Source organism: Mesocricetus auratus, unplaced genomic scaffold (assembly GCF_017639785.1).
Source record: "Mesocricetus auratus isolate SY011 unplaced genomic scaffold, BCM_Maur_2.0 Super-Scaffold_100676, whole genome shotgun sequence".
Taxonomy (NCBI): Eukaryota; Metazoa; Chordata; class Mammalia; order Rodentia; family Cricetidae; genus Mesocricetus; species Mesocricetus auratus.
Window position 1 is genome coordinate 8,985,503 of NW_024429266.1, and position 72,089 is coordinate 9,057,591.

General features: G+C 44.3%; 2 protein-coding genes across 4 annotated transcripts in view; both read right to left on the bottom strand.

The window, feature by feature from the left end:
• Positions 1-2,265: 2,265 nt before the first annotated feature.
• Slc30a10 (solute carrier family 30 member 10) lies at positions 2,266-33,036 on the bottom strand. 2 transcript variants are annotated; one of them, XM_040738944.1, is made up of 4 exons: positions 32,488-33,036; positions 14,179-14,256; positions 8,181-8,420; positions 2,266-6,844 (listed from the first exon to the last, which is right to left on the bottom strand). In XM_040738944.1, the coding sequence occupies exons 1-4, from the start codon at positions 32,936-32,938 to the stop codon at positions 6,372-6,374; spliced, it is 1,242 nt and encodes a 413-aa protein (XP_040594878.1). In that variant the 5' UTR covers positions 32,939-33,036; the 3' UTR covers positions 2,266-6,371. The 2 variants fall into 2 exon arrangements, with proteins under 2 accessions (XP_040594878.1, XP_005082494.1); XM_005082437.4 differs by lacking the exon at positions 32,488-33,036 and adding an exon at positions 14,945-15,882.
• Positions 33,037-36,754: 3,718 nt separating this feature from the next.
• The window catches only part of Eprs1 (glutamyl-prolyl-tRNA synthetase 1), a 63,612-nt gene continuing 28,277 nt past the window's right edge, over positions 36,755-72,089 (bottom strand). For both annotated transcript variants that reach the window (XM_005082436.4, XM_040738943.1), the window contains 20 exons: positions 68,722-68,832; positions 66,179-66,315; positions 65,058-65,265; positions 64,221-64,333; positions 63,505-63,622; positions 59,635-59,991; positions 55,450-55,683; positions 54,913-55,175; positions 52,227-52,278; positions 51,348-51,557; positions 50,974-51,046; positions 49,629-49,708; positions 49,159-49,260; positions 48,537-48,692; positions 46,883-47,080; positions 44,633-44,806; positions 42,450-42,610; positions 40,380-40,458; positions 37,193-37,257; positions 36,755-37,107 (listed from right to left, as the gene is read on the bottom strand). In XM_005082436.4, the coding sequence (XP_005082493.1) occupies positions 36,957-37,107; positions 37,193-37,257; positions 40,380-40,458; positions 42,450-42,610; positions 44,633-44,806; positions 46,883-47,080; positions 48,537-48,692; positions 49,159-49,260; positions 49,629-49,708; positions 50,974-51,046; positions 51,348-51,557; positions 52,227-52,278; positions 54,913-55,175; positions 55,450-55,683; positions 59,635-59,991; positions 63,505-63,622; positions 64,221-64,333; positions 65,058-65,265; positions 66,179-66,315; positions 68,722-68,832 (3,042 nt within the window). In that variant the 3' untranslated portion in view covers positions 36,755-36,956. The remainder of the gene's footprint in view (positions 37,108-37,192; positions 37,258-40,379; positions 40,459-42,449; positions 42,611-44,632; positions 44,807-46,882; positions 47,081-48,536; positions 48,693-49,158; positions 49,261-49,628; positions 49,709-50,973; positions 51,047-51,347; positions 51,558-52,226; positions 52,279-54,912; positions 55,176-55,449; positions 55,684-59,634; positions 59,992-63,504; positions 63,623-64,220; positions 64,334-65,057; positions 65,266-66,178; positions 66,316-68,721; positions 68,833-72,089) is intronic.

Here is a 72,089-nt window from a genome sequence, read left to right on the forward strand (position 1 = left end):
ATTGATTAATCAAATGCCTAATCTAATACCAGTCTATGCTAACTTGCTGGTGCTGCCACTGTGAGCAGTGAGTTAAAAATGGCAACAATTATGCCTGTGATTTTTCGTACTAACGTTAGCACTTTAAAGAGGCCCAATGCTCTACAAGCAAGCTCTCCCACCCTGGCCATTTTCAGCCACACTCTCACAAGGAAGGAGCGATGCTTTTCCCCTTTACGCAGGTGTAAGTGAGGGCTTACACCTTTGTGTGTGTTCTGCCGCCTACTCCCGATGGTCAGAGTGCTAACAGGAAAGGGCTGGGATACAAACCCATTTGGAACGAATGCTCAATCCCTCTACTTCATAGCATATCCTCCAGAACACGTTGATTGTTGTAACAATATTTCTTCCATACAGTCTTCTACAGCCCAAGTCCAATGGCCCCGTGAGTACAGTCAGGCCTCTCCACCTAGGAGGTGCTAGCGTGTGTGAATTTTTTGTACTAAAAACAAATCCACACCTCAAGTATTAAATAAACATCACTCCTTCCAGAAAAAAAATGTGTTGCTTTCTTTCTGAATGACTTTGGGGATCAGAATATGACCCTGAAGTCAAAGCCAGCCCTCCGGCAGGATCACCTGGGGGTGGGGGGCACAGCGTCTGACAGTGATAAGAAGTTTGCTCATTATCATGACCCTCCCTGGCCTGTACTGAGGCCCCACTCCGAGTGTTCCCTGCCCCCAGCTCCGGTCTCCAGTCCAGAAAGACACAGCCGAAGATTCGGAGTCCCAGGCACATTTACTTTCTGTAGAGCCAATGTGAGGTCTTTGGGCTCTAAGTCCCTCCTTCTGGCCCTGACACACTGTGGCTTTGCAGTGGAAACACAGGAAGGGCCTTCTCACCTCACACCAGACGGCTCTGCTCCCACTCACAGGGCAGGTCAGCATCAGCTGGGACTCTTGAGCAGGAGTGTGAGGGCTGAAGTCTGCAGTCCACAGCAGGGCCAAAGGGACAGCTGACACACAGGAGGAAGCCCCAGAGAGGAAGCAATGTAGGAAATGTAAATTTTTACTGGACCTGTGTTTGACTGCAATTATGCACGGCACGATGTGTGTGTGGTGCCTGTGACAGAAGAATGGGCCACATCCCCTGGCCCTGGCGCTGGCACTGACTTACAGGAGGTTGTAAGCCTCCACCTGGGTGCTGGAAACCCGCAAGACCAAGTGTCTTTAATTGCCGAGCCATCTCTCCAGGCCCGGTGGATGTCATTGGATAGGTGATCTGTCTTTTTGGCAGGCAGGCAGCCACAGAGTCACGCCTACTCCCCCTCCCCAGTCCATATTAAACTGCACTTCCTAACTAGTGACCCTCTCACCTGCCAGAGTCCTCCGTGTGTCTCTGTGTGGTGCCGATCGACCGACCAAGGGAAAGGGGGACTCAGCTTTAAAGTCGGGTGAATGCATAGTGGCTGCAGAGTGGCTGCGACCTCTGTGAGCACCTGCAGGGCAGTCCTCAGTCACTGTGAACACAGCCCAGAGCGCCAGGCAGGTGCAGGGTGGGCTCATGTCAGGCAAGAATGCAGACCTTTGTGAATTTGAGTACTGGTTTGTGTGTGTTTGTGTTTTATATGTGTTTGTGTGTGTGTGTGTGTGTGTGTGTGTGTGTGTGTGTGTTTATGTGTGTGTGTTTATGTGTGTGTGTTTAGGACACTGGTCAATGTCAAGTGTCTTCTTCAGTCATTCTCCACTTTATTTTTTGAGGCACAGTCTCCCACTTGGGAGAATGTTTCCCCAAACGCCATGTATCAATGTATAATTCCCAGCCTGTTACCAACTGGAAGGTGCTAGAAACATTAAGAGGTGGGGCCTAAGATTGCCTGGGCTCTGGGGTAAGATAGTAAAGCAAAGAGTGAGAACATGACTCTATTCCTCTCTTTTTTGCTTCCCAGCTACGAGGTGAGAAGTTATTGGCACCACCACAGGCTCCCAGCAGGATGTCCTGTCTCATCCATTGGCTCCCAGACAGAAGGGCCGATTGTTCATGGACTAGAACCTGCGAAACTCTGAGCCACGATGAGACACAGTCTCTCTGTAAGTTGACTATCTCAGGTACATGGAAAGCTGACAGAGGCCTGTGGTGCTGCAGGAGCTGATGGGGAGCTGGAATGCAAAGAGACCAGCTAAGCCCCAGCTGTAAAAACCAGACAGAGGCCTTACTAAGTAACGAATTAGCCACTGCAAAAGATAAATTAGCCACCACAAATGACAAAGACCCCACAAACTCAGCTACTTTGAACTGTCTGTTTAATTTCCACAAAAACATTTCATTCACAGCACCACTGAACATTTTTCACCTGCAACAGGTATGTATATGTACATCGTTGTGGGGGATTCACAGGCAGTTGGCAAGGAGTTATTGAAACTCTTTACCCTAAAGTTTTAACAATGCCCACCCCTTTCCCACCCCAGATGTGATGGTTACACTTTGGCGGGCATGCCTTTGAGAATAAAAGGAAGGTTTTAAGCAACAAAACTCCACAATACTGTAACATAACTTCAGGCCTCCAGAAGGGATGACTCACCCTTGACAATCATTCTTTTTTTCTGGATTGCACTCACTTCATTTCAGAGTAGGTTCAGCATCTCTGGCCCAAAAACTCCAGCCCTCCTAACTTAGCAAAGAAAATTCCATGTAAATACAGAAAGTCTGGGGTGGGGGTGGGAGCTTAAGAGAGAGGAAACGGCAGGAATCACTAAACCTGCTCCAAATTCTAATGTATTCTATACATGGGGGATTTTTATCTGATGCAAGTTTTGTTTAAGAAATGTCTTTCCTGGTTTGATACCCTTGTCCCCACTCATGGTCACTTGACTGGAAATAAGCCCAGAAACACAAATCAAACCAAAATGTAACCAAACTGAAATCTCATGTACAAAGGCTAGCCTAGAACTCACTAAGTGACCAAGGATAACTTAAACTGCTGCCTTGGATTACTACATGCTTGGTTCTTGGGGTAGTTTGGCAATTGAGTGGATGCCCATGTAGCAAGATTCCGGCTTCTAGCCTGGGCACAGCAAATGAAACACTTTTTAAAATGCTGCTTGTAAACAGTGAGTCTTTATCTAAGTGTGGTACTAAATGCCTATACCCCCCGGAATCAAGAGGTTGAGACTGTGGGGTGGGGAGTTGGACTTGGGTTGGGGGAGGGTTCCATCTATAATGGTTAAACATGGTTACAGCCAGTAGTTTAGAAGTAGAAAGGGCTACAAAACTCTTTCTCAGGGAATATCTACAGGAATTTTTAGTTTTCATAGGTTGGGGAAATGATTTGGGATTTTTTTTTACTAGAAGCCAATAATGCTGCTTAATAGCATATAATATCTAATATGGCTCAGACACACCTAACTCAGAATGCCAGCATGTCAGGATGGAGACACCCTGAAAAGGACACACACACACACACACACACACACACACACACACACACACACACTCCACTGAATCTGGGAGTTCCTGATTTACAGGGTGTGTGTGTGTGTGTGCGTGCGTGCGTGTGTGCGTGCGTGCGTGTGTGTGTGTGTGTGTGTGTGTGTGTGTGTGTGTGTGTGTGTGTGTGTAATGGAGATTGGTAGCCCTGTGGGTATTTATAATAACCAAATGTCAAGAAATGAAGGTCCCAATTTTCAAAACAGAGATTAGAAGACAGGAAATGAAACAAAGCAATCAGTTCCTGTAACTGCTAAAGTGCTGGAGGAAGTGATGTGTTGTCCACAGAGAACCAAAGACCAGAGGGCAAGGAAAATCCTAGAAGGACAGAGGACACGTCCGAGTGCGGGACATCTGCTCCTGACCCGCCCCGGGGGTCTAACGCATGCTGTAAAGAAGTCTTTGAGGTTGGGGATATAGCTCAATAGCTGAGCGTATGCTTCAAAGAAACCTTGAAGGCCCTGGCCTTGATTGATCATCACGGTAGTGGGGAAGCAGAGAAGACAAGCAGGATGGAAGGAAGGGCAGGCAGGAGGGCTGGGGTTCTAAGCATGAAGGAACATGAACTGAGTGTCACCATCTACCTGAGCTCAGAGACAGTATGTTGTCTTGTCCACTGTGTACATGCCGACTGCTCGTTTGGGGAGGGAAGATGTGCACTGCCCTCAGAGAATTAAAAAGATGGGAAAATCAATGGCCCAGGAGACCCCAAGCAAAAGCATCACACACCCAGGGCTGGAGGTGCTGAACACAACCAGGTAGCAAAAACATTGCAGCCTCTCGACTTGTTTACACGCCATTAAATGCACTTTGGCTGTCTTTAAAAAGCCACATGTCACAAGGGCTCCTGTCTATAATCTGCTATGCAGGTGTCAATTAAGATCATTTTTCTGAGACTGGGCTTAACTATGTTGGAATTAAGTGTATTTTCTTTCCAGAACAAATGCTTTCAGAGATTAAAGAATGTTACTTTCATGCAAACTAAAATGCCTTCCTTTAGTTAGAAGCAGGAAAACTGTAAAATTATAGTTTTTCCCCTCAATAATAAGGCAGAGAGATATGAATTCAGATTTGGAAGTTAGAGACAAATTTCTACTTTGGCTTCAATGGAGGCATTAAACAGTGCTTATGTGGAGGGATCTGCTCACATATCACCATGCTGGGCTCCTAGGGAATTCTCTGGCCTGTCACGTTTGATGCCCAAAGTAGAAATTCTGTCTTTGCTCCTCTCTTAGCTTATAAAGTGCACTTAATCCAACACAACAAACTTCTGGGAGTTAGAAAGGTTTTAGATATTTTGCTATTTACCTTTAGATGGTTGATTTACATCTAACCAACTTCTAAGGAACAAAGAATTTCCTATATGTCTGACCACAGCTGCCTAACAGCCTCCAAATTTCAGACTAATAATTAAGTAACAAACAAAAAGCTGAGTCTCACTGTTTTGTCTGGACTCCTAGGCTTGAGTGACTGTCAGCCTCCTGAGTAGCTGGGTCTACAGGCACGTGCCACCATGCCCATGAAGACGTTTTTCTTTAAAATGGTGTTTGCACTGGAAAATGTGGGTGCCGTTTCTGTGACCATCCACCCCTTCTGATGAACCCCATGCAGTTTCTCAATAAGATCAAGACTGATAGCCTAGGACAAGATGACTTTCTGTGAGGCTTTGATTAAACAGGGAAGTCCAAACAAGGTGTAATACACATGGCAGAGATTTCTGCACTTTCTCCTACCAATACAGTTCAGCTTTGTATCTGAATCAGTTCATAATCAATTTATTTAAACTTGGTTAACACGGGTCACACATAAAACTCTTAAGTACCACCAAACACATTAAAAGCAGCAACCAAATTACTTTTTGTTTCTCAGTTGGTATCAACTTTTCCATACAGTTACTAGTTGGCAGCTATAATAAATACTTTAAAATATGCCTAACTAAAGCAAAGGCAGGCTAGCTTATTTATTTAGTAGGAATGAGTATTCTCCTGTCCCCAGAGTATTCATCTCCTCCTGGCCAATGCTACATGGATTAATGTGACATACAGAGAAGACTGTGAGGAAATCTGGGCAGCCATCCTACCCGGAGATTCTCAGAAATGGTAAATAAGTAAATAAGTAGAACCCTGTCCCCACACTTGTGAGTGTGAGTATGCTACATGATTGATTAAGCTTCTGCAACACCATTGCTGCAGTTTAGTTCCTGGCAGAAAGTAAACGTTAGCCACCCCACACCTCACAGAACAAAGAGATGGTCCAAAATCCATCTGTCCCTCCACCCCAGCAAAGTCTGTCTCCTCTAATGTGTTGAGAGCATTTTTCTGCCTCTTGAGGCATCCTGTTTATCCACCTTAAACAACTTTGCATGTTGCATTTATTTACTAGATGTCTGCTTCTCCTGGTCCAAGAACGGACCTAAGAATATATATTTCCACAATGCCGCAAATGGTCGACTTCCATCTTTTATGATCTTTGAGGGAAAGAGAGGAAATCGTAATTATTGTGTTTTAATTTTTTTCCCCACCCACTTAAGCTTTGAGCTCACCTGAGAGTCAGCTAGAAGTTCTGATTGGTTTAAGAACAAGGGCTACAGAGCGCACCTCAGTAACAGAGCAGTTCCCCGGCACACACGAGCCCTGCGTTCAATTCCCCAGCACCACCGCACAGACAAGAACGACTCTGAGTCCCAGCCTTCAACATCCCTGACAGACACTGTCGCAGGAAAGCATGGGACGCCAGGGGTAGTAGGAACGGGTGACACACCACGTGAAAATCAGCAGATTTGTCCCGCTCACATCCCAAACATCTGACCCCTACCGACGGCGAGCACACCCACAAAGCTCTTTCCACAAGCAGAGCCGGTGACCCAAAGTGCCTGTCCAGACAGTCTGATTTTGTGTGGGAACCCACTAAAAATGAGTACTGTTTTCACAATGCTGTCCCTCCTGAGTCTTCCTAAGAGTCTGTCCCTGCTCCAAAGCCACATCAATGGCCACATCCTGAGCATCCCTCGTGCTTCGGTAAGTCTCCAGACAGGGCCCACCGTTGTGCTCGGCACAGCCATTGACGAGAGCCAGGGGCAGTGTTCCCGGGGGACAGCACAGCTTCTTAGCACAGCTCTGGGAGATGCAGGGGGCGCTGCAGGTCAGCAAGAAGTCCTTCTGCTCCAGGGCTTCCTTCAAGTCCACCGCTTCGAACTGGATGGTCACATTGTGGATCCCAGCGTGATGGAAGACCTCCCGGATCTTTCTGCTGGCGTCCTGGTACCCTGCGTCCCTCTGGTACTTGATGTGCAGGGTGGCGATGAGCTTCCCACTCACCAGTTCCCAGATGTGCACCTCGTGCACACTGCTGACTCCGGGCACGCTAGAGAGCTTGCTCACTGCAACAGATGGGTGCAGACAACAATGAGTGCGGGAATGGAAGCTTGGAATCATGGGCGGGGCCCATGTACCTAATCATACCTAACCAGGCTGTGCGTTTAACACAGCCGACCGGGAGAAGAGCTGTCCCTCAAGAGTCCATTTTCCCATAATCACCCTTCCCTCTGACTTCCTACACCACACAGTGCTAACCTATAAGTAACTCAAGAGCCTGAGGCAAAAAGATTGCAAGTTCAAGACCAGTCCCAGTAAGTTCTAAAGAAGCCTGGGCTTTACATATGCACAGTCTGTTCCAAGCTAGCCTGGTCTGCATAGCAAGTTCCATGCCAGTCAGGACAACATAGGGAGACCCTATCTCAGATAGATAGATAGATAGATAGATAGATAGATAGATAGATAGATAGACAGATAGTACATAGATTATAGATAGATGAGTGATAAGCAAGTAATTAAAAGATGATAAATAGATATGTAAATGATACAGAGATAAATAGATGATTGATAAATAGATATATAGATGGAAGATAGACGGGTGATTGACAGATCAATAGAAGAACAGATAGACAATAGAGATAGGTGGGTAGATAGGTGATAGACAGGCAGGCAGATAGACAGACAGACAGATAGACAGGCTAGTTTAGCGGCATGGATCAAAAGCATTTACCAGAATGCTATTTAGGGATATATTCAAAGATTCTGAAACTTTTAGCCTCTGAAGCACATAACTGAGGTAAGCATCTGACTTCTATCTGAGCAAAGCAAATGAGAAGTCTCCACTCTAGACTGAGGAGGGGCCCTTAACACGGCCTTTTTATAGTGTGATGTTCCACAGTAACATTCCGGGTCATGAGTGTCAACTAACTGGAAAGCATTATATATATACCGTGAGTGACTCATCTTTTTAAGGGGAAAACGGCGTAAAGGTGTATATTAAAAAGAGAAAAAAAAAATCTAGGCCTTGCAGAATGGCCTTCACAAAGTTAAAACACATCTTTGTTGTGAGGGCAAACCGTCCAGTGGTGTTTTTTGCCCAAGATTTACATTCTCAAAACTGTGCTAGTTAGAGAATCAAGCCATAAAGAACCTTTGGTTCTTGGAGCTGTAAATTGTCATTCCAGTCTGCAAGTCTCCTGAAGCACGTCTCCATCACATGGAGACGTAGGAGAACACACCAGTCTCCTGAAGTACGTCTCCATCACATGGAGACGCAGGAGAACACACCAGTCACATGAAGCATGTCTCCAAAAGGGTGCTTCCAAACACACTGATCAAACAATGCCCTGCGATCATAACCACAGAGTGTTCTCGATCCCTGTTTGTATGTGGCCCACTTACTCAGCTCTTCCATGTCAACTCCCTTGGGGACCATCTGCAGCAGGATGACAGCAGTCTCCTTGATCAGTGGAAAAGCAGACGACAAAATAATGATGACCATGACAACTGTCAAACTGGGGTCAATGTAGCATTGCCAGTTACATGGGTCTGCTGGTGTCAGGGGGTGAACATAGAATATGATGGCCGTGATGACCACGATCACGGAACCCAAGGCATCTCCCATCACGTGCAAAAGAACACCTGCCAGGAAGGAAGGCAGACCAGTAAATCACCGAGCCAACCGTTGGAGTCACATGATGACCAGTTCACAAATGTTCCCTGTTGCCCAGTATGTGATATACACCAATGATCTCAGCATTTGGGAGACTGAGGCAGGGGGACAGCCTAACCTACACAGTGAGTCCATCTTTAAACAAATAAAATAACAATAGCAACTACTCAGAAAACAAAATCATATTGCCACAGCCATGTGATGACTCAACCAACTGAAGACACTTGCTACCTGGGGTCGGTTCCCAGGACCCACGCAGTAGCGTAAGGTGGCTCTCCTGTGAGGCAGTCTCTGTCCACACACACACACACACACACACACACACACACAAATATGTTACAAAAATGATTTTAAAGGTAAATGATATAATTACATTTTAGTTTCAATTTTTTAACTAAAAAGGAAGAAAAAAATAACAAAAAAAAATCTCAGGCCAGCAACCCAGGACCCATAGAGCCCAGGAAGAGGAACAGCCTTGGAAGAACCTGGGCTAGCTGTCACCTCCTGTGTCACCAGCCGGTACTGCAACATCACTATCCCCCAGCACCCGTCAAAGGGCATCATGACAGGAAACAGAGCCAAGTGAGTGATGTGCTGTTCTTTCAGACAAGCGTCTGGACATTAAATTCTTCTAAGCTTTCATTTCATTCTGAATTAGAGAAAACATCTCACTGTGTAGCCAAGGCTGGCCTCAAACCCCTAATCGTCCAGCTTCGGCATCCCAGTGCTGGGATTGTGTCACCATGCCTGGTTCAAAGTTTGTGTCTCTACTACACCCCATGAGTCAGGTGTGGGGTGGGGCTCCCCTTCCGTGTCCCTCGATCCCATCGTGGTCCCATCATCTTTTACTGTTGCTTTATAGTTGCAGTGCCAGAGGACAGAGCCCAGCGTCTGACCCGTGCCAGGCAAGCATCCTGCCCTTGGACACAGTTTTAGGCAGGAGAGCTGCTATTTTGGGTCTCTGTCTTCCCTCAACCCCAATCCACCCCCACTTTCCCTTGGGACACTCTTCTACTTCTCACTGGCCTGTGGCTATCTCTGTGGTGCTTAGTTTAAGAAGGCCTGGAGAGCAGGGATGCCGATGAGGTTTCCTTTGAATAAAAAGCCACTTGTCACGATCACATAAAATTAAAACTCTGTGTGTAAGAAGTTGTAAGTTCTAAAGGTTTCAGTCAAGTCATTGCAGAAAATATGCAATCTTCAGCAAAGAGGATCTGGGCTGTAGATGTACATTAAGTTAGAGTTTAGTAAATTCAGTGAAAATCTGGTCAGAGGGATTAAAAATGTAGACACCAAGTATTTGCATTCCTGAAAGGAACGCCAGAATCTTGCTCCTGGAAATGAGAGCAGCAGCAGGAGGAGGAGGAGGGGGAGAAGGGGGAAAGGAGAAGGAGAAAGAAGAAGAAGAAGAAGAAGAAGAAGAAGAAGAAGAAGAAGAAGAAGAAGAAGAAGAAGAAGAAGAAGAAGAAGAAGAAGTTGTTGTTAGGAACAGTTTCAATCTCACATGGGTCCTGTCTTGATCTGAGAAAGGGGTGTCATTCACACCCCACAGAATCACACCAATCAGGAGCTTTAAATCACCAGGTTCACATAAAGGACACCTGTCAACAGACCATGGTGATGGTTCAGAGACAAAGGCCTTGCTGCCAAGCCAGATGATTGAAGTTCTATCCCCAAGCCCAGGCAGTAGAGAGACCTCATTCCTGCAAGTTTTCCTCTGACCTCTGTACATGTACATGCATATAATGTATTTATTGTACATGCAATAAATAAATATGATTTTAAAAGATTATATGTGACTGGGCATGATGGCACCTACCTACAACTCAACTACCCTGAAGGCTGAGGCTGAAGGATGGAAAATTCAGGGTCAGCCTGGGCTACATGGGGATTTGCAGGCCAGCCTGGGCTACAAAGAGGCTTTCAGGCCTCTTTAGGCCCATATTAAGACCCTGTTTCAGAAAAACACAAGCAAACAAGCAAAAATTAAAAAAAAAAACCTATGAAACTGCCCAGGCCATAAAGGTGGAGTATCCAAAAGGTCACCCAGCATCTGAAACTTTACAGAAGCAGAGAGTGACATTCCAGCAGGACAATGTTGGAGGTAGGAGGCGTGCCAGGTCAAACAGTGGTACTGGACAGGGCATTTGGCCCTAAAACAGTGTGTGGCGGAACACACTTTTAATTCCAGCAATTTGGAAGCAGAGGCAGACCGATATCTGTGAGTTACAGAGTATAATAAGAGTGTTGAACTCCTGCTATATATGCTTAGGAGTGCAGAGAGCAAAACCAGTCAGTGAAGTCACCAAGAGAACCTCTAAGCTTGAGCATATATAGACGGGGTCTCTGGTCACGGTGTGATTAAAATACACCCAGTACTCCCGAACCCAACCACTAGCAGCAGGAGCAGCAGCCAATCGTGATGGGAAGGAAAAAGCTAAACTTGAAGAATGTAGTCTCTTAGAAGACACAGGAACAGCAAAATGAACAGCCCAAGAATGAGCCACATGTCAAACAGCCCTAACAGAAACCAGAGTAAAAGGGAGAAGCAGGGCGGAGGGGAGCCCCGCCCCAGGGTGCACCTGAGATTTCCTCTCCACTCTACAAAGGGGGAAATTGAGGCACTGAATGGCTAAGTGATTTGCCTGGGGTCACACAGTCATCAAATCCAAGTGGGCGTTTGAACAAGATTACCCGGTTGATTTGAACACACATAGAAGTTGTCAAAGGATGGTTCTAGAAGAAAATATGTAGTTAGGAAGGTCTGCTTGGCCACCCCTGCTATCCAAAAGGTTCACTCAGTCGAATTGATAATAATTCCAATTGCAAACTGCTGGCTCATAGACGATACTGAATGGTCTGACCTGGAAGGTGTTTGAATTAAGCTGCTCACACTTCCTGGCCTCGGAGCGACGCCCTTGTTAAATGCATTGTCCCCTTGTCCTTCACTGAGTAGTTACATAAAGCAACAGGACACAGATATACACATAAGACAGTCCCACTGTCTAGCATTCTGTCTCCCATCCTTCCCAGCCCCTGTTCCCAGCCACAGGAAAGAAATTCAGAACCTTCCCAGGAGTTGCCCTACCCACCTGTTCCCCTGACAGGAGCTAAGGAGACTTTTGCTTTCTTGGTGACAGCACCAAATGTTACTGTTCAAATAGGAAAACCTACTGTCTCGTTTTCATTCTTAATGCCACCACCTCATTAAGTCTAATGGGGGGGTCACACCCTCACTTACAGGTGGACAGGGGAGGCTCAAAGACACACCCCTGGAGGGAGAGCCAGAGCAGCAGATCGGGACTGCGATCCACTCAGGAGTTTAAGGAGAACCCCGGCTAGCTACAATCTGGACTGCGGAGTATGAATCTCCTGAGGACAGCAGCAGAGCATCCGAGGAAGATGGATGCCCCAGGAAATATGGATAGAGGGCTTTTGCATCCTGTCCTGCATAGGCTCCAGTCCCCACCCCAGGGTTCCCACGCTTGGCCACTAAGAATCCCACACAACAGTGGCTCTCACACTTCTGGTCCCCACAGTCTACACTAAAAGGTTTGTTTTGCATCCCAACACACTCGGAGATACAAGTTGAAGCAAGAAGCGAACAAATGCCACCCTTACGACGTATTTCTCTTTTCTGTTCTGTCCCATTCCATCCTAACGATGATTAAATTCTGCTAAGTGGAACCTGGGGCCCAAACCAAACTGTGTGTGTCACAGTTCCTCGACAGAATGGGAGGAAAAACTTTCACTTTAACTGATAAAAATTTGAACATGTTGGGGGATTGTTCTGATTTGTTTTGGGAGATGGCTTTTTTGTTTTGTTTTGTTTTTTGTTCCTTTCTTTTCCTTTTTCTGTTTTGAGATAGGGCCTCACTATATGGTCCAGGCTGGTCTCCAAATCACACTTCTCCTCCCTTAGCCTCTGGAGTGCCGAGGTAACTGCTCTGAACCAGTAAGCCAAGCTCCATGTGCTATCCGGATGCATGTACATACTATGCAATACTAAGTCAAATATCTAGTCCCCTGAACTTTTCTTTCTTTTCCTTCTCTTTATGGTAAAAATTTAAAAAAACACTCAAAGCCTTTTCTTCTAGCTGTTTTGAAACATACAGTAGTACCTGGCTGCTGTCACAGCTGCCCACTGAGTGAAGGCACACAAGCTTGGGTAGTGGGCCAACTTGGTTTTTGTCCACCTTTAACAAAAATCACAGTCAACACCAAGCATAGTGGTAAATATGCTGTAATTCCAGCAGTGTGGGACCTAACAAAGGAGGACTGTCACAAGTTCAAGGTCCACCTGTACTACATATTAAGTGCAGCCTAGTCATGGCTATATAAGAGGACCCTGTCTCCAAACAAACAAATCACACCCTGTTACAACAAGCTGCAGTGGGGCTTTGGATATGGATCCATGGGGCAGCATGTGTTTAGCATGCACAAGGCCCTGGGTTGCACGCCTAGCTTCACACACACACACACACACACACACACACACAATCTTAAATAAAAGGATACACTGTATGTCAGTAATATTCATGAAAGTAGCAAACCAAGTACAGCAGTAATATGACACTGATGTGTGGAGATCAGCTCAGACCAACCTGGACCTGAGTTATAGAGCTCATGAGAATGTGATATTCATGTGCTGGAATCGGAGAACATGACACATATGTAGACATGAGAAGAACATGACACATATGTGGAGATCACCAGAACAAAATGCTCATGTGGACATCAGGAGGCATGACACTCATATGTGGGCATCAGGAGACAGGACACTCATATGTGGGCATCAGGAGACAGGACACTCATATGTGGACATCAGGAGACATGGCACTCATATGTGGACATCAGGAGACAGGACACTCATATGTGGACATCAGGAGACATGACACTCATATGTGGACATCAGGAGACAGGACACTGATGTGTAGGAAACAGAGGAACTCATTACATATGTGAATTTGAGTAGACCATGACACATATGTAGAGGTCAGGAGAACAAGGTATTGATATGTGGGGATCGGGAGAACATTTTACAGATAATGCGGAGGTCCAGAGAACATGACTGATGTGTGTACATCAGGAGAACATGTCACATGTGTGGATATGAGAATAACATGACTCTGTGGAAATCAGGGGAATGTGGCATTGATATGTGTGAATCACATATGTGTAGGTCAAAAGAACATGGCATTAATATATGGGGTCAGGAAAACATGATACATATATGACTATGAGGAGAACATGATATATATATCAGGAACACATTTCACTGATAATGTGGAAATCAGGAGAACCCAACATTCATGTCTGGGGCTCAGTGGAACACAACACTCACATGTGGAACTCAGGAGAACATGACACTGACATGTGGGGATCAGTGGGACATGACACATATGTAGCAATCAGGAGGTTATGACACTGATATGTGAAGCTCAGGAGAACATGACACACATGTGTAACTCAGAAGAACATGGCACTGATTTGTGAACAGGCAGCGATAGCGTGGCTTAATTAGAGCAAAGATAAATCATTAGCAACTAGTTTTCCCCTCAGAATCAATGCAATGATTAGGCAAGAGAAGAGGGTCATAGTCTGCAGGTGGCTGACCTACTTTCCAACACACCGTTGCCTTACTGAAAGCTGGACAGAAGTCGCAGCTGCGGCACAGCCCCGTTAGCTATGGGAAAGGGTTCGAAGCTAGCCCAAAGACAACCCTACCTCTGATATTCAGTGCTTCAGACTTTTTCTCTTTTTTCGTCGTCTCTTCTGGTTCATTCTGGGTGTTCAGGGAATCACCTGCATTCAAAGAAGAAACCTTGTGTTGTGTATAAGTTCTACAAACAAAAAGAACCAATGAACTCAAAATGCAGTTTTGTTATTTTCAATTCCTCTTAGCATCCGGGAGTCCCCACCTTCCCACACTCAGCCCAGACAGGTGCCTTTCAACCCAGAGGAAGGCCATGGTCCACCCTCGGACGCACACTTTTCAAATTTAAAACGGGACAAGTATAAGCCTACCCCTACCCCCCCAAAACCCACAATACCCAAGGGGCAGAGGATAGCCCTGCCACTGATGTGTCAAGGCAGGAGACAAATCCAGCAGGAAAGGGGAGGGATGGGGAGTGCTCTCTATTGCCCAATAGCAATAATTGATTTCCAAGATCAATACTGCCACAAGGAGAGGGGATTGGATAAGAACTGCAGAGTCAAGGTGGAAAGGAGGGAGGGAGGGAGGGAGGGAGGGAGAAATGGGGGAGAGAAGAAAGAAGGCAGGGAAAGAGGAAAGAAGAGGAGGGAGGGGAGGAGGGAAAGTTCAATTAGAAGAGGGCAGAACAAGCTGCGAAGAGGATTTCTTTTTAACAGTCAGGAAACAAAAAGCAAAGGAGGGAGTGGATGAGTAAATGGGACCAGATGCCTGGGGGAGAAGGGAGGGTGGAGGGAGGACAAAGCGGTCCCAGCCCAGAGGGATGCAACCGAAAGGCACCTGCTACATTCGAGAACACGGTCGCGCCCTCCTGCAGCTTTCTTCCGGCCGAGGCCCCCCGGAGAGTCACTACTGCGTCTGAACCGGGGGCTGTGGCTGCCACAGACCCTTGGGGATTCTCCAAAGCGCCGCAAGGGTCCCCCTGGTGCTGCGGCTGCGGCTGCGGAGGGCGGGTCCGACGCCCCCGCGTGCATCTCGCGAAGCAGGCGCCGCAGTCCTGGAAGATGAGCAGCCCCACTATGTTGACCGCCAGCCCCAGGGTGCCCACGATGAGCACCAGCTCCGCATCGTCGATGCGCTCGGGCCGCGCGAGGCGCAGCACGGCCTCCACGAAGATGGTGAAGCAGAGCGCGGTGAGGAAGACGGCGTTGCTGAGCGCGCCCACCACCTCGGCCCGAGCATAGCCGTAGGTGGCGCCCGAGCCGCGGGAACCACGCCGCGCGATGTAGCCGGAGCCCAGGCCCACGCACAGCGAGATCAGGTCAGACAGCATGTTGAAGGAGTCCGAGAGCAGCGCGATGGAGTTGCCCAGGTACCCCGACACCAGCTCCGCCACGAAGAAGGCCACGGTGAGCACCAGCATGAACAGCAGCCGGCACGTCTTGCCTGAGTAGCGGCCCATCTTTGCAACCCGCCGCGCCCCGCAACAGGTGGGGGGGTCTGGAGCCCACCTCCAGCCGCAGACCCGCCCTGCCCCACCGGGGCCTTTTGTACGGCCAGCTCGCGCCCGCACGGCCAGAGTCTGCGGGAGTGGCCCTGGTATCGCAAAGGCCACCTCCCGGGGCCCCAGCCCCTCCTCTCTCGCCGCCCAAGCCTGACTTGGCAGGTGGCCACCGGCCTGTGTCTCCTTCTAGGACTGGGCTGGAGAGGAGAGCCGCTGGGAGGAGGGGCGCATCGGGATGCCAATCTTCTTAGATTCCCACCTCCACCCTCGCAGAGAGGCGGGATGCACCCGATGACCCCCGCTCCTCCAGCTCCCCCACCCCCAACCCCGGGCCACTACAGATCTGTGAACGCTGCTGATAAGGACCTGGGCTGCAGTGGGAGTGATCACTGCACACCCGTGCCTACGTGCCCAGTCGTGAGTCGCAGGGTAGATTCCATATGGGCTGGTGGGGTCAGCTGCACTTAAAGGCATTTCCTGCTTTTCCTTTGGTTAAATGGTTATCTCATTCTTCACATAACCCCCCATTCCTGAGCCCACCGCCAAAGCACGTTATCTTCTCTTCTTCACAAAGAGCACCTGTCCTTTCTGTTACTCCCTCAGGGCGCAGTGTCCCCCATCTCCCCTTCGGGGGTATCTCCGTGTTGATCTTTCTACAGAGGAGCAAAAGGCGGGTAGCCCAGGGCACATGGCCGCCACACCGGTGTAAGCTTAAGCGTGGAGCGTTGGTGCAGCACCCCTAAACCCGGATACTTTGTGGTAGATACAAGTCCCTCGGCCATCGAAGAAGTCAGGCTTTGTCACCTTTCATAACATGCCGGAGAGAATTTCTACTGACCCCATAGATGACCCGATACTCCTAGTTCAATTGATTGACCCAAATCGTTTCTTCCAAACAGGCCGGCTTCCAAATGGCGGTCACTCAAAGGGAACATGTCCAGATAACCCTCACAGCAGCCCCTTCAGAAAGGGCATTTACGGTTGCTCACTTCAGTGGGGTGTGGATGGGGGAGCCCTGTGCCTCGCTCTTACTTTATGAAGGGTCTGGAGGCAAAGCAGCGTAACTGCTGCTCTGGGTGTCTCTCCCCATGAACGTTCATCACCCTCGCCGGGAGGAAAAAAAAAAAAAGCGGTTTGGAGCTTGAAGACGAATACAGTGCCTCCCTCAAAAACAGACCCCAGGAAGCCAAAGTAGTGCAGGTCTTTCAACTGCTCAAGAGGGTTAGTTTGAGACTGGAATCCATTAGCAAAACATTTAACTTCAGAAAAAATTCGGATGAAATCTGTGGCTCTGGCTGACAGTGGAGGTCAGAGGACAACTTTGGGGAGCTGATCCTCTCCCCCCACGTGGTCCTAGTCTCTGGGATTGAACTCAGAGCATCCGGCTTGATGCCAAACACTTTGATCTGCTGAACCGTCTTTCCAACCCCTCCCCCCATTTTTTGTGCTATTTTGTGGCCTGCTGTGTTTAACCGGGATTCCAGCCCCACCCGTCTTCATCTTAAAATATGCTTCCATCTTTTTCATGGTCTCTGGAGGTTCCTATCAGTGGTACTAAAATACCCCCGAAAAAATAAAATAAAATACCCCCGAGTCTAAGGTCCTTCCTCACTACTAGATAAGCCCCAAATGCAAGGGATTTATTAATACTCCCTTTTCAGACAGACAGATGACTCAAGCCTGTAATCCCAACATTTGGAAGGGGGTGACAGGTGGGCTGCTGAGGCAGCTCAACCTGGCCTACAGAGAGAGTGAACTTGTCTTTGAATAAATAAATAAATGCCTCCAGGAGAAATGTCACCACACTGAGAACTTGAGGAAATTCTCTAAATAAATAAACAAAAAGTTACTGATAGCGTAGAAAAAATCAGGTATAGACAATGAAGTTTTTAAGCTATAGAGACTTGAACAAGTTCCTTAACCATTGGGGCCTGTTTTCATTACTGTAAACTGGTAAGTACTGAACAAATTACCATGTGAATATAATGATACCTAGTATACGTAAGCACTCAAGAAATGCTATCATTATATTTGCTAGTGTGACTAACAGTAGTGCAATACACATGTAATAAAATTCATGACTGGTCTATAGGTAAAATGCTGACCTATGCCAGGGATGTGTCCAAGTACTCTTCCCAGCATATAACTTACATTGCCTTCAAACTATGGAACCTCTAAAATATTTGACATATGACTGCAAGAGCAGGACTGGAAAGTGTAGCTCAGTGGTAGAGTCCTTGCCTAGCACTTACTTGTAAGGCCCTGGGTTCAAACCCCAGCACTGGGGCCTTTTGTAACTCACCCAGCAGGGCTAAAGTGTTCCTGGCTAATTGTAGTTCTTGTTCATGCACAGCTGGAAAAAAACCAGAAATCAGCAGAATCATATCACTCCTGCCTCCTGGTTAGTCATTCTAAGCAAAGGCAGATAAGAATTGTGTCGCTGGCCCAGGAGCAATAAGAAATGCCAGAGGCTGAGGACCAGGAGATGTCACAGGTGTCTGATGTCCCTGTCCTCAGCCAGTTCCTGACCATAAGGAGAGGTAAGCGTTCAGATACTGCTAATAAAATGCACTGTAGGCAAAGTGGGGTGTGTGTGTGTGTGACATGTACATGTCATGTTTCCATAGGTGTGTGTGTGTGTGTGTGATATGTACATGTCATGTTTCCATAGGTGTGTGTGAACATGTACACTCATGTGGTTAAGACTGTCTTCCCCAGTCAGTTCCACTTTAGGGGGGAGCGATGAGGGAGGGGAGAAAGCAGAATCTCTCAGTGAACCCAAAACTCCCTGATGATTAGCAAGGCTGGCTGGCAGGGAGCTGTGGAGACCCTCCTGTCTCCATGTCTCCCCTACTGAGACTACAAGTTGTGCGGGATGTGCCCCACCTTCACGTAGCTGCTGGGGCCTGAACTCCGGTCCTCATTCTCGCACAGCAAGCACATGGCCGACTGGGTCATCTCCCCAGCCCCCAGGAAAATGCTTTGACTAATTTGCGTTATATGATCTATCTAAGCTACTTGACAGACACAGACTGTCTTACAGTGTATGTTTCAACAGCTTTTTGTTTGTTGAACTCTTATTTGTAGCCCTGGATCAAGTACTTTATAGGTATTATCTCATTCCACCTTCCAGTACCCTCATGCAATATTTTGAACATATTAAATAATGTTTTGTTACAAACTGTTTTGTTTCTAAGGAATTTGGAACTTGGAGATTTTAAGTCACCAAGCCAAGATCACACAGGCTGTAAATGACAGTTGGGGGTTCTAACCTAGGCACAGAGTATCCAAAGCTTATTTTCTTCACTTACGCCAGACTGATCTTTTTTAATCCTTTTGTCTAAAACACAAAAGGCATTTTATTTGAAATAGGGTCTTGCTATATAGCCCAGGCTGGCTTCAGACTCAATCTGCCTATCTTTGCCTCCCAGTACTGGGATTATAAATTTCCTCTTTGATGACCCGAAACTTGGTGCTTTGCAGTTCATAAGTTTGGAGATTATTTATATTCAAAATTCTTTCTATGTGGCATTTTGTTTTTATATATCAGCTTTTAAATGTGATTTTAAAAGTAAATAAGGCAGCTAGTAAGATGCCTCAGCAGGTAAAGGAGCTTGGCACCCAGCCTCATGACCTGAGTTCAATCCTGGAAACCTACACGGAGGAAGGAGAGAACTGACTCCCACAGACCGTCCTCTGACCTCCACACTAGCTAGCACCACGGCCTACACACACACTCATACACACACACAAATAAATAAATAAACAAACATAAAAATAAATCGACCAACAATGGTCCTTGAAGTTGGATTCACTTGGAACTAAATCTGAGCTCTACTATTTGCTACAAGTCATGTGACCTGGACAGGGTCCTAACATCTTCTTCTTCCTCATTGGGGTTACAGTTGTAACAGCATCTAACTCATGGGGCTGTCATGAGACTCACACAGGGAAATGAGAGTTCATAAGGAAGGTTCACGGGTCAGTAAGTGTTCATGGACAGCCCCTCCCCTGAGATTAGTAACCCAACATGGAGAAGGTGGGTATTTGCTCTCACCGAAGACTCAGAGCTTTGGTTTGTCTGATGCATTTGGGGGCGCAGAGAGGCCAGGCTATGGGGGAATCTGTGTTATGAACACTGTATCTCTGGTCTATGGTGACTTACAGAGAAACTTTAAATATTTGCTTTCAGCTTCATCTAAGAAGCAGAGAAAGTTATACAAGTATTAAGTAAGCCATTTCGAGGCTGGTAGGATGGCTCAGCAAGTAAAGGCCCTTCACGAACAAGCAAGCATGCTGAACTGAGTTGAGTCTTTCAAACAGACAGAGAACTGGAAAGAGAGAAACAATTCCACCAAGTTGTCCTCTGATATGCATGCTATGCCCCCCACATACACACAAATAATAAAAGCAAATAAGAGTTCAAAATCTCTGTAACTACAGGAAACAATTCATCAGAATGACAGTACCTCCACAGATACAAAACATGGGGCCCCCTGTCACTGACTTGCTCTGTAGGCCAGGCTGACCTTGAACTCGGAGATCCCAAGTACTGGAATTAAAGACGTGTGCCAATACCGCCTGGCTGGAGTTTTTCTTGGGGCGGGGGTTGGAATACAGGATGGCTGTGTATAGCCCTGGCTGACCAGATTTTTTTTTTAAGGCATAGATTTGTACAAAACACCAAGGACTTTGATGGGCTTTCCTCAAAGTATTTCAGAAAACACTAAATGTGAGGGATTCTTGAGCTGATATGGTGCCTCAGTTTTCTGACAGAAGTGTGAGATGCCAACAAGGATAAAGCCAGGTAGCAGTCAGTCAACACGGCTTTGAACAGGCCATTGATGCAACTGTCTTGTGGCTGTCTTCATTGGAGAGCAGAGCACCTGCCTGGCATTCGTGGTTACAAACACTGACTTTGGACTGGCGGTCTCATCCCTCCACCAGAAAGTTCAATGGCTTAGCGACCCGAGAAACAGCCTCCTAGCTATCCAGCCATCCCTTGCTTGGAATCAAGGCCTTACAGTTTTCTAGGACTTCCTTTTCAGACTCGCCTGCTCACAAAGACTTGAGCTCTTAGAGAGGGGCAATAGCTCAGGTCAAGATGTGCCCAGGGTATTGGGTGGGGCATCTAGGAGGGGGAAGATGAGGTTAATTCTCTAACACACTCAAGTCAAGACCCATAATGAGGGGTGTCTAGAGTCCAAGGAAGCCTGTGGGGACAGAGATGATGGAGAGACAGAAATGGCTGCCAGGGTAGGCCACATAGTAGTTCTGACAGGTCACAGTAGCTAACTGCCTACGGAAGAACAACTAATAGTCTCTCTCTCTCTCTCTCTCTCTCTCTCTCTCTCTCTCTCTCTCTCTCTCTCTCTCTCTGAGACTGTGTTTATTATGATTATTAGCTTCAGTCTTGGGTACAAAGGAAATGAAAGAGTAAGTCATTTGTTCCTCCAGAAACATCCAAAAATTGAATGAGAGGGAGACATAGCTTCCCTGGGTCTACAGAATCGCAAATAAGAAAAGGAAGTGTGCCCATATCTGAAAACTCTTCAAAGGGAATTAGATCATGCCAGCTTGGGGACTGGCAAACAGAGCAATCCTTCAGACAGGATGGCAAGACTTGGGAGAGCAATCAGGACTGCAGTCCATCCTCTACCCCCTAAGAGTAAACCAGACTCCAGAAGTGATTAACAGCCATCACCCTAAAGGTGGGGGTACTCTCTAAAATAAATACAACTGGGGTGTGGCTCCAGTACCCTGTGCCTGTCCCCTCATTGTGTTGAGTAGTTTGTGTGTGTAGAGGTAGCCTGTTTGTTCCTTTAATTCAAAGATCTTCCAGCCAGGGGGAAACCTGGAGGAGTTTAATCTGCAGAATCTGCATCCCAGGGTCGCTTAGGGTGCTAAGATCCTGGACTTTGAGGGTTCATTGTACGGAGCATGTTTTGAAGATGCCTCCTCTCCATCCTTTCTTCTGTGCAGTGACTTTGATGCTCGCATCCAGGTGTGGGGGTTATGGGCTTGATACTCCTTCCATCTCATACCCCAGCCTTGGATTTGCAAAGACAGTGATGCTACAACTTTGACTGTCCGAAAGATGTGACTGCAGCCTCCAGCCATAAAGTGTCCTCAGTCCACCAGGCCACCCCCAGCTTCTGAGTCTCCCTGGGTGAGATCTCAGACACTGTGTGGACAGGTAGGCTGTTCACACTGTACTCTTTCCAAAGCCCAAACCGCAGAATCCCTGAGTAACATCTGAGGTGTTTTGTTAGACAGTAGTGAGGAGAGCCATATGACCACTACACACCAGCATCTGTGGAACATGAAGCTGTTTAAGCAAAGCCCCGGGGAAACTAGCATAAAGTATTCATGGTATAGCAAACAAAACAAGAAAGATGGGACTATCTGGACGTGTAGCAGGAATACTGGCTGGGATCAAGGCACCGCAGTGATTGTTTGAATCGGGCCTAAGGATAGAGATTAGGTTTAACTAGAAAATGCCTTTTGAGCGAGAATATCCAGCTCAAGGGAGAAAACTGACAAGATTTGTTTGGACAGCAGTTGCTTTTGGCAGACCCATAAGACACTGACTTCATTCCTCTCCCTGTGATTAGAAAACAACAACAACAACAACAACAAAAATCTATGTTTGAAAAACAAACGCCTGACCCAGAAAAGAACAAAGAGGAAGACAGCCCAGTAAGAGCACCAGACTTCCTTCCATACGGTGGAGCGGGAAGGGGGCCAAGTGTGGAGCTTAATTAAGCACCCAGCAGAGCCTTTGTGAGAGCGCAGATGAGTACTGGGGGAGGCCTGTCTCAGGGCTTGTGTGCAGCGCTGAAACGCAAAGGGGAGACAGCCTTGAGGAGCATGGAACACAAGCGGCGGGCGACCGAGCTTTGAAGGTCCCAGACAACTTCCACTCTCAAGGTGACGATGCGCCCGATGCTGAAACAAACTTTAGGGAGCCACTTCCTGAGGAAGCAGAAACACAGGGCCCACTGGTTGTGAAGGAGGCTAATGAGGTGAACTGGGTGGGCCACAGACAGGGGCACAGGGATGATGGGGGATGTCCTCCTGTATGCTGTGAATATGTGTTTCTTTTATTGGTTGATGAGTAAAGCTGTGTCGGCCAATGGGCAGGTAGGATGCAGCCAGGCAGGAAGCATAGGTGGGGCTACCAGACTAGGAGAATTCTGGGAAGAGGAAAGAGGAGAGGAGTCTCAAGAGAGACGCCATGTAGCTACCAGGAAGGTAGGAAGCCCTGGCATTCTCTGGTAAGCCAAGACTATGCAGAGACACATAGATTAATAGAAATGGGTTAATAATTAAGAGAGAGCTAGCCAGTAAGAAGTCTGAGCCACCGGCCAAACAGTTTATAATTAATATAAGCCTCAGTGTGGAACTAAACAGCTGTGGGACCAGGCAGGACAGAAACTTCCGTCTACACAAAGTCAAAAATATACTTAGTGTCCTCCCTCACTCCCTCCCTCCCTTCTCCCATTCCTCTCCCCTCCCCCTCCCCTTGTCTGAGCTTCCTCCTTCCTAACTTCCTTCCTCCTTTCCTTTCTTCCCCATTTTCCCCTTCTTTCTCTCTTCCCTCATTGTATAGAAAAGTTCCACGAGCCAGAACCCCAGACACCATTGCTAAACCCTGCAGTTCCACAGAGGACTTAAGCATCACTCACTGGAAAGGATCCGAGTCACACGGGACATCTTATACAACACCCTGTGCTAACAGAGCTGCTAGAACTGACTACTGTGCAGGCCTGGCCCTTGACCAGTCCTGGCACTCATGAAGCATGAGAAGACAAGCTATCTGGAGGGGGTAGGATATAGTAGCAAAAAAAAAAAAAAAAAGCATCAGAATCAGGTCTACAACTTGGAGAGAACAGCAAAGCCAGAGAGAGTCCTTTCCTCACACTGCTGAAGTGTATGTGTGTGTGTGTGGGGGGGGGTGTCTGCATGCCCGTGCCTGTGTGTGATGTGCACATGTGCAGGTGTGTGGCTCTCGCTGCCTGTGTGTAAGAATGGAGGCCAGAGGAAGATGACATTTTCCTGACTAGTCACGCTCATCCTCACTCTCTTGAGACAAGGCTTCTCTGACTCTGGGGCCAGGTGGTCCTCCTGCCTCTGCCCAGCCGGCTACAGGTGCTGAAGCAGCCTTGCCTGACCTTTCTGGTGGGTGTTGGGGAGTCCAAGGCCTTGTTTGAGCATCTCGCTCTTACCTACAGACTCGTCTCCCAAGGTCTGACAATACCAAGTTCTAAAACGATCCTTGGCAGCAGTCATGAGTATCTGGCTTGCAGGAAATACTGATGTGTGTGGAGCTAAATTTGCCTCTAATAAATGATCTTCCTTTAGGTCATTTTGTCAGAATTTCTGACTTCTTAGAAAAATATGGTGAAAAATTCTAAAATAATAATAATAATAATAATAATAATAAAGACTGAAGCCCGGAGGAGCTGGTGAGACAGCTCAATGGCTAAGAACACTTGCTGCCCTTGCAAGGCTTTCATTCCCAGCACCCACACGGGGGCTCACAACCCTCCATAACTTCATTCAGTGGGATTCAGTGCCCTCTTCTTGGCTCCGAGGTCACCAGGCAGGCACATAATGCAGACAAAACACCCATACACATAAAATAAAACTAACCAATAATTTAAAAGCCAAAACCAAAGTAAAGGTAGAAGTCTAGTACAGTAAACCGAGGCTGGAGTCTGACTTCAAGATACCCATATCAGTCCAGCAAAGAAAAACACGTCATCCCTCCGTTTTAGCAGACACACAATTGCATTCAGCTAAAAGGATTAAATGCTAATGGATCAAGCTGGAGAGCTGCACCATGGATCCTTTTATGAAGCTGGATCCCCCAGAGGAAATTTCAAACCCAGCAATTAAATACAGAGAATCCCACTGCTAGGAAGGGCACAGAAAAGAGTGTATATGTTAGCCTTGGTTGTGAGCAGAGAGAAAAACAGCTGCATGGCAGCTGGAGGTGATATGGGAGTGTGGGCAAAAGGCATACTGTCCATAAAATGACAGCAACAAGAAATGTCAGGCTAACAGTGCTTAAATGTACCCAAGCTAGTTTTACACCAAAGCATCTCTGGGTTCTTAGTCCTTTGATTGTTTTACTTCTCTGAGGCGGGGTCTCCCTATGTAGCCCTAGGTGTCCTGCAGTTCACTGTGAGACCAGGCTGCCCCTGCGTTCCAAGTGCTGGGGATAGGTATGCCACCACACCAGCAGATCTGTGTTTGGAAATGTGCCTGTGTAGGGCTGGAGAGACAGCTCAGCAGTTGAGAGCACTGGCTGCTCTTCTAGAGGACCCCGGTTCAATTCCCAGCACCAAGTGGCTACTCACAGTTGTCTGTAACTCCAGTCCCAGGGGACCCAGTGCCCTCCCTCTTCTGGCCTCTGTGGGCACCAGACATGCAGGTGGTACAGACATACACACACAGGCAAAACTCGTATGCAATTTTTTTAAATCAAGTAAAAATATGCAAAATCTCTTTAAAATATGCTTATATTCTACACTTCAAAACAAAGTCTCAGAAAACAATTCATTAAACATTGATTCACGATGGAAAATTATAAAGCACACAAACCTTCTGGGGTGGCACACACCTGTAGCTCTGACTCTCAGGAAGCACAAAGAGGAAGGTGTAGGGTTCAAGTGGGTTACACAGGCAAACCCTGCCTCAAACATAGAAAGTCAGGAAACAAGACACCTAGAGAGAAACAGCAAACACAGCCAACAGCACAACCAGATGTGCAGGAATCACAGGTGCTCAGAGTACAGGAACCAGCTAGAAAATATAAGTGCTTATTGGAAAGGAAAAATCTTGCATATGTGAAGTCCTGGGTTTGATCCCCAAAAATAAAAAAAGAGGAAAACACGAAGATGGTGAATAAATAAACAGTTAAAATTAAAGCCCCTCCCAGCTAGGTGTCAGCACTGCAGTCTTAATGAGGGGGCTGGACTTCTGCCCCCCCCCCAGCCAACTCACAGAAGCCTAGGGACAAACCTTGGACTTCTGCCACCAACTGGCAGCAAGCAGCAAGACTCTCAGGGAAAATGAGCCAGAATGCCACAATACCTAAACGTTCAGCAGAAAATCCTTCTTCCTACTAAAAAATGGGGGAAAATGCAACTTGAAGGTACAAGGCACTAAATCTGAGGTGGCAAACATGTTGGAATTATCTGGTAAGTTGTCAATCATAGCTGTTTTGGCCATTAATTACGGACATGTTTGAAACAAATAAAAACTCTCAGCAAAAACTAGGAGGTATAAAAAGAGGTGGAGGGCCAAGGAGACAGGGTCTTCTAGCAAGCATGAGGACTGGTGTTTCCGTCAGGACGACCCTTGGCTCTCTGGTCAGTCTACACTATTTGGAGAACTCCAGGCCAGTGAGAGACCCTGCCTCAAAAGCACAAGGTGAACAAAGCCTGAAGAGCTGCTCTGGAGGTGACCTCTGGCCTCCACACACAAGCACACACTTGCACCTGAACATGGATGTACATGCACAACATAAACACAAATTTTTAAAAATGAAGCAGAAACCTTAACAATAAACATGTAAGGACCCAAATTACAACTCAATAGATGGGCTCAACAGCAGAAAGGAGAATTCAGAGTGAGGAATCACTGAATTTGAAGACAAATAATACAATGCACCCTATCTTTTTTCTTTTCCTTCCTTCCTTTCCTTCTTTCTTTCCTTCCTTGTTTGTTTTTTCCCCTTCATCTCCCCCTCCCTCTCTCCTTTCCTCCCTCTCCCTCTGTTCCCCCACCCCCACTGTACTGGAACTCTCTCTGTAGACCAGACTGGCCTCAAATTCAGATTCACCTGCTAGGATTGAAAGTGTGCAACAGAGCTGGGCGTTGGTGGCACACGCCTTTAATCCCAGCACTCGGGAGGCAGAGGCAAGAGGATCTCTGTGAGTGCGAGGCCAGCCTGGTCTACAGAGCGAGTTCCAGGACAGCCTCCAAAACAATACAGAGAATCCCTGTCTCAAAAAAACAAAAAAGAAAAGAAAAGAAAGCATGCAACACCATGCCCAGCTGAAAGTACCTTATCTTAGCATTAGAAAACAGAAATAGAAAGGAGGAAAGGGAGGGAGACAGGAGGAAAAAGGAAGGGAGGGAAGGAAGGCAAGAGAGGGAGGGGGACAGAGAACAGAGCATGGGGATGAAAAGAAAGAGTAAAATAAGATGCTCTTAGGTTCACTCACACTGGATGCTCATGGCAATTTAGACAAGTGTATAGTAACACCCAAAGCAACTACTATCAGGGCTATACACCAAGATGTCCTCAAAAACACAGCAGAAAACTCAAGACCAGAACCCTGAAAACTTTCGAGGAAAGCAAAAAAGGAAAAAGAGAAAAAAAATTAAAAGACCAAATGGGAAGTTGAAAATAGCAGCCCTGCCCTCCAACAGCTGCATTAAATATACGTTAGTGGTTTACACAATGAAAAGGAGCTGAGTACATGAAAACCATCGACGGATGTTCACACGAAGGACACCAGCCTCTGACGTCTGCGCAGCTTGGATGGATCCACAGAGCACTGTCGTGGAAGAGAAATGCCACTTTCAAAGGCTGCAAGGGATGCCCGACATCAACACAGCATTCTTGGAATAAGACTACCAAGATGGAGGGCAGATTAATGGTTTCCAGGGTCTGGAGGTGGGGTGAGGGGAGGAGAGTTGGGTGTGGCTGCAGAACAGCAGCAGGAGGGTTGTCTGGGGGCTGTAACAGTCCTAGATCTGGGTTTGAGTGATAGTTCCAGATCTACATGTGATACGTTCACAAACTGTACATGTGTTGGCGTCTTGATTTTGTTAATGTTACTGCTTTCACTGGTACCAACCAGATGGACTGAAGTGTCTGTGAAGTCTCTTGCTATTGTCTTCGTAACTTTTTAATCTTGAAGAAAATAATAGTTTTTGCTTATTCTTTGAAATTTTCACACACAAAAAATGTATTTTGATCATTACGTATCCCAACTTCTCCCTCCCAACTTCATGTCATTAAAAAAAAATCTATTGAGTCCAACTCATGCTGCCCTTATGCACAACCTCTGGAACTATGAACCTGAAGTCCTTTCGATCTAAAGCTAATAGGCAAGTTAATAAGCATGAAGAAGAAAAGGGAAACACAAACAGATTTATCTGAAGGCCTACCAAGAGATCCACATGGGTCACATTGTATCCCTGCTTTTAAAAGACACACTGAGCTGCCCAGGCTATTCTCAAACTCTAGGCTGAAATGATACCCTAGCTCAATCTTCTGAACAGCTGAGATGACAGATGTGTGTGCTCCTGTGCCAAGTGTACAAGAACGCTTATTTTAAGCTGTTAAAAGGGTCATTATATATATATATGGTTATATTACATAATGCAAATATATATACACACTGGATGTGTTTGTGTGTGTCTGTGAGTGTGTCTGTGTGTGTGTGTGTGTGTCTCTGTGTGTGTGTGTGTCCCCGTGTGTCCAGTAGAACGGCTCAGTTGGTAAGGCACTTGCTGCCATGCCAGGCGATCTGAGCTTGACGCCTGGTTCTCCATGGTAGAAGGAAAACACTCCTGCACATGCCTGCAGTCCCAGTGGCTCAGAAGATTGAGTGGATTGAGGCCAGCCCAGGGAAACATAGAGAGACACATTTCAAAATAATTTAGTCATAAGGATGGTGGTAAAAATAACACTGAGAGGAAGTCCAACACTCAGAAGATCTCTTTGGGAAATAATGGACCACAAACCTATTATGGTTTCTCGAAATAAAAACACCAAGATTCTAAAACCAGAGTTGTAATAAGGTTAACAATGGTCAAGCATCCTCTTTAACACCAAACCTGGCAACCACAGGAGCTCCAGACACTTGTTTTCCAGCTCTGGGGCTGTGCCCCTCTGCTTTACCCTAGTAGGAATGCCCCTCACCCCATCAGCATTCTCTGTGGTTTGTAGGGGAGGTGTGGGTCTGCCTTGATCAAAATACAACTAATAACAAACAATTATAAGAACTTGGCAAAGACGAGGTAGGCTGCCGTCCCATAGCTGTGCAGAGCAAGGGCTTTGTCCACAGTGAGTTACTGCTGTCTCTTCCTCCCTCTTTCTTTATTGGTGTTGCTATCTGCTTTCAGACTAGGGCGGCCTCAAACTCACCATCCTCTCTCTCTCTCTCTCTCTCTCTCTCTCTCTCTCTCTCTCTCTCTCTCTCTCTCTCTCTCTCTCTCTCTCTCTCTCTCTCACAACAGCCATGGCAATCTGTTACCAGCATCACTATCCTATGAGTGTTCTATTTGTAATACGACTTTGTCTTCACAAAATCCATATGAGGTGAGGTTTCCCACCTTACAGGTAAAGAAATAACAGGGTCTAAGAAACTTCCAGAAGGTCACTCAGATTGGAACTAGGATTCCATTCACTGTATACTCATCTGTACTTTCCCAGTGTACTTCTGTGACCACTGCTAAATAGCTTCCCACATCTGCAATTATTTTCTTCTGTTTGGGTCTTTCCTTTGGAACGTACATGAAAAATGGAAATAGGAAATGCTCTCCCTAGCTAATTATTTCTCAAAACACACTTTTCTTCAACCACATGTGACTGACTAAGTACATGCTACAGAGTCTAACACCTACTCATCATTAACATTAAATTCAGCTAACAGGGACTACCCCACATACTAGAATGAAATACGCGAGCACGTGGGACTGAGCTCCTGTTCCCATTCCCTCCTGTTGAATTCGATTTCACATTTGAAAAGGTACCAAATTCCTTAAGACTTCCCTCTTCACTCCCTGGAACTGCTCCAGAACCCTTTCATGGGCAAAACGGGAGAAGTGAGGTTAGCCAAGAGTCAGGGACGCAGGGAGAGGGATGCTAGGAATCTCACCAGCATCTGGAGTGAGGCAGAGAGAGCTGCGGCATGTGTTCACACCTGCCACGGAGTCTTCCTGTGAGAGCGGGCTGCTCCAAACTCGGGAACAAAAATAGGCAAAACAGAGCGAATGCTTCTAGGAACTTAAACTTCATGTTCCTTAAAATGACCAGTGAATACCCAGCACCCGCGGTAGAATTTTTTAAGATGTGTGACTTTTGCTTATGCTGCATTTGTTTAACTCTGTGAAGCTGTGTTACTGTGCCTGCCTAACATACCTGATGGTCTAATAAAAAAAAAAACTGACTGGCCAATAGTGAGGCAGGAGCAAGGATAGGTGGGTATGGCAGGCAGAGAGGATAAATAAAAGGAGAAACCGAGGAAGAAGAGGCAGCAAGGAGAGAGTGTGGGGAGGAGGACATCAGGGGTAAGCTACCCAGTCAGCCACTGAGTAAGAGTGAAAGTAACATACAAAAAAGAAAAGAAAAAAGCCCAGAGGCAAAAGGTAGTCAGGATAATTTAAGTTAAAAAAAAAGCTGACAAGCAACAAGCCAAGGTAAGGCTGGGCATTCATAAATTAAGAATAAGACGCCTTGTGAGATTTACTTGGGAGTTTGGTGGTGGGTCCCTTAAAAAGCCAAAAGAGTTTAACATTGCACACAACAAGTGTTGCTGCCCAGGAGTCAGTCCTCCCCTTTCCAGCTTGAACAATCCACACTCAGTTGCTGGAACAGCCACAAACAAAAGGCTCGCTAAGTAAAAACCCTCCCTGGCTTCAGGTGGCACAGAAGTAATGGGCTCCTGGACTCTCCCAGAATTCTTCAGTTCACAAGCACCTCAAAAGTACAGAAGCTGGGGTTCTATGCTCATAGAGATGTTTTTCCTCCCCTTACCTGACAAGTCAGCACACGCCTGAAAAACCAGCACTGGGATAACTGAAGCAGGAGGATCACAAGTTCAAGGCTAACCTGGGATATATAGCAAGATCCTGTCTAAAACACATCAATGGAAGACTTTTTATCCCCTGGTAGTCTATAACTCTTGTTATGTTGATATGGATGAATTAATCATAGCTCCGATTAAAATGTGAGTCAACTGATGATACTGGGCTAATGTCATTTTATAAAATTTAACTTGCATAGATATTTATTCATTAAATTCACTTAGGTAATGGGGCATCAAAATGTGACTTCAAAACACTAAGACATAAATGGTAATAAACCTAGTAGCTACAGACACACTGAAATTTCTAACAGATTAAGTGACTCCACAAGGTAACACAACCAGAATGATGCCAATGTCTGTGGCCCTTATGCCCAGCACTGTGCTAGCTTAGCATAGAATACGGTCAAAAGAAGACAAGACAGCACAGAGCTGGGCTCACAGTCTCCCAAGAGAGAAGTGTCGTGTTAAGCTGCTGACTTGTGTCTTAGATCAGACAGAAATACTGGAACAAACCAGCTCCCAAATGAGAGCTAGGAGTTAACTACTAACAATTCAGTGTGTAAAGTAGAATGACATTTGTCTGCACCAGTTCGTCTCCTAACTGCTTCTGCTATGCTGTATCCCAGAATTAAAGCAAATCTAAAACTGCTAGGAACAGCTAAAGACATGACACACCCAGCTAACCATCTGACGGTCTGCATGCCTTATGCTTACATCTGACAACTACATGTCCACAGAAGACTGCATTTTCTAACCTAGACCGTCAGGCAGCAGTTTCAAGTCATGCTTGACAGAGCGGAGACATAAGGTCTCCAGTTAACTGATAATTGTCTTTAAAAGTGATGGACTCTGACTGATCTTAAACATTGAGCTGAATGCAGATCTAGACTCTTATTTGTTCACCCCTAGTTAGCATACAACACAGGTGCTCTCAGAACATGCACTCTGCCAACAGAGACGGCTGAAGGACTTAGCAACTCTAATTAGCAGAAACTGGGACTACAATGAAGAATGCAGAGTTACATGGAAAGGCCCCAGACTTAGATAACTTCCACCAGGGAGAAGCAGGCTAGCCAGCATTAAAGAAATCCCTTAAAGAATTAAGTGAAATTAGATTCTATAGTGTGATTTAAAAAAAATTAGCCTTTGTCAAGTTTCTGCCCAGTGCTGAAAACATGTAGCATTTTATATGGAACCTGCTACTTCCACGTGACGGGGCAGGAGCGGAGGAGAGGCAGCAGGGCAAGGCAGAGACGACTCCTGCCACTGTCTTGTCTGTGGCCATGGTTAGACCCTGCTGCTCTGCTCTGCCCACAATGTAGAACTCCTAAACATCTCTCTTCCACACTTATAAATATATACATAACACACACACACACTTTAAAAAATCCCTCTCATGGAAATCAAGAAACATGATTCCGCTTAATAAAGAGCACTCCCTTGTTCTCTTCCAAAATTTAGTTTGATCTTGTAACAGATAACCAAGTCAACTGGGTACCCACTCTCAAAGTTGTTTCTCAAGATTTAATGGCATTTTCTGGCCTTCTCAAAAACAAATGCTCATAATCACGTTAATGTTCCTATTCATAAATGAGATTTTACACATCATCCTATCTCTCTCCCCATTTTCCCTAACATCCCTCTGATGTGTTCCTAGCAGGCTGGCTGCTACCTTGGCCACTCTGAGTCGGTTTGGCAACCTGGCAACCCAGCATCTTAAAAACATACTTTACGGAAGCATTAGCATATTAACTTTATATTCAATCCCAGCCATGTCACAGCTGTAGTCCCTGGGCCCCTGTCTGGTCACACTTATTCTCTGTGGGTAAAAAGTTACGCACCTCTCCTGAAGCATGCTGCTTCTGTGTGCTGGCTGATCCTGCTCACACGGACCTGAAAGTGATCCTACTGTAAAGTCACAAGAACAAGAGGCCCACAGAAAGAGCAGGGCCTCTGCTGACAACACCTTCAGGGGCCCCTCAGACACAGTGAGCACCTGCCGGACTCAGCAGCTTTGCCTCTGCCATCTAGAAAGAGACACTTACCTGCTTTGGTGTCTCTCTGGGCCTTGGGCCCCGAGCAGTAACAGCAGTCTAAGAAGATGACATAGTTAAGCAAGTTGAAGAACAGCCCGACGACTCCAGCACTGAGAACCAGCAGGGCCTCCTCCGTCTTCTGGGGACTGATGTACCTTTTGATGGCTTCTACCAGGATGCTGAACATCAGGGCCACGGCAAAAACGGAATTGCCGAATGCCCCTACGACATCTGCCCGGAGGAAGCCGTAGGTGCTCTTCCTGTGCTGCCTGATGCTGCTGGCCCGCACGCCCAACAGTCCGATGATCATGGACAGGAAGTGGGAGAGCACAGTGAAGGCGTCAGAGGCCAGGGAGAGGGAGTTGCCTATGTGTGAGACCACTAGCTCCAGCACAAAGAGGACGACACTGACCACGCACATGAGGATCAGACGGAAGCTTCGGCCGGTATATCGCCCCATGGCTGCCGCCCCAGCTCTCCCTTCTCAGGAAGGCAAGAGCTCCTAGCAGCATAGATTTAGAGATTACAACTCCTGGCTAACTCTCCCTTCAGCGCCTGTCATATTTGGAAATCACCTTTTATAGGCTGCTATAAAGTCATAAAGCAGTTTAAAGGGCAATTAAGCAAGAGATGTCACGTGAGTCTGGGTTTGTGGAAATGGAAGATGCCGGCTTCGGGTGTAGACTTGAGAATTGTTTGTTTGGATGTGTTTAATTGCAGGGTCACCCATAGCCAGAGCCTCTCCAGCTTCTGGGAGCGTGCAGTAATGGCTTTAATAAAGCAAGCCATTCGGCATCAATGGCCATGCCTTCTCTCCTCGGTGTGCAGTTCTGAATGCAATCGTGTGAAATGGAACATGCTAGGAATGTCATCCCAGAGCCATGCCAAGTGAAAGGCCACCCTCATTGCTTTGCCCACCGAGCACCGAGTAAGCTACCCCACTTCCAACAGTCTGTAAGAAAGACAAGAAAATAACTGCCAATGGCTAGGAAAGGTTCAGCCTTCACACTGGAAGAGCTAGTGGGTGACAATGGGTGACAAGCTGTTTCAGGAAGAAAGCCAAGTAATGAGTTAATGCGTTTGGAGTCTCACTTTAAAAAATCCTATCCCTTAGGCTTTCAAAGCTTATCAGTTGTCAAGTATCTAAACTGACAGTAGCCTATATTGCTTGCACTAGCCACCAATTATACAGCTTTTGAATTAAAACATGTTTTCACTACGCTTATTGGGTGGTTAGCATGTCTGTGTCAGAGGAGCACTTGTAAGAGTCCGTTCTCTCCTGCTACTATGTGGGTGCTGGCAATCATCTTCTGGGCAGGAGGAGTGACAACCAAGAGCAAAGGCTGTTTGAAAATGGCAGAGTAGCAAAGGCTGTCTCCCTAGTCGTTCTCGATGCTACCACAGCAGGTATGTGATAAATGACTAATAACTAGAATAGGGCTGATCTTTCCTCAGCTGGTCTTCTCGGTTGTTCTGTGAGATATTCTGCAACAACTCAGATCTGTCACTAGCAGCCCAGTGAATCACTCCTGCTGTCCAAGTCCCACAAACCTTCATGTATGTGATCCACTGGCACAAAGGAACTATTTTACACAGTTCTTTCATGAATGACTAGAAACTGCTAAGGTGTGTAACACAGGTGCCCTAGTGGACCTTTGGAGCAGAGCCAGGAGTCTAAATGCCTTGTTGTCTTTGCTGCAGCAAGCACTGGGCAAATAACTCACACCTGAAGATTCAACCAACTACAACTGAAAACTACATTTGTCCTGAACACGAGGACTTCAACAATGCATGGCGCTGGGTGTTACAGGTGAGCTGGAGATAATTTTGAAGTGTATGTGAGGAGTTCAGATTGCGTGCAAACACTTTGCCATCTGGGAGGGACCTGACACTAGGTCACTGTGTAGGGTGGTGGGGTCCTAAGACCAGGCCCTCCATGGATGGCAAGGGATGACTGGATTCCGGCCGTCAACTTAAGACAAATTGGTCTTACACTCTCTTACAAAGTACCGCCTCTCATTTTGATAGTTCCACACACACTACATAGCCCGAGTGGACCTCAAACTCATGCTCTTCCTGCCTTAGTCTCTCCAGTGCTAGGATCTCGGATGGGTGTCACACCTGGAAGATTAGCGCCCTTTAAGACATGGAGTTTGAAAAGGTTTTGCTACTTTAGTGGACCTCCAATTTCAGACACAAGCCAACTGATCAGACGTCATTTCAGTGAACAATTCCTGTCTTAATGAAATTAGAGTTCCTTTAAATAATGACTTAAAAAAAAGGCTCCAGAGATCTCTCCCCCTCCCAGATGACTCTGGGTCACTGTATATAGTGTACTTTACATTTTATTTCTGTCATGAAGCAGAAAAACAAAACAAAAAATGTTACCTTTTTAGTTTCTACTGGTTTCCCTCCAAAGCAACATATACACTTTTTAGAGGACAAACTTTATTGTGACTAAAGCCACATGAGCAGGAACTTGCATCTGACCTCGAGACATCTGTACCAACTATGTACGATGTGCTGGGCATTGTTCTAAGGCCTTCCTCTACATGGCAGGAGAACCCGGGTTCCCAGTGGCCTAAGGATGGAAGAGTAAAAGGAAACATTCGGAACAGCCATAGGCCGTGAGACATTGATTCAGAGCACCAATATGTGACTCAGATAGGCATGCTATGTTTACTTCCAGTGTGTGGAGGCCAGAGTCCAACTTTAGATTTATTTTTTTGAGACAGGCTCTTATTACACCAGAGCTCACTAACAGGCTAGACTGGTGAGCCAGTGGGTTTCCAGGACCCTCCTGTCTCTGCCTTCCCAGCTGGGACTAGAACTCAGGTCTGCAAGTTTGTGCTATACACGTTTTACTCATGGTGCCTTCTTTTCAGGCTGCGGGCATTAACCTGCAGCTCCCTGGGACATTTCCTGTTGCTCACAGGGAGCACAGCCGGCCTTTGCCTCTCATTCCCTTCCCTTTGTTAATACTGGAACCTTGTTCATCCTTCAAGGCACGGCTCACAAGTCTAACCCCTTAAAGGCTTTCCCTGGTTCTCACCCTGGGAAACTGAACCAGAAACAAAGCACTATTTACCCGGTTGCCAGAAGACAGGGCTGGAGGATCATAACTTCAGGCCAGCCTGGGCTACATGGTAAGGTAGTTTCAGTCGAGGCACATACCACAAAGCCTGGTGACCTGGGCTCAATCCCCACAATCCACATGGCAGAGATAACTGACTCCATCAAACTGTTCTATGACCTCCATACATGTGCCTTCACAAGCATATACTCGCCCACCAAATAAACAAATGCTTAAAAAAAGAATGTACTAAGAAGGCTCCGAATGAGGTACAAAGGCCTCCCAGGCAAACAGGCACATAGACTACAGTCTGCATGAGAAGTGCAGAGCGCTGTGCTGAGCTGATGCACACTGAACAGGTAATGAGCCAGATTAGGACAGGTATTTACATTTGGCCTATAAATGATGAGAACTATAAAATGGCTTCAGGGGAAAGAAAAACTGTCTTAATAAACTACATTGGGGAAAACAAAACAAAATAATTCCTGAAAACGCGGAGACTGGTGTGGTGGTCACACACCTCTGAAGGTCTAAGCCCTAGAGATAATCAAAGCAACAGCAGCCTACTCTGTCAGCCTGGCAATGCCAGCAGCAAGTGTGTGCTGCAGGAGGCTGCCTGGGATGACTCAGGACACTTGTCACTGCTCATCTTCCAAGCAGGAGGAGAGGAGCTACGGATGCAGGGGTGAAATGAGAGTCGGGGGACATGCTAACTTGAGATGCTGATGAAACGCACATCACAGGAGAGCTCATGTGTGGTTTAGAGCTCCGAGCTGCTGATAAAGGCGGCGTTACTGGTCTACCAGTGCTGCCTGACACTGGAGAAGAGTGGCTTGCTGACTAGACACTATGAGGAGGACCAGTATGGAAATCTGGTGGCCATGGAGAAATGCCAATGAGACATAACTAACAAGTTTGATGGGTAGGTACACAACAGGCCACAGCAGTCCGTTAAAAACATGATCAGAAGTACCAGTGTAGTGAGACAAGAATCAGGTACGCACTCCCTGCTGCAGGGTTGCCCTTCGTGACCTCAATGAGACCGACCCACCCGGGGGGGGGGAGGGAAGTGCAATGGAGAAGAGAAGATGGGAACTCCTTCTGAGACGCTGACTTCCTGACAGTCGGGGAAGGTGGACCCCTGCTACCTGGCTTTCGATGAGCATCCTTGTGTGTAGGATGAACTGAGTACGAAAAATATAATTAGTTCATGGTATTTATTACCCCGGACGTTTACAGAAAAGTATTTCCCACTGTTAATTTAGGCATAAGAATAGCTGTTTAATCTCATGTGATTTCTTTTTAGAACTTTTAAAAAATGAAAAAGAAAAACTGCATCTGAAGGTGTTACTATTATTGGTTTTTAAAAAATTAGGATGGGCGAGTGAGTCTTCTGTGTCCTCCATCAGTAACTCCGACCAAACAAGGTGTAGTACTTGGCAGCGTTCTTGCCACAGACACACATGGCTCCTGGCTGCAGCTCACACAGAGGGTTGAAAGGAATACAGAGGCTTTTGGCTCCCATGGACGGAGCACCAGGTTCCATATCCTGGTCCCTGGAATTAAGAGACAAGAAGTCCGTTCACTGCTGCTGCACACTGCGCCCTTCCCAGGGCAGGGCTGAAGGTGAGGGGTATTTACCTGGCGGTTGTCTTTTTGATCCAGTCCTCACAGTCAATTTCCCCACAGAATGGAATTTGTGCGATCTAATAAGAGAAGACAAAATATTGTGCCATCAAAACTCTCAGAGAGGAGCACTTGAGTTCTCTTTTTACCTTTCAAGCAAAAGGGGTAGGTATCCAGTACCTTTGCTAACACTCTGGGAACTTTGCGCAGAAGCAGATGAGAGCACAAAGAATGTTTCTTTACACCATCCAAAATCCATCCTCATAAAACTAGACACACCCCATATCTGCTCTAACACACTAAGTGCCTCTGTAAAGTCACGAGCCCCGCTGTGGGTCCTTTCGGGCCATGACTGTGGCCTGTGTCACAGGCTGGCTGTCAGGAGGGTGGGGGAGGTGACGAAGAGAGAACTGATTTCGAGGTAACACAACAGAGACAGACAGTAGTCAGGCAGGCCTCACTTGATCCCACATGTCTAACATGTGAGGGTTAGTGAATAACTTTAAAGAACAAATGCTTGTAACAGACAAAAATCACTTTTTATAGGAAAATCACAATGAAACTTCAATCCCAGGGATCATCATAGTGGAAGGAGAGAACCAAGCCCTACCAAGCTGCTCTTTGACCTCTCTGCTGTGGCATGCACTCACCCATACAGTAGATGCAGGAAAGATAAGGGGTGGCTGGTTGAGAGCAGAGGCGGCAGCAGTGCTGCTCCCCAACTTTTTATGAATTAAAATTAAGAGTTCACCTGCAAGGATCACGAGTTCCAACTCCTGATCTATACAGCAGTGTCTCACAAACAAAACTAAGAAGCTCCTCTGCGAATCCTTCCTGTGCCCTGGGATCTAGTAAACATGCTTCAGAGGGCCTCCCTCTAAGAGCAAAGGCAAACAGAGGAGGAAATTACAGAAACAGGAACTTCTTCAGATGGACCTTAACTCTAAGGAAGAGCAAACACTCATGATCAAATCTCTTATGTTCACTCAATGTGCCGACCTAATTCCTGAAATTTACCATCTGTTACTCCAAGGTTACGGAAGTAATACTTTTCTAGGTGTGTCCTGCAAGCTGGGGAATGGATGGAGAGAAAGGGGCAGAGATCAGTGACAGGACACATTCAGAAAAGTTTTAATATAGAAATTCTTTGTGGTGTGAAAACGGAGACAAAGACCCAAGATCTAAGCCAAAGTTAACAGTCATTTCCCTGTATGAGAGTTGCAAACCCTTAATATTTGCAAACAAAATACATTAAAAAATCCATTTATAAAATAGTGTATAATATATAAAATAATAATGGGTGTAGCACATGAAGAAATTTGTATTTGGACTCATAAGTGATTCTGTTAGAACCTGGTGGCATAGGGACATAATTCTAGCTACTTAGGGGCCAAAGCAGGAGGGTCCAAAGCTCAAAGATTCTAGCTTACTAATGAGTTCAAGCCTGGCCTGGATAACTTAGTGAGTATGTCTCTTTACTGTGAAATAACGAGTAGCTCAAAGGGTAGGGCTCTTGCCCAGCATGCCCAAAGCCTGAGATCCAACCCCTAGCACCACAATACAGCAAATGAACCAAAATGGAAAGTAGAGCTGGGTGGTGGTGACACACACAACTTAATCCCAGCAACTGGGAGTCAGAAGGAGGCAGGCGGATCTCTATGAGCTCAAGGACAGCCTGGTCTACAGAGCAAGTTGCAGGGCAGGCTCCAAAGCTGCAGAGAAACCTTGAGTTGGAAAGGAGATAAAAAAAAAAAAGGGGGGGGGGGGGCAGAAGGGTGTACTTAAAAAAAATAAGTGAACCAATTAGACTGCCCACCCCTTCACACCAATGAATAGGAGGAGAGGGGAAAGGCGCTGCTTTTCCCAATGTAAGTCCCGAAGACCTTTCCTCTCCTAGTGAATGTACCTTATTTACAACAGCCTCACAGGTTATCTGATTAGGTCAGCAGCACACTAAGATAATCCACATGAAGGAGGGAGGAGGCGCTGACTGAGCACAACAGACACGACCTACTCACTTTCCTATGCATTCTTTGGACATGAAACTAAAATATCCATGTTTCACTACAAATTTCAAATCCTTACAGTATTTTGTCTAATATTAGAATAAAATATAAGACCCACTAGCACCTTGTGGATCTTGGTTCTTTGAAATCAATATATTAGCTAAAAGTAATATGCAATTTCTCTAATAACTTGTTGTAAAAAAGTGACTAGTTCTATTACTATAATGAAACTTTTAAACTTAAAAATGAATGGAGTAAGCTGAATCTGCTGGCAAAGCATTTCACCCCAGCTCCTCAGGAGACTGAGCAGGAAGAATACAAGTTCAAGGGCTATCGAGTGAGTTCAAGGGTCAACCTAGGCAATCTAAGGAGAGCTTTACTCAAAATAAAAAGAAGTGGGCTGGTGCTGTGCTCAGTGGAAAAGTGCTTGCCCAGCACTAGCGTGTCAAAGCCTTAAATCCCACCCTCAATACTCAGGGAAGAACAATTGAAATAGAAAATAATGCATACATAAACTACACAGGCAGAACACCAAAGATAGAAAGTGGCCACATGACCTCTCGTCTTCTATTCAAAGCTTGCATGAGTCGAGGGAGCACTACAGAGCACAGGAAGGCGAATGGGCAGAAAAACAGTAAGCCAAAGCCAGATGCTGAAGCAGTAGGGAGATGACAGGATGTTTAAGATCGTCTGTTTTACAGAGCAGTGAAGAGCTAGAGATGAATCCTCTGCACCAACAACAAGAGATGTGTGATTACGCCAGCACTGTTAAAAAAAACGTCTTTTATTCTCAACAAGGGGTTTTTACAAACCTGAGGAGGAAGTACATTCAACTGTGGTAGAGAGCTCTAACTTCTGGCATCTGGCTAATACTATGGGCTAATTCGTTTAGACTCTGGCCCATGGTTTTCTCATTTGTAATCTGGAGACACAAGTATACCAGAATACTAAAGTCCATAAATGATTCACTCCAATAATACATAAAGCTGAAGGATGCACAATCCTTTTATTTGACTGGCCTAAAAAGATTAAAACAGAGTATAAACTGAGGGAGTTTTCCAGTGAGAGTTCCTGGAAAATGGTAAAAGTACACTTCAGTGACACTGCCCTGCCCAGCACAGGCAAAACCCTGGGGTCAATGGCCAGTCCTGTGGAAAACAAACAAAACCAAGAAAATGTTTTGGGAAGTCTCTTACCTTTCCAGAGTCTAGTACCTTCTGAAAGTCTTCCAATGTATTGGATACAACCATATGAGTTTTAAGGTCTTCAGAGGCCCTGCCAAAATAAATCAGAAAACACATAACTTTTCTTACAAATATGATGGGTTTTTTTTTGTTTGTTTTTTGTTTTACTAGACAGGGTTTCTCTGTATTGTTTTGGAGGCTGTCGGTCCAGCCTGGCCTCAAACTCACAGAGATCCGCCTGCCTCTGCCTCCTGAGTGCTGGTATTAAAGGCGTGTGCCACCACCGCCCGGCCTATGTTTTATTTTTTTAACTCTCCAGATAAACAAGTTTAATGAACTAGGAAGTGAAAGTCAGAAGAACTCAATGTGAGTATTAATTCCCATACTAGTCCAGCCACCTTACTTTAGTATTATCTCAAGCCTACATGTAAGAAACGGCATTGCCAGGCACACAAGAGGCAGCTGCTATTTTTGTTACTGCTGCTGAATGGTTCTGACTCTCACAGCACCTGTGGAAGTCTCTTATTCTTCAAGCCCTTCTGGTCTACATTTCCCTTCCATAAAATCGGAAAAGGAATACTATACCAGGGAGTATATAGAACTGCCCAATAATGAAACATGAAGTATGAATACATAACAAAACACACATGTGTACACGCATGTGCGCGCATGCGCGCGCGTGCACACACACACACACACAGATATTTTTTAAGATTTTTTTATTTATTACAGATACAGTTTGTCTACATGCCAGAAGAGGGCGTGCACCAGATTGAATTGTAGATGGTTGTGAGCCACCATGTGGTTGCTGGGAATTGAACTCAGGACCTCTGGAAGAACAGTCAGTGCTCTTAACCTCTGAGCAATCTCTCCAGCCCCACACAGATATTTTTATGCCATCAAATCCACCCACCTAACACTCCTGTACCCTCAGTCTCATTACATAGTGAGACCCTGTCTCAAAAAATAAATAATTAATAAATAAATAAGTAGAGAGACAGCTCAGCAGTTAAGAGCACTGGCTGCACTTCTAGAGGTTTTGAGTTCGATTCCCAGCACCCGCATGATAACTTTCAACCATCTATAATGATATCTGGTGCTCTCTTCTGGCCTGCAGGCATATATGCAGACAGAACACTGTACATAATAAATAAATCTTTAAACACCAAACAAACCCAATGTGTATTAGGCATAGAGTATTGTAAGGCAAAGAAATATACATAACATGGACCATCTTCACTAACCCTAAACCAAGCTTCTATCCCCTTCCTCATTACTTCAGGTAGGCAGAGGAAAAAAAATCCTCTTCTAGGTTAGGCCAGCCTCGACTATCTCATATTCCCAAAGCAATCAAGAGGTTCTTAGCCTTAGCTACTCATAATCCTCTAGGGAGCTTTCCATTTTTAAAGATTTATTTATGCTTACCTTATATGCATTTGTGAATACCTGAATGTATGTGTGGGCACTATTCTGTTCCTGGTTCTACCAAGGCTGTAAGAGGGAATCAGATTCCTTGGAACTAGAGTTACAGGCAGTTGTGAGGCCTCTGACACTGCTGAGGCATCTCTCCAGTCCCATTTACTTATCTTTAAACGTGTGTGTGTGTGTGTGTGTGTGTGTGTGTGTGTGTGTGTGTGTGTGTGTGTGTGTTGGATCACACTAGAAATTGCAGCCAGTTGTGAACTGCTTGTTGTGGCTGTTGGGAACCAACCTGAGGTTGTCTGCCAGGGCAGTACGCACTGAGACCCCTCTGCTGTCATCATCACTGGGAGCTTTGAACAGTATAGCTGCTGGCTGCTCTGCAGACCCCTAGAACTGGTCTCTCGGGGAAGGTGCTGGTATTTCCTGGATTCTCCCAATCTGTGCCCAGCGCTTAAGAACCAATGGCTTAATACAAGAGCCTGGATCTGAAGTTACCACAGTTTCACGGGGAACACACACTTTGAAAACTCACAAGTCAAAACTACAAATGGAATAAGAAACTAAGTGGCCCTGGAGCTCAGGGAGGAGACCACTTCCAGTTGCAATAATCCCCAAATCCCTCATTTGCATATCAAACATTAGGTGAAAACACAGAGCTACCTTGTGAAAAGGTTAAGCTGGATGTCTTCCAAAACCTCTTGAAGTTTAGTCTCGGCCTCTTTTTCGGCAATTGTTAATTTCTCTCCAGTGTCTCGTCGGACAGCTACAAACTGACAGCTCTTCATATCACGCGGCCCCACTTCAAGTCTGACTGGAACTCCCTACAAAACAAAACGGCAGTTGACACTGTATGTGTGTATCTCGAGTTGAATACTGACTATTTCGTGGCTTTATCTACTACAAATCCTATAAAAGTCAACTGCAATCCTAAGACCCGCTAGAGAACTTTCTTGAGTCCAGAAGGAACAAGTCTGTCTCTGTTGTCAGAACTGAGCAAACTCTTGATGGAGAACCACCCGAATGGCCATTCCCATTTCCTCACAAACGGCCTGTGGGACATGGAGGAATACAGAGGCACCCTGAAACCAAAGATACCCCCAAGACATGAGGGGGTCAACACGCTCATGGTAAACGTGTACTTTGGCTGGGATGCCTGACCTCACTGGTTTCTTGGAGGCCAAGGATAGGCTGAGAGTCGCAGTTGATGGGAGTCACTATGTGCTGCTCAGACGCTCTCAGACTTCTATGGGGACTTAGTGGTGGCTGCATGCAAGTTTAGACTCCTGCATATCCAAGTCCTGTGCATTCAAGTCTCTGAGGGGACTAACACCCTTGAGGTCCAGGGAGACCTTGTATTTGTAGGGTCTGAAACCTATCTGGAAAACAGTAGGTCTTAAATTGTAGTGAAAGATCCTCTGACAGTGGTTCTCAACCTTCCTAATACTGTGATCCCTTTAACAAACACAATTTCTTATGCTATAAACTATTTTGTTGCTACTTCATAACTGTATTTTTGCTATTAATATTTGATATGCAATCCCCGTGAGAGGAGGGTCGCTCTACCACCCACAGGTGGAGAACCACTGCTTTAAAACTAATTTAAGACTCCGACATAAAGCCAGGTGCTTCTATATACAACATGGATGCCAAGTAGTACTCAAGTCAAAGACAAAGGGACACTGAAGTGAATGCCAGAAGCCCACTCGACCCTCATAAAACAGGTTACCAAGGACAGAAGAGTGATAGAGATAAAGCCTTATCTTCAGGAGAAGGGGGTAAAAGAGGACAGGGAAGTGGAGGGAATCAGAAGTGGATGGCATGTTTCATTCATTCTGATCAAGCTAACAGCAACAGTTTCTCCTTTAACATTTCACACTCAGACACACATGAACTGACTTAGAGAAGTAGCTGCTGGTATCCACCTGCTCTTCCTAGGTGAACAAAAAACCCTGCAACTAAGACAAATTACAGAATACAAAATATCCATCTTTCAAGTCTTCCCTGCAGGCAGGGAGCATGTGAGAGAGCATGTATAAAACACGAAAGAGAAGCAGGGTCAGCAGGAGCGCTAATCCCAGCCCAGGTTTGCCATAGAGCCACTTTTATAGTGAGATGACAAATGGTGGTGGCTTTGTTATTTGAGATGGTTAATTCTGAATAACCATAATACATCAAGCATCGTTGTTAAGTTCTCAGCTACCATCTCAGAACGTGCCCCACCCTACTCCTCCTAATTCCTAGGCTCAGAAGATATTCTCTATCATAGCTTAAAAAAATAGTAAACACTAAACGTTTGTAAATGGAACAATGGACATACATACATTACCTAACAATGAAGCTGTGCTGTAAATGAAAATATACCAAAAACACTAAACCAGAATTTAGATAGGCTTTGTATGCACAGAGTTAAAAACAACACAGCAAAGGGACAGGCAGGCATGTGGACCAGAACTACAGATGAGGAGGGAACCTGCAAACACTCCATCATCACCAAAACCTCACCATGCCAGTGACTGAATTCCAGACATACGCATTGCAACATGCCCATCAAATGAGGCTTATTTAGTATATACAATCACTTCAAGATCATTTTTATTCTAATGTAATAAAAAACTGGCATGCACAAAACTTTAGGGAGACAAGGCACAGTGCTGGGAATCAAAGGCAGGGTCAAGCCTTCTGAACCACCACAGAAACGAGTTTAATAAGCACACACCCTACAAACCCCCATTACGAGCCATGACCTGTACTGGCGCTCACAACTTACAGCTATAAATATGAGAAGGCGACAAAAAAAATCCTTAAATCCAGATCTCCCTCCCCAGTGCAGGATCCCAGTGTACCTTGAGCTCCCAGTGATTGAACTTCCAGCCTGGAGAGTAGTTATCTCGTAGATCAACTCGGACTCGGATGTTAGCGCCAAGTAGCCGCCTTTGATACTCATTGCATTTTGCCATCAGTGCCTCTCTGTCTTCTTCAGACAGGGCATTTGTGATTCCACAGGGAATGACTACCACCTAGAGTACAGCCAAAGACAGACCACATACACATAATGACATCTACAATAACGAATCACCTAGATCTTACAACAATGAACCACACAGAAGTTAAAACATGCCAATGACACAATCATTTAAATATATGTAATTTTACTACAATTATAAACATGGTGCTAGAGAGATGGCTCAGTGGTTGAGAGCACTTATTGTTCTTACAGAGGATCCAGGTTCGATTCCCAGGACCTACCTGATGGCTCACAACTACCTGTAAATTTACTCCAGAGAGTCCAACTCCTCTTCTGATCTTTGAGTGCTCCAGCACACATGTGATGTACAGACATAGTTAGACATCCATGCATGCACAAACACGTGCACACATGTTCACACACACACACACACACACACACACACACACACACACACACACACACACACACACACACACACACACACACACACACACACTGGACTTCCATCTCTCTAAATATTTCTTGGAAAACTCAGCAAAACTGACCAGAGTTTAAGATGCTTGGCAGCGGTGGGGCACACTCTTAATCTCAGCACTCGGGAGGCAGAGGCAGGTGGATCTCTGAGTTTGAGGCCAGCCTGATCTACAGAACAATTTCCAGGACAGCCTGGACTACACAGAGAAATCCTATTTGAAACTGGCCTCCACCCTCAAAGAGTTTAAGGTGTTTAAGTATGTATGAAGAGAACAAACAAGGATGTGTTGTCCTTTGAGACATAATCTCCCTATGTAGCTGTGATGGGCCTATTCTCTCTAAATTCCGTATATAGACCATGCTGGCCTGGAACTCACAGAGATCTGCCTGCCCTTACCGCCCATGTCCTAGAATAAATATGTGTGCCACCATGTCCAGCATTTGATTTAATTATGTGTGTGGGGGTAGGGGGTTGTATGTACCCAGTGTGGATAAGGCACTGGACTCTGTCTTAGTCAGGGTTTATTGCTGTGAAGAGACACCATGAGCACAGCAACTCTTATAAAGGAAAACATTAGCTGGGGTGGCAGCTTACAGTTCAGAGGGTTAGCATATTATCATCATGGTGGAAAACAACGCAGGCAGACATGGTGCTGAAGGAGAGTCCTTACATCTTGAACCAAAGGCAACAGGAAGTGAACCGAGACACTGAGACACTGGGCAGTATCTTGAGACCTCAAAGCCCGCCTCCACCATGGCATACTTCCTCTAACAAGTTCACCTCCTAAAAGTGCCACTCCTTCTGAGGACCATTTTCTTTCAAATCACCAGAGACCCCTGGAGCCGGCATTAGAGGAGGCTGTAAAGTGCCATGCATAGTCACTGAGAACTGCGCCTGGGTCCTCTGCAGAGCAATGGGATGCCATCTTACCCACCAAGTCATTACTCAGTCCCCAGCCTTTTACCATGACCACAGATGGCTGGAGTGACCTGCTTCCCAGTCTTGTTTGGAGGTTTGGTTTACAGACATTTGCTTCTCAGGGCTCCAGCATGAACTGGTTTACAGCTAATTCAGCCCTCAGTCTGTTTTCCAATAACAAAATCTTACCACAAATCAATCTGTGTGATTTCTGTCTCAAACATGTACTAAGAAATTAAATATTACTTACCAACACTAAATGCATTTTCATTTAACCTACTATATTTTATGTAAACAATTCTAAATAATTTCAAATAATTATTTCTAAAGGAAGTTTTAGGGCTAGAAAAATGGCTCCACCATTAAGACCATCCACATGGCGGTGCACGGCCATCTCTAACTCAGTTCCATGGGATTCAATGCCCTCTTCTGACCTCAGTCAGCACCAAGCATGCACACGGTCCACAGATATACAGGCAGACAAAACATTCACTCATAAGATGAAACTAGTAAACCTAAGACAAAATTTAAAATAAAACCTCTCAACAAAGTAACCTTTAAATTTCGAGACAATAAATAATACAAACGTATACATATTTACACAATATAATGGTCTAGGCTATATTTTCTATTGTTTCTGTATCATCAGAGAAATCTACCCTTTCAAAGTTCCTTTGTAAACATGGTCTGTAACTGTACAAAAGGAATGATAAAGTGAAATATTTCCCTTACCTGAACACAGGCTACACGGGGTGGTAACACTAAGCCCATATTGTCCCCATGGACCATGATCATCACACCAATAGTCCGAGTCGTCAGGCCCCAGGAGCACTGGAATGCAAACTGCTTCTCTCCTGGGGTCTTTGGATCTTCAAAAACTATTTCACACATTTTGGAAAAATTCTGGCCTAAGTGGTGTGATGTTGCTCCCTTAAATGAGAGAAACACAAACTTTAATTTTAAACTATTATTCCTTTGAAAATGAAAGATCACATATTTTAGAATTCCACCCACTCTACGTGCTGTTTTATCTCCTTTTCTGACACTAATGCTTGACATACAACTGACATGACAAGAGACAAGGACTGGTTAAAAAAAAAAACAACAAAACAGTTTTGCTCTGGGCGGCCCCTTCCGAACAGGACTAACTCTGTATGTAAGGTTCTGCCTGGAACTCATGCCTGTGGAGTCAGGAGAGAACCCCAACTTCACTAGTGTGCAGATGCAGAAGACGCCCTCCTCTACTGCCCTCTGCTCCTGTCTCTGGGGAAGGGTCTCAGCCCACATGGACCTAACTCACAACCAAGGGTGGCCTCCAATACCTGATCCTCTTGCCTCCACTTCTAGGGGCTTACAGGTGTGCACCATGACACCCAATTTAATAGGTACTGGTGATCAACGCATCAATAAAAAAAAGGTGATCAATGGCTGCATGCATGATAGACAAGTGCTGTATTGTTTCTCCAGTAATATTTTTATTCACTTTTAAAAATCAACACATACACATTTTGTAATGTTTAAATAAGGCTAAACTTATCTCAAAAATTGATCATTTCTTTCTGGTAAAAACTTTAAAGTCCTTTGAGTGTTTTAAAAATACACAATGCAGCCGGGCAGTGGTGGCGCACGCCTTTAATCCCAGCGCTCGGGAGGCAGAGGCAGGCGGATCTCTGTGAGGTCGAGGCCAGACTGGACCAACAGCCTCCAAAATAATACAGAGAAACCCTGTCTCGTAAAACCAAAAAATAAAAAAATAAAAAAAATACACAATGCATTACTGTTGTACTATTGTATCCTGTACAATAGCAGGCCAGACTATGTAGCTCACACTAGCCACAGACTCAAGACCCTTGGAGCGCAGTGATTACAGGTGTCCACCATTGTTAGCAGCAGTGCAACATTCTGCTCCTACAGAACTAACATTCAGTGCCTACTGACCAACTCATACTCTCCCTAACTTCTTAGGTTATATACAGTCACTTCCTCAGTGTTCACTTACGATTACGATCATACAACACCTCATTTATTTCTCTTTACACAAACATCTTCGGTTTCATTCATGGCACTGCAAATGACAGAATTCATTGCTTGTATGGCTAATAATACTCCACTGTGGGTATGCGCATTGTCTTTTACCATGTGATGCTGCCACTATTTGTCTATAAGGCTGCAATGAACAAAGAGCAGCTGTCCTCCAGTCCACTCACTGGATCCATCAGGGTCTACCTCGGGGAAAGGCATTGCTAGATCATACACTAGTGATCTTAGTTTTTAAACCGTAATACTGTTTTCTATATTGACTGTCCAAATACTAACACAGTAGCAGAGACTGCTGGAACTGCCATGGCTGTGCTTCCGGCCGCCATGGAGCCGCAGCCGTCCATACCTGGATGGCGCGTCCACTGGCAGATATGAAGGCTTCCACTGTGGTCGTATAGTCTCCTCCCGCAAACTTCTCCTTTTCAGTCTTTCTTCCTCTCACAACAGGGATTGCCAAGAGCTCCTCATACACTCGAGCATATAACTCAAGGATCTGCAAGACCTGTAACAGCATTTATGGCATCTTTATTCATTATAGACTTGTCAATCTACATCACCTCAAATTGTGAAAAGGTTCTTCAAACAACAAAATTATGGAAAGGTTAAAGAAGTCAATGTGTGATTTAAGGAAGATGTCCAACAAGAAATCAATGTAAGGTTGAGAAACATTTAAATGCATATAAATTTGGAATGTAGGAGAAAAATGCTTGAGAGATATAATTAGATTGAAAACCTTAGAAAATGATTAATTTTCAATCATATGACTAATTTTTCTATAAACTAAAATCTGTTTATCATACAAAAAGTTTAAATAGTAATTTACTAATTAAATTTAATAAGCAGTTTTTAAAATCTGGCTACTCTTGGATTAACTTTCTATTTTCACACAAGGATTACACAGCATAAGCCAAGCGGTAAAAGAACAGTGCCTGAAGAAAGACACGAGCACAGCATAGGACTGCTCCTACCTCGTCAGCCGCCTCCTCGAAGGTGGCAAAGGCGCTGTGCCCCTCCTGCCACAGGAACTCCCGAGTGCGGAGGAAAGGCTGTGGGTGCTTGAATTCCCAGCGCTGCAGGATGTAAAGACAAGGCCAGTAAGGATAGAAAACCTGCAGTTTTTATTAGCAACTTTGCATGATCAATAGTCAAAAACAATTACTGTGATCCAAAACACTTTGGAAGCCGCTCTCACATACAAAGGAAAGAAAGCACGCTCTAAAAAGCAATAGGACACATGAAAATGGTGACAGACTAACACACGTGCACACGAAAATGGTGACAGACTAACACACATGCACACGAAAATGGTGACAGACTAACACATGTGCACACGAAAATGGTGACAGACTAACACACGTGCACACGAAAATGGTGACAGACTAACACACGTGCATATGAAAATGGTGACAGACTAACACATGTGCACACGTGCACTTACCACCACGTTGCACCACTGGTTGAGCCTGATGGGCAGGTCTCGGTGGGACTGCACCCATTTTGCATACGCAGGATACATTACTGAAAGTCAAGAAAATAGACATTTACGACCTGATTTCTTCCTTAAGGCTGACAAGAGTTAAGTTAGCAATGTAATTAATATGAATTAAAGAATTAAAGTGTGTTTGCTCCAGTATTTGTGACGTTCACTGAATGACATTATTACATATTTCATAAATCACAACCCTGAAGATAGGCAAATCTACCTAATATGATCATACTTTGTGTGCTTCATCTATTTGTATGTAAGTGTTGTTTCCATGTTCTCTTTGGGTGAAGGCTAGTATATTCCACGCTCTATGTAAAGTTATTTTCATTCTTCATCTTGCTTAATTCTGTCCTCTGACTTACAAATATCACAATCAAATTTAAAGATGTTAATGTTATTTCTGAATTCAGCTATGTAGCAGAATCAGTATGTTACATTCAAATTAACCATCCAATGAAGAAAACTCTTGCCATGAATTAAAATTATGACTGGTCTACAATGTACAATCAGTAAAACAAAACTAATAATTTGTTATGAGAAAAAACAAGAAAACTATTAGTCATAATTTCAAAAGTGCAAATGTAAAAACATACTGGAAATGCTAGACTTGTTACAAGCACACTGACTTGAAGACAGTAGGTGATCACTGTAGGACCAAGCCACCAGCCAAAGCCTCAAACCTGACGGCATGCCCATTCACTAAGTATAATTCCAGGGAAATGGTTATGTCAGCTGAGTTGTCTCTGCCTTCCACTCTAAAGACCCAGGAGGTGAGCATGGAGGTGTACACCTTTAATCCCAGCACTTGGGAATTGGGTCTCTGAGAGCTCAGGTTAGCCTGATCTAACCACCAGGGTCCAGGTCAGCTACAGTTGGATGTGAGACCCTGTCTCAAAAACAAACTCTACAGGAATATAAATCTAAATGAATAGAAACATCATTTGCAATTTTATAAACAATCTCAAGAATAATCCAATACATTTCCTCTGAGAAGTTGTAGCCCTGAACAAATAACGATACTGTTTAAAAAAGGAAAACGGCTTTCAGCCACAGCAGCTGTCTTCCAGTAACTCCCCAAAATGGCAAACACGATGGGAAGAGGAGAGGAGCCGACCATACGCTCTCCAGGCTTTTTAGGAAGAGCGGCCCTGTGCCTTTAGCCACATACATGCAAAGCTGGAATCCATTCCCTACAAATTCATGGCTTCATGTATAAAAATAAACAATGGACCTAAAGTGTAAAAAGAAGAAGAAAGATGGACACAGACTGACATCCTACTGTAACAAATTGGCTCACCTGTTTCACTAGTAGGTCGAATGGCAATCGGCTCTGCCAGCTCTGTCTTACCAGATCTTGTAACCCAAGCAACCTAGCAAGACAAAAATGATTATGGACACAGTTTTAATGGTGTTTTTGAAGAGCGTAAGTATATATCAACTTTCAGGTTTTCTCAGTATCAACTAAAGAAAGTTCAGACTTTTGCTGTTACCAGAAGGGAATGGACAAGTCATTCAGTCAGAGGATGTGACTAATAACTAACCCTGCCATCAGGGTAGAAGAAATAGGACATTGTAAAGAAATGTACCAGCAGCTAAACTCTACTGGAGATTTGATTTTGAGTTTGTAAGAGAAAAACCACAAAAAGAAAAAGCACATCTTTTCTGGTGTACCTCGGGGGCAAAGTCCTCAATGTGACTCTTCTCTTTCTCTAATGCGGCCTGAGACACAAATATGGGGAAGTAGCAGTTCTCAACACCGAGTTTCTTGATCTCAGCATCAAAGAAGTCCTTGATGGATTCCCAAATGGAGTATGACCAGGGCCGGAGGATATAGCAGCCACTCACATCGTAGTATTCAATCATCTCTGACTTTGTGATGACCTGTCAAAGAGAAAAGCCTGGAAACTGAACCAGTATTCTAGTGCAAAGGCAAGAACGTGTGGTAATCAAAGTTCTTAACACCCTCATTCGTTTGTTTATTTTGGTTTTTCAAAACAGGGTTTCTATGAGTAGCCTTGGTTGTCCTGGAACTCTGTAGATCAAGCTGACCTTGAACTCAGAGACCTGCCTGCCTCTGCCTCTCAAATGCTGGAATTACAGGCAAGCTCCATCATGCCTGGCTTGGAAACACCCTCCTTAATGTGGAGGGAAACACTTTCTTACATGCAGAGGCAACACATAACATAACTCTAAAGTCTGTAGACTTATCCCTGAGCCTTCCTTTTAGATTTTATTTTGAGACAGTTTCACTGTGTAGACCAGCTAGCCTGGAACTACTCTTGCCTTCATCTTCCGAGTGGGGGGTTACATGGCTGTGCCACTGCACATGACTTGATAGTTATTATAATGGGCATCATGGGAGGTTGCATGAAGTATGTAAAATACCTGCCTCGCACATCTTCTGGCCTCCACATGCATATGTGCTCATGTACACAAACAAACGTGTGCAACCAAGAAGAGAATGGGGGATGCCAATCTATACTTTGGAATCTGAACATAAAGTCAACCTTGAATATGTTAACAAAAAAAGTTCACTGAAAGCATACTCACTTGGGAGTACCATTCGGCAAGATTTTCTTCTTTTTTTGCTTCAAGACCCAATCTGCAGACATGCAAAAGGAAACATGAACCCTTTATTCGGCAACCGCTTTTAGCTGTGTCTTCGTCTGTTTTCTTTCCTGGAGAACAAATCAGCTAGAGAGCAGAAGCTTACTTGGCTCTTGGTGCTGGAGGCTCAAACACCGGGGTGTGGGCATCAGGCCTGTGGGTGGAGAGGGCCCTCTACAGGCATAACTTGTGCCAGGCATGACACAGCAAGAACTAAGAAGCAGCTAGCAGGGTGACTCCTCCTGTTTTAATTAACACCATCACTGAACCTTTTTTCTGGACCCCTGCTTACCCTAACTACTAATGCCAAGGCTCCACACCTTTACATACGATGACCTCCACCAACTGGGGACCCAGTTGCCAGTGTGTGTACTGTGAGATGCATTCAAACCACAGCAGGCTAGACTGAAACTAAGAATAAATGCTCAAAAGGGGAGTTTTTCTTAGTTTTCAGCCATTTTTATGTTTGTATCTTTTTACATTCATTTTCACAATAATGTTTTTATCTAGAAAATAGTTCAGTCTTTGTTTTTTAACACAGGGATGATTTCACTATTTAACCCCTGCTTGGCTATAACTTGACAGATAGATCAGAGACTGGCTCAAGCTTGCAGTTTCCTTGCCTGTCTCTGGAGTACTAAGATCATGAGTGTGCGCCATCACACCCGATCAGCATCAAAACAGCTTTGCAAAAGTTGGTCAGACGTTGACCGTGGAAACTGCTAAGGCCAAACCTGTTTAGAACTATGATTTTTAAAGACATTTATTTATTTATTACAAAATTCTTATTCAATTAATATACTATTTGGCAAGGACAAAATCTGTTCGCATACAGTCTCTACTAAAAAAGCTTTTGCCAATCTCAACATAGGTGATACCAACAACTAAAACGATCAGTGTTTCAGTAAAGGTACAATGTAAAAAGTAATAAAAATAGTAGCTACCAACTATACACAAATAAATGAATATCCACATACAAGTGAATATTCACATACTAAAGAGAACACGTAGAGGTGGGTGTTTGTAAAAATGAACAATATTTGAATTGAACAAATACACACACACACACACACACACACACACACACACACACACACACACACACACACACGGTTTGGGATTTAGCAGAACCCTTGCCTAGGAAGGAAGGACCTTTTGTTTGTCCTAGATCTCCTGCCACCCCTCAACCTCTACTCCAGGGAACACTCCTTTCCTCAGTCCCAAACATGATTTGGGCATGGGGTGTGCACACCTATAACCTCAGCAAGAAAACTGAGGCAGGCCTAAGCTACACAGGAAAACTTGGTCCCCACCCCCTAAAATGACAAAAGATCTGCCTGTTAACCGTGTTCTATAAGAAGCACGTGTTTTGGCAAGCAAGGCTTTATGGTCTTAGATTTGTAGTGTATTTACAATTTCACTCTCTTTTCCTATGTGAAACTGAGGGCGACACATGGGTAGTCAGAAGGTGAAGGGACGAGAGATGCTCTAACCTTTTGTCTACTGTTCTATATACACAACTACTGAATGCTGAGTCAATACACAAAAATGGAGGAGTTCCTCTACTCTCCAAGGAGATGGCACACAAAAATGAGAGGCAGCTAAATTTGGTATAAAGCTAAAGAAATAAAAAAAATCAAACTATCTCACTAACAGCATTTTTGCCTAGGAAGCCATGACAGGAAGCCTGTTAAAATATGTTTGGCCTATACTTTTGGAAGGAGAGGTACACTGTTCAGATAGGAAAAAACTGAAAAGGACGTACAATCTACTGTCTAGTCTTTAAACCAGCTGTTTTATATGTAAACTACCAACTTCAAAATCCTATTGAGAATAAAATTCTTGTTTACTTCTTGTGAATAACTTTCATTTGGGGAAAAAAAAACCCACAAAGCAAAGTGTGTTTAAGCCGCATGTAGTAAAAGGAACATTTATGTATTTTACACATACAGCTATTCTCTCAGTAGATACACAATGAACTAGTACTAGTTTAGTGCCTTACCCAGCACACCTGGGGTCACAACTGCTTCCGACTTCAGAGCTTTCTGTGCTCTGCACTGTTTGTTTAAACTGCAAGGCTGAGCATCCCATAGGCTCAGACATTTGAATGCCTGGCTGTCAGCTGGCACTGTTTGGGAAGGATTAGGAGGTATGGCCTTGTCAGAAGAGGGTAGGTGTGTCTTGGGGTTGAGTTTTGAGATTTCAAAATCCCATTCCAGGCCCAGTCTCTTTCTCCTTCTGCCTGCACAGCAGGATGTAAACTCTCAGCTCCTGCTCAACGCCATTCATGCATGCCTGCCTGCCTGCCTGCCTGCCTGCCAGCCAACGTGATCATGGACTCTTAACTCTTCCTTCTGTAAGCTGCCCTGGTCAGGGTGTCTCTTCACAACAGAACATGAGACTGATGCTGACCCCATGACAGTGATGATCAATTCATTTCCCTGGTGGAGGAAACAAGACAGGGATTTCTGCAAGAGAGCAGGCGATGTGCTGCCTATTTTAAACTTCAACAGAAGTTACCTGATGACGTTAGACTATCAACATTCTGCCTTGATGATAACAGACCAAGAGCTACTTATATTAAAAACAGCTCCCTTGAGAACTGAAGTCATGCAGAAATGGTTGGTACCTGGTCTGTTTCTTAGGTCCCTGTCCTTCTCCAGCTCCGCTCGATGACAGTCCACTGCCCTGGCTTTTAGAGGAGTCTTTCCCTTGGCCATCGTTTTGTTTCTGAGGCTTATTCTGCTTTTCAGATTTATTTTCTTTTTCTTTCTTCTTCTTATCTTTGTCTTCAGATCCAGTAGCAGACACAGGCTTATACTCAATTCCTGTCAGGGACTTGTACTGTGCCTTCAGCTGAAGGAGTTCTTGGACAGCTGAATCCACCTGACCCTTTAGTGTAAAGGGGACAAAGGAGGACAACACTCAGTGCATATTACTGTCTTGGCATACATTAACAAATACCACACCCAGATTTACGAGGCTTACAAACAATTAAGGGCAACAGATGTAGACACAAAATGCTAAAATATGCTAAGAAAATAAATTACAGAATATAAAAGGGACAAAACTAGCCTAGAGTACTAGACACATATGATCTATGCAGTGCACTGTCTAACAGTTACACATGGTTATGTAAATTAAATAAAAACAGGCCCACACTGACCTTAGAGGCCTTTTCAGCTTTAAGTTTCCGAACTACTTCTCCTTGACAAGCCACTCTGTCGAACAGTGCCCTGGCCTCTGCTGTCTCTGCGCCAGCAGGCTCAGCTGTCCTGGCAGGACTTGGTTGTGACCTCTGGGGTGCTGGGGGCTGACCAGGTACATATTCCTTCCCAGTTTTTTCTTTATACTCAGCTTTCAGGGACAGTAAACATTCCACAGCTTCATTTACTTTAGCCTGAAAATAAAGAGGAAGAGAAGTACTTCACAACATCTACGAATATTTCAATGCCATCTCAAAGTCCTTAATCATTTTCACAGTATACTTAGCTGTCTATGTCCAGAGATCCATGCATATTTCACTTTTGGTCCAAAGAAAAATGTTTGAAAACAAAAAATTACATCGTAATACATACTCCCACATAAAAGAAAAAGTGGGCAAAGAAAGAAAAAACCTGGATTAATAATTTCATTCAAAAATCCTTTCAAAGACTCAGCTGAGCAAAATAGACTTTCTTATTAAAGGTGCATGCGGCAAACACTGCTCTACTCTGAAAATGTACACATGCCTCATGATCATCTCCTAAACGGGACAGTGAGTAATCCAAGGAGGATTCTAACTAAGCCCACAATCAATACACAGAAGAAAATGAACAGACAATATGGAAACACAATGCTACTTTATATAAGGATTCGTGTGCCTTCAGTTTTGTTATATGACCAAGTTCTGAAACCAGTCTCCACAGACCACTTTCAAAAACTAAAAAGAAATGAGAAAGTACACTGACGTCTGAAGTTTCCCGATTGCCTGCATATTTCAATGTCTAATAATTCAACATAAACAGAAAAGGATAACACTACCACAGAAGACAGCAGCACAGAGTCAGTGTGACAGGCGCGAGTACATCACACCCCACACAGGAAACAGTGTGACAGACACAAGGACATCACACCCCACACAGGAAACAGTCAGTGTGACAGACACAAGGACATCACACCCCACACAGGAAACAGTCAGTGTGACAGGAGCGAGTAGCACACCTTCTTGGGCTGCTGTGTTCCTGCCTACAGACTTGCAGTCCGCTATCCCCGGAACAGCAAAGAGGGAGGAAGTGAAAAGGAGAGTCTAGGTGATTCCAGGTTAGTGAAACTGAGGCAGAAGGATCCCGAGTTCAAGGCTAGCCTGAGCTACAGAGTGTGACCTTGACTCAGGAAAAAAGGGGTTGGGGGTGAACAAAGAGAGGATTAGGGAAGGCTGTCTGTATTCCCAATGTGACTCTTGTTGCTATTACTGTAGAATTAAGGATTATCCCAATAGAGTTCCTTTCTTAAGAAAAAGGTCACAGTTAAAGGAAGAAGGAAGACAAAGGTAAGGGGGGGGGGCGTGCAGAGGAAAGTGGAAGGAAGGGCAGAAAAAAGAAAATCAGGACACTATTAGCTAAAAGAATGAAAATGTGAAGAAAAAGGGACCCCTCTGAAAATACATTCACAAAATACTTTTTAAGTAAGTTCCAATGATCCAAGTTTGACCCAGGAGAGAACTGACTCCCACAGTTGTCTCTGACTTCTACATATGCCCTACATTCACACACACACACATGCACACACGCGTACATACATACATAAAGTTTAAACATTCACTTGAGTTTGAAGTCAAATGGTAGAGTTTCATACAGAAAATTTCCTAGTTTGACAACATAAATCTGAATTTTGTTTTGTTTTCTAAGACAGGGTTTCTCTGTGTAGCTTTGTAAACCAGTATGGCCTCAAACTCACAGAGATGCACTTGCCTCTGCCTCCTGAGTGCTGGGATTAAAGGTGTGCACACTACCTCCCAGCTATAAATTTGAAATTTTATAGAACAGAAAATTAAGGTAAACAATCAATTATACCATTGAATAATATATTCTATTCTATCAAGATTACATGGATAAATAATACATACTTCCAAAATAAGAGCCAAACTCTACCAATTACTGTGCACATTTCCCACATGGTTTAGGAAGTATGTATAAGGTCCTTGAGGGAAATTAACAAAAAAAAAATATCATTTCAACACATACTTACTCTATGCCAGATGCCATGCTAAGTGTTCTGTAAGGACTGTCTTATTTAATTCTCAAAAAACTCCTCATCCTCATCTACACTTTACAGAAGCAGCAAATCTCAGAAACTAAGTGCTTGATCCAGGGTTACATGGCAAGAGGTAGACAGAAACTGCATGCTATGTGTGCACGAGGGGCTCGCTAGCTAGACAGTCCTGTGTGGTCTTGCAGCAAACTTGTGGTGGCGGCCACACCCAAGGGATGTGGATCCAGTAGGAAGGGCAGAGTAGTGCTCCTGAGGTTCTTCATATTGTTCTGTGTAATTGTTCCAATAAACACCCATTCATCATTTATCTTGGGTCTAGTGAAATAATTATATCCTTGTCTTCACAGTCCAGCCAAAATAGTAGCTTCAGTGGGTCCCTGCCTCAAATGATGAGGTAGACAGACAGAGCAGGCCTCCTCAAGTCAACATCTGGCAAACACGCATCTTCACACACGTGCACACCATTCATGAACACATGTACTGCTTTATTAGCTGAATGTGTCTCTAGCAATACATAATGTACAACTAAAGGATGAGGAGAGTAACCTTGTAAATTTTTTCTGAATTGAAAGGAATTTACTAAGTGAAACTGCACGATGTACTTCCTTCTTGGAACAATATACAACATCCAGAGCTAACAGATGTTAAGTTCTTAATGGACAAAGATTGTTTTGAGCTTATGAGATAGGGATTACACATATAAAATTTAACATAGTCATCAATGTGGACTAATAATGACTTAAACAGTCCATACAAACTTCCTCTAAAAGTTTCAGACTAAATCTGAGGTATGTGAAAGTGATCTTACAACTGTAAGATTGGGAAACGAAGAAAATGGAGAAAAACAGAGGCGCTCATCTGGTCTCATTTAGAATGAAGTGAGTGAAGAGCTATCTGTGCAGCAGCCACCAGATGGAAGCATTTCAACATGGAGAATGGTGGGAAAATCAAAAGGAAAAATCTAGTCTCCTTAGTTACTTACATGCTAACAAGACAACTTTTCAAAATAGCTAAGACACATCAAATTTTCTACTCTAAAAACATCCATCTTTTCTCCTTAGCACACAAAAGCAAGCGATACTTACGCACGTCGGTAATAACCCATAAAGCAGAGGTTTGCACTTGGCGGATAGGAGGGAATGGCAATCAGAACCAGTGCTTTTCTAGCTGCCGTGGTGGGAGCGCTGAAGCTTGTGGCCCATGTTTATGAGACACTGAGGTTAACCAATTGAAAGATCACAGCATTTTTAAAAGTAGGATCTTCTAACTAGGAATCTGTGCTTAGTTAGCTACCAAAGCCTGTAAGAAATAGCCCCAGAGGAGTCATGACAGCTGGTACAGCACTGCACAGAGCTCGGAATTAGTCTGTAAAAACCTTTAGTAATGTAAGTTTTCAATACTCTCTGCTCTCGGGTAGGGGTCAGGCTCTGGGTCTAAATTTCAAACACCCAACTCCATGTCTACAGCATCAGAGACAAAGACAACAGAGACTACTGAGTACGTCTGACGGTGTTCAGTTTGCTAAACTGGGATGTGGGATCTAAAGTTTAGTGCTTTATAAAGACTTTGCTATGTTATGGCTGCTGAATTAAAAACCCATTCAGATACTGAATACATAATGAATAAATGTAGTTTTTCTACATTTTAAAAAACGCCATCTGTGCTTGTGCTGGATCTGGGAAGGATCAGGCACAGCCTCAACAGGAAGAATGCTGGAGTCTGTGGACTTGTACCTGCCTCTGAAATGCTGACTGCCCCTCAGTTCATGTCCACCACCCACTGGAGCCCACACCCCACCTCTATGCCTCCTTCCCAACCACCGTCCCGTCCCCTGTCTGCTCCCCAGAACCATGCCTTCTTCCCTCAGCTCCCCCAGCAGCCACATCACTGGTGCTAAGGATGGCACGTCCATTCAGGTTGGTAAGACCTCATAGGCAGGTTTAATGGCCACTTTAAAAACCTGCCACTCAAACAGTGGAGTCACGTGATCCTGCTCTGTGATTGGCTAAGCTGCAAACTGCTCCCCGGGGAGAGGGACTATGTTCAAACAGTCGGAACTCAGTCTTGCTTAAGGTGCACTCAGCTCCAGCACACTGACCTTAGGAGCTTTCTCAGCCTTCAGTTTCCGGACCACCTCGCCTTGGGCAGCAACTTTATCGTACAGAGACCCGTCTTCCACAGCGCTGGGTGGTGGCTCAGTAGAAGCACTCTGTGCTGGTGCAGTGGGGGGGTTCCCAGGTTTGTACTCGTGCCCGGTTTTCTGTTTATATTCAGCTTTTAAAGCCAAGAGCTGCTTCACCGCTGCATCGATGTCTTCCTTTGCTGCTTTCTTGGCTTTCAAGTCGCGGACCACATCCCCCTGAGCCGCCACTCGGCTGTAAAGGGTGGAGGAGGACTCAGACGCAGCACAAATACTCACAGCAGGCATTGGGCCTTCTTTAGGAGCAGAGCTTGTCTATGGACACAGAAAACCAAAAGCCAAGTATTAACTCTTGTCAAACATTCTCACAAGCTTATATCAAACCCAGGATTTCAAAAGTGCAGATGATCAGCTCACACCCAAAAACCTTATCCCCACAGAAACGGCCGCAGTAGACAAAGGGAGAGGTAAACAGTCATGGCAGCACTCTCATCATAGGGAAACCTGAGGGAGGCAAGAGGATCCCATAGGAACCTGTACTCACTCAGGTCAAGAATAAACCACTGCTGGGCTACCAGATCTATTCTGGCTTAAACTGGATACTAACTGCTACTTACTTATTGGTCATGTTGCTCTAAGAACTAAATGACAGAGTCTCTGAGTATATTATTATTTGGTACTTTATTGTGTCTCATGGTACCTGGTGGAGTAAAGAGATCTACTGTCCAGTGTTAAATGTTGGTTCAGGTCAGGCGGTGGTGGCGCATACTTTTAATCCCAGCACTCGGGAGGCAGAGGCAGGTGGATCTCTGGGAGTTTGAGGCCAGCCTAGTCTGCAAACCTAGTTTGAAGACAGTCAGGACTACACAAAGAAACCCTATCTCAAATAAAAACAAATCACCATTACCACACATACTAGAGACACAACATAAAAGAATTACGTATTTTTTTATAAAGGTTAAGTATATTTAACCCATTTAGGCTGATGAGAAAATAGAAATAAATCTGTAAGTTAAGGCAAGTGTCAATTACTTATTAGCAAAGAATTCGCTGAGCTACTCTGAGAGAATCAGATGTGGTACCATACGATGTTGGGAGCTGAAGCAAGAAACACACACACACACACACACACACACACACACACACACACACACACACACACACACACACACACACACACACACACCACTAAGCCCTAGATCAGACTTCAATGTTGACAGCAACAGTCTCTTAATGGAGACATACCTTCAAGGACCATCAAAAGGAAACCACTGAGGCTACGGAACCTCTCATGACAGTACTGAGTACAAATGCATACTGGTCAATTGCACTTGGACTGCTTTTAGGTTTCAAAGCACATCCACACACTCTTTGAAACTCCTCCCACCTAAAGTGGGTATCTGTGCCCTGAATCTGGGCAAGCTGAGAATTATCTTCTTGACAGTGCACAACAGACTCAACTGTGACACCTACTGCACACACTTCTGACATTTGCTGTTTGCTTCCTTTCTTCCAGACCCTTGATTCTGGAGGTCTAAGCTGTTAACATAAGTAGCCTCCCTATCATGACGCTACCATGCTGGAGGCCATGTCCACCACAGAGCCACCATCATGTGGCATTCAGGTGAATGATTACTTTGGATGTTTAGCTCAGCTTAGCTTTTGGTGGTAACAGCTATGATTTAAATGACACCAAGCAAGACATTCAGTGGTTTGTATTAAGCCTATACTCTTCTAGTATGACAGCCCCATTACTTCTAGTATGACAGACATTCAAAAGCACTCACCGGTCAGTAACCTTCAGAGAGTGTAGGAAGGAGGGTGGGTGCCACATGGGACCAGTGAGGGACTGCTGCACAGATCTCAGAGTTTCTGCAGCCCCTTTAAAGAGGGGCTGGAAGGTCATAGCTATTTCCATTGTAATATTATACTAGCGTGTAATAGGCCTTTTGTGATCTCATTCTCTTAATGAGCATTCAGTTTAAGTTTTTAGAAGTGCTTAAATTAAAGAGATGTGCAAGACTGGGTATGGTGGCATGGCCTTTAAGCCCAGCGGATAAATCACACTGATTTACACAGCAAGTTCTTGACCAACCAGGACTACACAGTGAGAACCAACAATTGCCCTCCCCCAAGCATCAACAAAAAAGGATTTGCAAACTTCAAAATGACACTATTCTTTGAACAGCAAGCTTTGTTCTGGAAAAGTTATTTTTCATAAAAAATGGTATTTTTGAAACCTGGCCCGATGACATATATCCCTGTAATCCCAGCATTCAGGAAGTTGAGGTAGGATTACAAATTCAAGACAAGCATGAGCTACTTAGCCAGCTAGTTCTAGGCCAGCCTGGAATATATTGAGATTCTGGCTTCCACCCTACCCCCCCCCAAAAAAAAAAACAAAAAATGTTATTTATGCTAACATGCAACTGGATTTTAATTTTAATTTAATATTTAATTAAATTATTTTAAGTAAATTAGTCATTCTTAAAACCATCCCAGCTCACCAACCTGGCATGGTCACATTTGCTTACAAACAGCATCAGGAAGTAGGGATGGACTAAACCAAGCTGGGCAACGTGGTCAGATCCCATGTCAAAGAAACTGAGACAAGTACTTCTAATTCTGAGTTTGATAACTACTGATATGGCTGGAGAGATGACTTGGCAGTCAAAAGCATCAGTTGTTCTTCCAGAGGACTTGCATTCAGGTCCCAGCACCAACATGGCCACTAATGACCATCTGTAAGTTTCAGGGAATGATACCCGTTTCTGGCCTCTGTGATCACCAGACACACAGGTGATATAGACCTACATGCTGGAAAAACAACCACACACACACACACACACACACACACACACACACACACACACACACACACACACACACACACACACACACACACACCACACTTTAAATAAAAACATAAGCTACATAAGCAAGTAACTTTACATATCTAAGGGATGCTGGGCTCGGGATACTTGCTCAGTGGCTGATCACTTACCTAGCATTATGATACTACTGAGAAAGAGGAAGGGAGCAGGAAAGGAGGAAGCCCAAAGTTTGAAATTGTTGGAACACAATCAAATGCACAAAAACAGTTATAAGGATGCTGCCACTTAAATTGCTGTTACTCTCTCTTTTTCCTTCTGGGTGAACTCAAGAGATTTTAGTCGGTTCAAATTAGCATTAAGCATAAAACATACATTCTCACTACAAATAGTTCCAGCTTTTCCTCTCCTAATGAACTGTCTTCTGTCTTTCCTGTCTCAGATTATGTATTTACCCAGTCAACCAAAATAAATCTGGAAGTTACAGGTTTTCCCTAATTCCACCTCCTACTCCCTACCCACCCCACACCCTTCCCTAGTTCCTGCTAGACAGAGCCTGGTCACAAACCACCAGTATAACCTTGTATCATCACACCACTGTCTTCAGTGGGTCCCCACCTGTATTAAGATAGACTGCAGGGATGAGGGAGTCCCCCAAGAACTAGGCTTAGTTTTTTGGTATAGTTAAATTATATTTTTAAAAAATGTGTTCTCACCGGGTGGTGATGGCACACACCTTTAGTATCATCATTTACGAGGCAGAGGCAGCTGGATCTCTGTCATTTTGAAGTCAGCCTGATCTACAGAATGAATTCCAGGACAGCCAGGGCTACAGAGAAACCCTGTCTCAAAACCCCAAAAGCAAAACAAAACATCTTACCAGAAAGGATAAGAGAAACAAATAGCAAAGCAAAAAGCAGAATCTCAAAGAGACATTTCTAAGCCTTGGGCTATAAAATGTGCGGTTTCTGCACTCTCTGTAAGGGTCGGCATTTACCTCCTTTTTTGAGGGTTCTGCTTTGGTCTTTTCCTTTGATCCAGATGTTGGCATTTCCTTTGTGTGTCCATCAGGTATATAGATGAGGATACACGGGGCTTCTTTGCAACTATATGGGCTAAAAAGAAAATAGTCAAGAGCTTATTCAAACAAAATTATCTAACAGCAATTAAAACTGAATTACCAGATAAATTTAATGATACACACAGTTAATGCTTCTCTAACCTAAGCAGCCCTGAACAAGCTCCTCTACAGTGAAGGATTTTCCTGGCCCTATGGACTCAGAACAGCACATAGCCACATCATACACCATCAATCCATACAAACACCACTACCAATATTGTGAGGGGAGGGCAGGCACTGTTCTCAACAACTCACTGCTTCTAGTACACCATCTGAGACCTGGTCACATCTCATGGTGAACTGCAGGATGCTTCACTTTAGAAATGACTAACTTATATAATATCCAGTGTGCTTGCTTACTAATTAACTCAAATCTGAAATATTAAATATGGATCAAATTAAGCTGAGCAGAAATTTATCAGACACAGTGTTTTAGTCAAGCTCAAGTAAATTATTCACTGTGAGAACGTCAAAGACTTTGGTTAGATGTTACATTTATTTACCTAAAGGACAGCTGGGGTAGTGTCTGCTTGTGAAACTGTGGGCTCAATCCTCAACACCACCAATAACACACAAAAGGACACAATATTTACCTAACTGGTTCATACGGTTGGTCACATATGAAGAATCCTCTTCTCTGCAGTTGTATGATGTCACCCTTTTTCAAATCCTTAAGGCAGGGATCCCCTAGCATTAGTTCTTCATGCTGTGAAGATATAGAACCATATGTAATTTTTCTAAGTAGAGCACTAAGACAGCTGTAAAATACAAGCAATATTCCAACAGCTAGACTATGCTCACTTAAATCAAAACTGGTTCATTCGGTAAAGCCTTTGCTTTGAAAGCATGAGGACCTGAGTTGGACCCCCCATAACACATATAAAAATGCTGGTGTGGGAATGTACACGTAAGTATTTTGATTGGCTGGTTTTGTTTTGTTATGAAGTACAGCTGGTGGAACAGTAATACTCAAAGGCTCTCAGCAGGACCCACAGATTCCCATCCACCTCTACTCCTTACCGCATCTTCAAGCAAGTTACTTAACTTCACCGTGAAAACATGGCATTTAAAAATGGGAACATTACTCTTTACACCTTTTTTAATTGTTTGCTTCCATTTATTTTGTTTCATTGTGGAAGTTGAACCCAGGACCTTATACATGCTATACTAATGCTCTGCCACTGAGCTATATATCTGAGTTTTGAGAAAATATGAATATGTAGCCCAGGCTGGCCATGAACTCATGATCCTCCTGCCTCAACCCCTCCAAATATTGGGATTACCAGCATGAGCCACCAGGTCCAGGTACATCTTTATATTAAAATTCTACAAGTCCTTCTGTTTAGACTAAGAAACTAAAACATTTAAAATTAGCTTTCCAAATGTTAGACTTTGTGTAAGAAAGGATGAGGTCTGGTTTCTTCAGGTACCTTACTGTCCTTGTTGACGTACTGCTTGAAGTCCTCATCTTTCCCGAGCACTGGCTTTGAAATCAAGTGCTCATAGGTGACACAGATTGCTGGAATAGGGAGAGCGTGTGCGGTCTCAGCAAGCCAAGTGATCTTGGTTGTTTTCTTGTAGTCTTTGTTTTCCAAATTCAATTTTGCATCCAGAGATATAATTTTTCCATCTGCATTTCTAGATAAAAGATCAAAGAGTATTCAAAAGGATAAAGGTAAACTACTAGAAAAGCATTATTCTATAGTAAGTGGAAGAAGAAATCAACACCTAAATGTTTAACATACGTCTGATAGACATTAGTCATATGAATGAAACAAACTGCTGTCAGAATACTACTAATTCACTGGAGCTCAGATCTGCTGAAGAATATAAACACTTAGGAATTTAAAGTCACCTGAACTGCTAAGCACTATAAACTTGCAATGCTAAGTTAACAATTACAGGAAAGTGTATGACAAAGACTACATCACTAAGTTTGCAATTACAGGCAAAGACATGATAATGACCACATAATTAACAATTATAGTCAACTATATGACAATGACCACATAATTAAGATTTCAGAACTTACAAATATCTTAAACATAGTACATTTAAAGAAGGTGAAAACCTGTAGCACATAATAGTTACTGGAAAGTCATATTCATCATTAACATTGTCCAATCTATTTTAAATGTGTGGTTAAAGATAAAATATAAAAGATTACATATATAAGTCCTAGCCAAAGGATCCTTTAGCAATTTCTGAATGAGATGCCATCAGAGCACTCTGAAACAAAAAAAAACCCTATTTTTTGTATATCTAAACTGGCTCTGACTCTCGCTATAGATCATCTGGTGCCCTCTCCCCACCTCTGGGGGCTTGAAGCACCACATGGCAAACATACATTCATGCAGACAAAATACTCATATACAAAAAATAAAACACATAAATTTAAAACAAAACTTTTAGTGTCTCCATCTGAGCAAATATATTAGTCAGCAGCACCAGTGCCAAGGACACCAGTCAGGGTCTGAATTAGATGATGTTTAATACATAAATAAAAATGAAAGACTTTTTCCCCACAGATTTGAAAATCAAAAACACTTACTTGTGTATTTTAGTGATGTTGATGTTGCCCCAGTTTATAAATGTGACCATCTCTCCCTCTGAGAAAGTTTCTGCATCGGCTCCTTCTATGAAAACCTTGGGACTATACCACACAGGCTTCAAACCAACATCAGGATTCTGGATGATCAAAAGAAAAGGAGAATATGCATTCAGCAGCAAACTCCTGAACCTCTAGTGCAGCATGCAAAGCCTTCCCTTCCCCACTGTATTCTTACCAGAGTTTCTCATGTTACAGTTAGAAGCCTGTTTTGTTAAACTAGGAAGGGCAAGTTTTACCGAGTTCCTTCCCAATTCTGTTCTTGAATTTAAACAGTGCACACTCATTACACAGGTACACACAGTGCCCTCAAAGCAAAAAACTCACACTTGGAAGTCCATCTCTGACACAGGACCAATCACTACCAGGAAGTTACACCAGGCAGCCTATCCCAAATGCTTCTAGCCTAGGGTGGGCACTGACTTGGGGGCTAGAAGCATAGTATTCACCCCCACAACCAGAGTGTGTCTTGCAGCCCTCAGCCTCACTGCCTTTGTATCAGAGGAAAAAAGTCATCCCTCACAACACTATCAGGCAGCAGATGCCAGCCTGGCAGAAAAGTAAAGTTTCTGTGTTTTAGAAGACTAATTTTGAGAAAATACCATGTATGTATGGGTAAGCATGTAAATGTAAATGTCCTCATTTACATTGTGGATCACATGAAGAAAGAGATGAAGACTAAGAAGAACACCTAGCTCTTAGCCCCAAATCTTCAGACATGAGTACAGAACCCAGAGTAAACTGCAGAAACCAGAAAAAGAAAAAAGGACCATTTCAGAGGCAAGAGAACAAGAGGGTAAAAGCAGGGTACAAGTCATCTGAAAGTGGAAATGGGAAAAATGGGGGGAGGGCTCTTATTGGGAGAAGGGGAGATAAATACAGAAAGAGGGAGTAAGGAAGTCTGAAAAGGTCCTAAGGAATCAGACTATGTAACTATCTACCTAACAAAAAACCTAACAGCAGGCACTAGAAACCCTCCTTTGAGTTGTTGGTCAGAGTTGTCCAAGAGACTCCCAGCATTATAGGTGATTGACTATAGCCGTGACTGCCTAGCCCCCAGAGGTAAATTCCCACTGGTATAGACACCATACACTTCAGACATAAGGCCCAGTTGGAACTGACCTGAAAGGCCCCTTCCTGAGGACTAGCTTTCAATTCACCAGAAGGTACCATGCAAGCTTCCAAAGGAAGGAAGCAACCAACAGGCCTACCCAGCTATAATGCCTATGAACCACAGTAACACCCACTATGGCACCATAACCGTAAGGGTGTATTGGTGGCACACATATCTTGGCAGTAACCAACAGTTCTCTAAATAAACTTATGGCCCACCCAACAAGAGGGAAACCATTCTGATACTGGAAACATAGCCAACTATCTGGAGATAGTGAAGTCATGGATCTTGGAGGAGAACCTACAACTGGTACTTTACTAACCATAAATATCTAAGTACATTCTAAATGTTTATCCTGTATCCACAGATAAATTATTCTCACTCCTCATACAACAGACAGAGACCACTACAGAAAACCACAGGAAAGAGCATACACGCATACACACACACACACACGCTATTAATATAGACCATGGTAAGTTGTATATGTATTTAGGAATATACACACACACACACACACACACACACACACACACACACACACACACACACACACACACACTACAGACTGTGGAAGTTGTAAATATGCATTTAGGAATACATACACACACACACCACACAGAAAGAGAGAGAACACAACAATTAATGATAAAAAGAGGCCATGAATTTAAAAGAGCAAGGAGGGATTTATAGGAGGGTTTGGAGGGAGTAAAGGGAAGGGGAAATTACATAATCTCAAAAATAAAATAATAAAAAATACAAGCTTATAAGTAGTCCCTAATGCCTTTTTGAGAGGAAAAAAGGAACACGATATTTGTTTGTTGGGATTTAGTCTTGTCCTAACCTCATTTTCAGCCAGAGTTTGAAAAGTAACAATTTATAGTAAGTTTATTTTAGTTCATGATGATGAAGAAAAAAAATGCCTTCTTCATAAAGTTTCAGGACTTTAAAAAACAGTATGCATTTTACTTCATTATTATTCATTTACTGATTGACAACCATGCATGTTTGAGTGCATTTTAGTGGGTCTAATGATTGAAAAGACAAAGGTACAGAGTTGAAAGAAGAGGTAGCATAGCTTCCATACACAGGTAAGAATGTGAATCGTAACACCTCACCTTCTGAATGACTCTAAGAAGGAAGAGGAAAGACCTCCTCACACATTGAAAAGCTGTCTCTACATAACGGAAAGTAAGTGCTGACAGAATGTTACAGTTCTGTCATGTGCTGGGCATTACTAATCACATAAATTACTTCAGCAAGAAATCCACACAAAGATCTGTTCCAACTGGTATCAAATCTTGACAAATACTATGAAACTGAAAATATTACAAAACCACAAGAAAACACAGTAGCCACAATGCAGGGCGACCTTGGGGTGTCTGGCGACTTCCTTCATCTCTTCCTGTGCGTCTGGGACATTCACTGGAACCACTTCCTTCTTCAGCAACGCGACATACCGTGGAGCCACCGGGTCAATAACCTGCAGCAAACATCCTCATGTACGTATTGAAATACATAGTAACACATCATAAGTAAAAAGAGTAACGGCACAGGAATACTAACTGGTTTTATTTGTTACTGCATTTACTAATTTTTATCTGTTAATCCTTTCATATCTAGTTTATTTGTGACTTCTTTACTGTCACTCAAGTAAAGTTTAAAAAGAAAAATGAAAAACTAATTACAAACCAACAGACACAAAAGATTTAAGATTTTCTTTACTGGCAGGTAAAAAGAAACGGAAGAGAACAAGTCAGAAATATTTTTTAAAAAATCTTTAAATCTAGCAGTATTAGGAATGAGAATCCTGTGAGGGTTAATAAATTAAGTTCTAAAGGTAATTTGATATTCAGTCTGGCACTGCTGGAGAGACGTTCATTTGAAGTTATCACTTCTGTAATCAGCTAAGCACCATCTAAAGCAGAACAGCATTAGGTCACTATAATAAGGCAACCCTGTGGTTTACAAGAACAAACAAGGTGATCCTATTGAGCTACATGCCACACACGCAGTGGGTCTCTATGAAGGAAAGTAAGAAATCTGAAGCACGTCTGGTCTCAAGTGTTTTGGAAAAGGGGCATTCAATGTGTACACACACAGAGCAACCACTACACTCCCAAACCTAATACACACTTGGCACAGGCTGGCACACAGTAAGTACCTGTAGATTAACTGAATGAATAATCTCTTAACTGTGCTACAACCCATTCTAGCTCCAAAACAGTAGCAGCCCCGTTTTCTGGAGCCAGTGAAAAGTACCCATTAATCAAGCACAACAGACGTGCTTAGACACTAAATACCAGGGAGAAAAATGAGCACAAAGGCAAATGCAGAGCTGGGCTTGGTTTCTCATACTGCAGGTCCTTATAGTAAGAGGCTGGCTGAGTCAAGGGAAACCTTGCTCTGATGGATGAATGCACAGATGGCTAGTGCAATCAGATAATATTTAAACCTCCAAAGTATCTTTAAACAAGCAACACAACTCTAAGAAACTTAATTCTATTCTTTGAAGCTAACTTCCTTACCTGAAAAACTGTCAAAAATAGGCATGGTGGCATATGCTTTAATTGCCAGCATTCAGGAGGCAGGGGAAGGAGGATCTCTATGAGTGCAAGGCCAGCCTAGTCAACACAGTGAGTTCCAGTCCAGGACAACCAGGGCTATGTACTATGCACACTGATTCCAAAAAAAAAAAGAAAGAAAGAAAGGAAAAGAAAAGGGGGGGGTACAGGATCCACAGCTGGCTAGTTACCTACGGGACAGGATCCACAGCTGGCTAGTTACCTAGGAGCTGTCTACACACTCTTGGCTGTGCTAAAGAAGTAAGTCTCAAGTGGTCTAGGCAAAGTTTTGAAATTTGTTTTTAAAAACATTCTACAAAATTTATCAAGCAAGTGTGGAGAACCATGAATTATTTAAAGAATTGGAATTCATAGCCAGAAATGGTAGAACACAACTGTCAATTTTAACTACTTTATACTGATGTAGGAATAGCGCTTCAACCCATGAGCTGAGATCATCCTGGGCAACCTAGAGAGGCTTCATCTTTAAAACAAAAGAAAAAAGAAAGAAGAGAGAAAGAAATGATAATTAAGTCCTTTTCTGCTCTAAAATTATGTAATTCTTAAGACTCTGGACCAGTAGTTTCAAATGACTCCAAGGAATCTAAAGATTTCCAAAAGAGGCCTGAAAGAACCCGAGAAGGGTATTACAGGGTGAATCTGAAATGTCCCCGGGTTTACACTTAAGCACTTGCTCAGTGGCACTGATGATGGCTGTAGAACACTTAAGCCAGAGGCCTGGCTGTACCACACAGGCCATCAGAGAAGGTATAGTCACAACCTCCCAAGAGTGTCACCACCTAGGAACTGGGTATATAAACACATGAGCCTGTGGAGGATACCACACAATCAAAACACAAGAACAGAGGAAGGGAAGGAGGGACAATGACAGTGTAGAGCCCTTCCCAGACTTCCCATATTAGCTCTAGAGCCCTGACAGTCAGGGACTTCACATTCAAGGAGTGACAAAAGGAACTCCTCTGGGAAAACTGCTGGCTAAAAGAGAAGTTTGAAGCTACTACATGGGGGAGAGATGGCTCAAGGCTTAAGAGCACTAGCTACTCTTCCAGAAGACCTGGGTTCTATCTCCAGCACCTCAGAGCAGCTCGAGACTAGCTGTAAATTCAATCTCAGAGGGTCTGGTGCCTCTGTGGGCAATAGGCACATATACAGTGCACAGATACATATGTGGACCACATATCCGTACCCCATAAAACAAAGTGAAAATTTAAAAATGAAAGCCTTTCAATAGCTCTCTATTGAGTTACTACATGGAGTTCTTCTCACCGCCACAGCCAGCTCAACACACAGGAATGCTAAGCTCCTGCTCTCAGCATCCCTGTGTACTCCTATAGTAAACACGAGCAGATAAGATAAACCAGAGCGGACAAGACACTACTACTAATGCCAAAACCATGAAACAGGCATAGAAGGTTATTTTGAAGGTCTTGAAATATGACAGGAAAAATGAGAAATTCGTTAGGAAGAGCTACAAATCAAGAGAGAGAGGCCCCGTGTTTGCACACATCCAGAGAGAAGACATGCTGGGTTGAAGCTCAGTGGTAGAGCATGTGCATTGCACACAGACACGGGAGAGGGAGCAGTGAGGACAGGAGAGAGAGGGAAGCAAAAAAGGAAAAAGAATTTACACTTGCCTGCAATGGCAACACCTGAGAGCAGAGGCAAGAGACTCACTGTATGTTTGACGCCAGACACAACACATGAGGATTGTCTCAAAAAACAAAGGGGAGTGTGGGTTAAGAAACCCCAGAACTGAAGGATGAGGTGAATAACCCATGTTATTTCAATGGATATGATGAAAACAGACCCATACATTAATGTACTAAAATTTCCAGGTAAAACAACAGGTCATAGCCAGGCAGATCTTGAGCTACAGACTAAGACCCTGTCTCAGAAATAAAGCCATCACACATGCCAGGTCATAAGTCTGGCAGAGGTAAGTACCCACAGACCCAGTTGGTTACTCAGGGGGCTGAAGTGGGATGGCCCCTTTCCATCTGCAAGTTCAAGATTGGTCCAGGCAGCACAGTGAGCCTTCCTCTCAAAAACAACTTTTAAAATGTCATGCAAACGGTCTCTTTACCCCACACAAAACAAAAGAAAGGATGGTTAGAAGGAAATGACAGCTAGCATGGTAGTGCACGCACGTCTGTAG

Coding starts and splice junctions, on each gene's coding strand:
- Slc30a10 (XM_005082437.4), bottom strand. CDS start 15,566: ATGGGCCGCTACTCAGGCAAGACGTGCCGGCTGCTGTTCATGCTGGTG. Junction 14,257..14,944: donor CGTGTTCTCGAATGTAGCAG/GTGCCTTTCGGT, acceptor CTTTGAATGCAG/GTGATTCCCTGAACACCCAG. Junction 6,845..8,180: donor AGTTGACATGGAAGAGCTGA/GTAAGTGGGCCA, acceptor CATCTGTTGCAG/TGAGCAAGCTCTCTAGCGTG.